This window comes from Myiozetetes cayanensis, unplaced genomic scaffold, assembly GCF_022539395.1.
Source record: "Myiozetetes cayanensis isolate MyiCay16 unplaced genomic scaffold, myiCay2020 scf3, whole genome shotgun sequence".
Lineage (NCBI taxonomy): Eukaryota > Metazoa > Chordata > Aves > Passeriformes > Tyrannidae > Myiozetetes > Myiozetetes cayanensis.
Genome location: NW_026087521.1, coordinates 45,797,188 through 45,858,135, shown reverse-complemented (window position 1 = coordinate 45,858,135; position 60,948 = coordinate 45,797,188). Strand labels below are relative to the sequence as shown.

General features: G+C 41.5%; 1 protein-coding gene across 1 annotated transcript; it reads right to left on the bottom strand.

Annotated features, from left to right (window-relative positions):
• Positions 1-1,774: 1,774 nt before the first annotated feature.
• Positions 1,775-41,413, bottom strand: ELK3 (ETS transcription factor ELK3). Its single transcript, XM_050323440.1, has 5 exons — positions 40,994-41,413; positions 22,895-23,103; positions 12,436-13,230; positions 7,327-7,449; positions 1,775-4,669 (listed from the first exon to the last, which is right to left on the bottom strand). The coding sequence occupies exons 2-5, from the start codon at positions 23,099-23,101 to the stop codon at positions 4,571-4,573; spliced, it is 1,224 nt and encodes a 407-aa protein (XP_050179397.1). The 5' UTR covers positions 23,102-23,103; positions 40,994-41,413; the 3' UTR covers positions 1,775-4,570.
• Positions 41,414-60,948: the final 19,535 nt, after the last annotated feature.

Here is a 60,948-nt window from a genome sequence, read left to right as displayed (position 1 = left end):
CCTTTGTGTGTGATTTTCGCTGGGCAATACTGTGCTGCTCTTGTTAACGGAAAGAAAAAGATTGATGTCAGTGGAAAACAGTTTTCCATAATTTTTGCATGTTTTCTAAAAGCCCTTAACTCATTTAAGTTCTATAATTTTTGAACCAGTTTAAACTGTGAATGCACACAGATGCACATGCTATTGTGGTAAATAATTTCTTAATTTATTGTCCTGGCTTCATCCTCCAAACTCATTCAAGAAGCAGAACTGCCTGAGCACATTGCTTTTATGGTCCTCCTAATGAAATGTGAGTTGTACTTGGCTCAGATGCCCTGCCTTGAAACACATTTTTCCCCAGAGAGCTATAAAGTTTCTCCATTTGATGCGGTGGGATCTCTTTGCTGATGGAATTAGCATTGCTGCAGATTGCAAACCAGGGAAAATGCTCTTCCCTGTCTCCTCTCTGACGTGCTGTCGCAGAACACCCTCCCTCCAGGCCCTGCCCACCTACCCCTCCTCTTTCACACCTTAAGCTTGTATTTCAAAGACTATTTTTTCCTTTCTTCCCTGTCCTTTTACTTAATTTGCAGGAGGAGGGAGCTGGCCTGGAGCCATGGTAGGAATAATTAAGGTTACATTTATTCATTCATGCCTCTTGCTGAGTGAATATGAGCTGATGGGAATCTTTTACCAAAAAAAAAAATCAACATATCCTAACACCCCTTATTCTAGGATGTTTTTTTACAAATACCACCACTCACCCAAGGCAGGCCATGATACTAATTGTTGCAGAGTCCTTGCTTGAGGTTCATTCTCCTTTTTTCATTTAAATAAATTTATACTGCTCCTCACTAGTGCTGTCAATCTCTTTGCCCTCAAGAAGTAGGTTTGCACTCCATCTGTGTAGGCAGAGCACTCACACAGTAATTGGTGAGAGCAGTTACAGTTTGGGGCTAAAAGGGATTTCAAAAGTTGTAGTTTTCTGATGGCTCCGTAGGGATCTGAGGGACCTGTGTGTGTTTGTCCTACGGGATATGCAGACAGTCCCAAGATCAGAAGCGAACAGTGATGCCCTTACATAAAAGACTACCTGTACTTACTGTGCCTTTTCTAAATTTGTTTGGATGTCATGATGGCTTCTGAAGATTCTTCCTGTAGGCACAAGATCACACAGCCTCTTAATGCAGAGTCTCGTCCCCTTAAATGATATAGTCTGTTCTTGTTGACAGTTATTTACTTCTTTGGTAGGTATTTCCAAATAGGCAAGTACCTGTCTGATGAGACTAGTTTCATTCAGACAAAACAAATTGTTCTTTGTTGACATAATGGACGTGTGTCAAATCTTTCTCTATAGTTTGTTATTGCCCATCACTGTTTTCCCCACCTTGAAAGCTTTCTTTAGAACTGAAGCCACTTATCGGTGCCAGGGCAGAAGATGTGCACAGTCTCTTGACAAAGCTGCCCTGAAGCTGTGGCTTTACTGGTGATACTTGGCTTTTCTGCAAAAACAATGTCCAGGTAAGCCCAAACCAGCCTAATCATGCACCCAGCCTATAGAATAATACTGGAAACATTTTGTGTACTGCTGAAGCATGAATGAAGTGTAAATCTTAAAATAAATCCCTCAATTGGGATCCAATCGCGATTAGTACCAAGAATACTGAAGAAAGATTAACTCCCGGCTTGTTCCCCAGGATTGTTGGCTTGGAGCTCTCCATGCCACTAGAAATACTGACACTTTCACAGTATTTATTTTAAAAACATTTATTTGATTTTTCTCTACAGTGAAAAAGATATATGTTAATAAAATTCAGTAGATTACCAAGAGAGTTTTTTCTTCAAAGCATAAGGCATAACCATCTAGTGTTTTCTGTAAGTGTTAGACTTGAGAGGCTGGACTTTATTTGTATAAATTCTTCCCAGCTGGAAAAATTTTTGTTCCATATTATTGACCAGTTTAGAAGGCAGATTTCACTTTGACAACCTGTTTTTTTTAATTGAAAAATTAGCAAAAGATGTGTTCTTTTGCTATTTCTATTCTCTCAAAGAAAGAGAACAAGACAGCACTGTTTCCCAGTTGCTGTGTGTCTTCCACTAAATTTTACTGGATTCTCTCAGATCCTTTAAAATAATTTGTTGAAATAGGATTTTTTTCCCCCAGAACTGCTGTTTCCTGTTATATTTAAAAGAAATCCAAAATCACTCAAGAAGCAGGAGGGTAGGAGGGAAGGTGTGGGTGTGTTGAGACTTTTGAAAAGAAAAGAATCTGCCTTCTTAATAGTAAAACCTTGGAAGAAATAAAATCATGACAATCTGGACGCCTTTTAAGAATCTCTTCTCTGTCACATACTTCCTACTCTCATGTTTATCTGGTTTTTTTGCAGTGTGATATTCGATATTTAAGTGTTCAGGAGTATCTGCCTTCACTTTTTGAACTCACAGTGAGAAACTCTTCTCCATCTCTATGCTGTGTTCTCCCATTGGCTGTACCGCTGGTACAAGGCAGGACTCTAATTGCTTGCTCATGCCTTATACCTGTAAGTAGGTATGTATTCTTCTTTAAAAATGAGGCAGGAGTTGGCTCTAGAGTGTGAAATATTTGCTTCCCTGTAGCTTAGTTATTGAAAAATACTCCATGTACCTGAGAGGAACGCATTGGAAGACAAATGTTTGATCTGTGAGCCCTTGTGATTTATCTCCACTAGCCTAGTCAATCCCATCAGTTACATTCTGCCCTTTCTTCCAACCTATTCTGATTTCCCTTTGTTTGAAATTTGCTCTCACTCATAAATTTTGTGACGGTTCATCTTCTGGTTTTGACGACTTGGAGCTCTTAAAACCCTGAATGGAGCAAATGACTTCCCAAGCACTTCATCCGTTCTCCCCATGTCTTGCATCTAATTGCTCTGTTTATCATCTGGTACTTCATAGAGATACAGCAACTTTTTATCCTGTTAATTACTGCAAGTGGAACTGAGGAGTCATTTTTGATTGTGCAATCCAGGCGGCTGAGGAAAATTTTTGCTGTCTTTTGTCAGACCACCTCTGCCCCAAAAATGGCTTTTCAACATCAGAACTGCATTAATAAAATGTTTATTTAGCACCTTTCAGGTTGAAGGATCCAAAAGCACTTTACAGTTAACTACACACATCATCACTGAAATGCATCCAAGCAGAAAATCAGCAGACAACTCACTGCATACATTTCAAAAGGAACGGTCTTTTGGCCAGAAAGCAAAGTAGAAGCTCTAATGACCTGTCGCAAACAGGATCCTGATTTTGGTTTGGTTTTTGAAAAACCTACACGGTAAAGCTGCATTCAACCCAATTTAGCCACCTCAGAAAAATTAAGATTTGCATCAGCCCTGCCAAGATTAGAATCTGTGGTGCCAGGGAGTCTGGCCTAATCCTAACCTGACATTTAGATGACTAAGCCATCACCTCAAGGCAGAGAACATACCCAGAAAGTTCAAGTTGCAAATATATAGTAACACAGTGCTGTTTTTTCGTCCAGAATTCAGCTGTTTATACATAAACATCCCACATGTACAGTCTCTGCCTCTTTGCAAGCACCAGGCATTAATTTACAGGGCTGTAACTTTTCCAGCTTTGGGGGAAGGGGAAATGTGACCTTCTGAGCTTAAGTAGCTACAATAATCTTTCCAGGGAAGCAGTAGAAGGCACTTGGCATGGCTGAACAAAGCACCTGGAAATTCTCTATCAGGAATGATCCTCATTCCCTAGGAGGACAGAGGTTACCTGCAGTCTTTCCAGCTGTACTGTTGACAGTTCATAAGAAGTATAGGCCAAATAATTTTGAGCAATGTCTCCTTTTCTACAGAGGTATTCTCCAATGCTGGAAATATTTCGAACATACACAGCCCAGTTCTTCCCTCTTGCAAACTTGCCAGAAGAACTTGGGCGTGAATGTGTGAATGTGGCTTTGTTACTCCTAACTACATCTCCTGACTGTAACATGGATTACATTTTTCGTTTCTTCAGCAAACAAAAATTATAAGGCTATTTTTATACAATTTGAAAGCACTTAATACAAAGTTACATTAATACACTGCATCATATGGCCTATCCATGGAGAAAATACTGAAATACTATCATAGGGCTGTTCAATACTAGTTTTTTTCTTTCAACTTTTTATCTTAATACTAGAAAATATATAAATCATTTACATGACTTTATGCAAAAGAAGGCACAGCCGGTTATAGTTTACACAAGCACAATGCATAATATGCAGAAAAAGGGATTAAAAAGAAGCTTCACATCCCTATTAGATACACTGTTGCAAAACATTAAGAAAAGTACTTCATCAACAACAGAAGTGTTCAACACTTGAGAGCTATGATATAAAAAAATTATAATTCATTTAATGCATAACAGATTTATATATACTTTTATATATAAACACTGTTGAAAAATGCTAACATAATAAAAGTAGATTATCCATGTAATGAAAAGTGCAAACCAAAGTAATAAAGGGTTTCACAATGTCCTTCTCATAACACAGGAAAAACTAGCCCATAGGAATGAAGTGTTAAATCCACCAGTACATCCTTGGTGTGATGAGGCATCATCAGGATTTCTGAGCGTTTGGAGAAAGCAGTACTGGTGAAGAGGCTCTGTCCAGACTGGGGAGTGGCACTGGTATGTGACCATTTAGCAGAGTTGGAAACTGTAAGAGGCCAAAAGGTAAAAATTACTGTTTATCTCAAAGCATTCAGCCCAGAAGCACATGGATTTAGCGTTAGCAACTGGCTCCAGGCGCTTTCAAGACTTGTGATGTCTATAGAGTAAGATACATATCCCAAATGCCTGCATCAGCCATTAGGAATGCAAAATAGAGGACTAAACAAGAATAATTTGTAAATGTACGGGGATATAGAAATCTATTATTGGCTATATTTTATATAAAAGTTCATATAATACATTTATCATTGCCCTGGGAAAGTGAACACTGTAGAGAAATCTTTGCCATCCATTCTGTTTCCAAAAATGTTTTTCAGCCTACAGTCTATTAATTACGATACATCCTTTTTGTCTGCCCTTCTTTAACGCTACACAGGAAAGACCTTTGCAAAAGTGAAAGTCAAGATGTAGTTTTAGGGCAGAAAAAGTACAATTGGGAATACAAAGCATGGGGAAAATTACTCCCAAGTAATTACAATTTCTCTCTATATTCACTAAGAAACTATAGCTACGCCAAATCATTCAGCATGTGAAGCAGAATATATTATTTATATTAACATGCTGCTTCTGAAATACCGTGCAAAAAAATACTTATTTAATACAGAAGCTGTATATTCCTAGTTTATCACAGCATCCTGACTGTAACTTGCCTGCAGTGATATGTATTGACCAGTTCTTAACATCTGACCTGAGAAAAAGTAAAGCAAGTAGGTGGAATAAACTTGCTGCAGCATGAGGCGAGAATTATCCCAGCGGTAAATACTGATCTGGCCTCAAGGCCCAGCTCCGTGAGTTTGAGAGAGGCAGAGCTGAACAACAGAGCTCTCAGCTTCAAGCATCTGATGTATTTTTACCTCTTACAAGATCAGTCCTTCCACAGCCAACTCTGGTGTTATCACTCACTACACGTGCACATAATCTGCTCATAACGAGTTTACTCTTCCACTAAGATGTCAGTTCCTGACACCTGTCTTCCACCATTCTGTTGAAAATCAGGCAGAGCAAGCGCAGGCTCAGCACCATGTGTGGCAGGGGAGGGGCTGGCATCACGCTCCTGATGTGGCCAGACTGCCTGATGCCTCTCTTTTAACCAAACGGATCTTCAGGAAATGTTTCCCCGAGTTCTGCCAAGATTCATTAAAACACAGACCTTGATTACAAGCTCCTCCCTGCCTAGCTGCATGGAGTGTGGGCTGGCTTTGCAAGCAGCCTGAGAAGAGCTTTGCCTTGACATCCACACTGCTGACCCATCAGTTCTCAGTGGGGTTGGCCGGGCTTCAGGCTGTGGTTTTCATTTCCGATTTGCTGTTAAAATAAAGCTTTGTGCTCTACAACTTGTCATCATGGCCTTTGCCTGAATCAAACATCGTTTGTAAGGCTCTTAGGGTCTCTCAGAAGGTAAAGCCAAGGCCACTCCTCACTTTCACTTCCCACAGGAGATGGCCAGTGTGTATCCATAGCTGTCCAAGCTCATTCCAGGCTTTGGCACAGGCACTTCTCTCTCAGATGAACTGTCCGGCTGTTTTTAATCACGTGTGCAAAACTAAGGTCCAGTACAAATCAGTGAGTTTATCTGAGATAAACACAAATAAGGAGCCCTGAGCTACGTGTGCAGCTGTCCTACTGGAGGCAGGAAGGCTTACTCCCCTGGTGCAGACTGTACCTGAGCAGAGCACTTGAGCCGAAGCCCAGCCTTGGATTCAGGCAGTTTCCCTGAAGGTTCAGAGACTAATACAGGGTCCCTGTCTGGCAGTACCCTCCTTCTCTGTTAGTGCTGGCCCTCCACAGCAGTTGAGGTGTTCATTCCAGGGGTGACCCTGCATCCTTCAGCTGCACTGATGACCACTGGGTTCCTGTGCTTCTTGACAATCAGCAGAACAGCATAATTTCTTCTGTGACTTAATGAATCGGCTGTTTTGCAGCAGTGACAGCTGGAACTGCTAATATCATTCCCACCATCTTCTTCCTAAGCCTCCTTCCTCAGCACTGCTACAGCTGAGTGCTGTGGCCATCATAGCTTGCTCAATAACTTTTGAGATGTTTACTCTGCCGATACCCATGAGAGAGTGGACACAATGCTGCCTTTCTGCTGTTACGGAGAGGTCGTGCTCAGCAGTGTGTCCTTGGTTGAGGACACATGGATAATTTGCAGGGGAACTGGAAATGGAGCCTTCAGGCTCAGAGTGCCCTTATTGTAAATACAAATATATCTTTCTCAGTGAGAAGCAGCTAATTAAGAAGATAAACCTACACCCACCTTACTGTGTGAGACCCACACTGCTCTTGGTTTTCCCAGACACATGTTCCACCCCTCTCCTGGTGGGTCCCTGACTGGTTTTCACTCTCTTCTGGAAGCTCTGAGAGCTTCCAGACCTTCTATTACTGGGGTCCAGCATTTATTTCTGTTTCCCTCACAGATATGTGTGTGCTTGCTGCAGTGGACACTGTCCTGCAGGTTCTGACTGCGCTGCCAAGGATTTAATGAAGGTACAGGTAAGTAGGCCTCTCTAAAAAAGTGCCTGTTACTCCTGTATTTTCCTAATCTGTTTGAAAAGCTTCAGAATGATGTGAGGAGATATTCCCCCGATGTCTCTTCCACATGTGCACCTTTAGCAATGAAACCTGTGCATTGGAAAGACCTACCTGGAACAGAGTGTTTGGTCCCTGCAGCCTGGCAGGACTCAGAGGAGCAACAGGACTGAGGCTGCTCCAGAAATGTATGCTAGACAGCAGCGGGCTGGGGGTCAGCAACAATCCACTGGGGGTCTGCAAGACAAAAAAAGCCCCCATGACACAGGGCTCAGGAGTTACAGCTCCATACAGCAGTCACCACCCCTACAGTCTTACACGTCACCTACTGGCTCTATTTCCCAGTGAATTCAGACATACACCATGGTCAGCAGCAGCTGCCCATCCAGCCCTGCATCCTGTCTCCTCAGTACTGGATACCTGCACATGTAATATTCCTTCATATGCAAATTGATTTAATTTCTGTTTGCTTAAGGAGAAGCAGTTATTGTTTATGTGAACCACGCTCATACAGCTGTGCAGAATAATACAATGTGTGCCCCAATACCTGCCAACTCTGCCTAGTCTCTCAGAATCAGTCTTTACCTTTTGAAGGGCAGCAATTGCTTGACCTGACTGCAGCTTTTGAGATATTAATGCAATCGTGTGGAGCCAAAGGGGTCACTGCCAGCCTTTGAAGTTTACTCCCCTGATGGCACCTCCTCATAATGGAAGAGGCTTCAAGAAACTGCAGTGCCCAAGCTGACACGGGGAGAGGCAGGTGTGGGCTGGGTGCCCAGAGGGATGGCAGAGAGCACAGCTGATTGTTTGAAAACAACCAAAACCGCAAGAACTAAGAATCCAAAGCTTTTCCCAACTCAGAGGTGTCTCATTCCAGTGCCATGGTGACCAAGAATTGCTGGGAATGCTCTCAGTTATTTCTAAGCACAACTGGAGGGGAGGCAGAGTTAAAGCACATGCAAATCTTGATTCAAATGAAGAATCACTCAAATTATTCTGTATAAAGAGTAACTTCTATCATTCCAAAATAGAACATGGAAGTGATGTGACAGTTTTGAAAAAAGTATTTGGCATAATGAGTTAATCTCACCAGTAATCTTGATGCCAATTATCAAAATCAGTCCTGATTTACCAAAGCACTTAATGGATTTGAGTACACCCTTAGCAAATAAGCATGTGCTTTGCTGTGTAGGACAAGTGTCTGCCTCAGTGCTCTGCTGAACCGGGACACCTATTTGTCCAGACTTTAAAATATGTAAAGAAAAGACAGGAGACAGATGATAGGGAGTATTTCCCATAGTTACCAGCACACCATGCATTCTGTACCTGCCAGCTTCCCACCAGGACAGAAATACAAACTCCCGCATATGGCAATTGCAACTGGGGGTTTCACTTAACAACCGCTCACACCACAGACCATCACACCCCATTACCAGGACTGTGCAGAGAGCAGGCTCACACAGGCAGCACCACAGGTCACGTGGATTTTCAAATACGACAGCCATTATTTGCATAGCAGCACCCGAGGGATCAGCTGTGGTGTTTGAGGCTCTGTGCAAACGCACAGGAATACAGACCTGCTGTGACGTGTCTGCACTGGAGTTCACAACAGGGTCAAACAATTAGTTTAACACCAGCAGAAGAGATGGGATAGACAAGGAACAGCAAACATTAAAGCCCTCCCAGTGATTCAGGTGTCTGAAAGGCAGTTTAATACAAAGGGATGAGTTCCTCTAAGGAATCTCAGAAGAAGTGGGATTTGTGGAGAAATGTGTGCAGGGAAAGGACACTGCCACCTTCCTTGTGCTGAAGAAGGTGGATCAGAAACACCAAATCCCATGGAAGAAACCACAGTTATGTCCCAAGGAGTACTAAACCTGTGGTATCACTGGGAAAGCAAAAGGTGTTGATGCAGTAAATCAGCAGGTGTACCAGAGAAGTCAGGGTTGGGATATATTTGCATGACAACAAAAGGGGCAAAGAGTGGGTGGGGGCCTGGCAAGGAGAAGACTTCTGTCTTGATCTCACCAAGTGACAGCTCTTGTCAAGATAGCTGAAAAAACAACCTTGACAAGCAGGCACTTGTGAACAGCTCCCTTGCAGTCAGTCTCTTCCCAGGACCGTGGTGCTTTCATGGGGCAGGATGTCAGCAGCACCAGCAATAGCCCCTTTCCTGTGCTGGTGCTCCATTGGCAGGCAGCTATTGATGGAGATTTAGGGACTGACAACACACTGAATTAGGTCAGGATAAATACTCAGATCTACTTACAGAAGAGCCTACTAACCTTAAAACCAGAGATGTAAGCAGCCAGACCCAACAACATTCAGCTAAGGACACAGTACTAAGAGCTCCAGTGAGCAGCCTCAGTTCTTTCCCTTTTGCTCCAAGAAACTGCAGATAACCAGAACTGAAAATGCTGTCCTTGAGAGGGTCTTTTGAAAATAATGAGGAAAAACTGGAGGTGTTTATTCCTACCTCGATACAGCCAGAGAAGGTCTTCAGAGAGAGAGATATTTAAAACTGAGTTGCCCTCAGTTCATCTCTGGAAGCATGCTAACATTCCTAACAGCAGTGCTAAGCAAAAGCTCATGTCCTCTGATGAGGAGAGCACTAATGTCTGCAAGCTCTGCCAGAGCCAAGAGCCAGCCAAAGCAAGCCTCCAAATCCACTTAATATTTAATGCAAAAAGAGCCCAGAGCCTCCCAGGCTTGTTCTCAGTATCACCATCAGCCAATCATCAAAACCACCAGAGGAAACATAAGTGTAAACAACACCACAGGACAGGCTATCCCTAAACTACATGTGGAAATTGATGTGTCACTTCATTTTCTGCCCTCATGCAGCTGTACATCTGGTAGTAGATGTGGAACCCGTTGGGAAGTCCCTACTTAAAAACGTCATAATAACCTAAGTATAGGACCAGTTTAAATGGAAATAATTCATTGCACAGAGAGGATTATGTTAAGTGACAATGCTCATGGCTCCTGACTTCTGACAAACAACGTGTGTAAGTACAATCTTGTCACTTCTAGCTGTTAGATAACAGACAAGTGCTGTCACACATACATTACTTCCCAGGTCATTAGGCACATGCTGGAGCCTGGATGGTGTCTGTGGATACAAAACGGAGCTGGCTGCAGGCACACTACTCTGTCCCTAAGGAAATGGCATGTTGTAAATGTAACAAATGCTAAAGCAGAGGCCTGAAGAAAAAGTGTGAGTCAAAATTATATATCCACATTGGCCGAGGGAGAGACAACAAAAGTAACAAGTATAAGTAATCTGCAAAAGAAGCAAGTGCTGAACAAAACCCAAGTATCTCTCTTTGAAGCTAACCAAATGGAAAGCTAACATTTCTCTACCAAAGTAAGGTACTGTATGCTCTGACACCCTCAAACCTATTTTTCTGTTCTGAAATTGATTATGCTTGCAGGGCTCCACCCTAGAATATTCCTCAGGACCAGCAGGTGCAGTGAAAAGCCATCTGAAATACCCTCTCAGGCCACAGGACCTTCTCTGAACCTACATCACTGCTGGAGCAGACATCCTGTTCTGCACTTGTCCCATGGCAACAAGTGTCTCCTACTAGGATCTGATAAACCAGAGAATGTTTGAGATATGACGCATGCTCTAGGATAACGGGATGAACGGCAGATCCAGTCTAAATTATGGCTTTAGTTATCTTGCATCATGGTATTACAGTCATCATGGCCTTAGCTAGCCATCCTGCTAAAGGAGCACCACGATTGCCTTCTACATCTTTCAGGGCAGTAAGTACACAAGTTTATAGATGAATGGGAAAATTGAATGTTTAAAGATACAATTACAAAGTGAGAAAATAAATCTCTGTTCATACTGTGTTTTGGGGCAGCAGTAGATTAAAGTGGGTTTGGTAATAATTCATGCTGTCATTGTGTCTGGTTGCCACCTGATACGATTTGTCAGATTTTCTCCCTACAAGCAAAATGCTGTGGTTATACCACAGTTAGAGGTTATATGAGTCTGTCAATGCACCTCAGTTTTGGTTTGCCACGCTTCTGTTCTTCCTGCCAAACGTAACTTCACTTAAAGGCTTTATGATGTCAAAAATTACAGGTGACAGCCTTTCTTGGTGACACAACTTTGTATCTTGGAGGTTTACAGGTGAGTCTGAACTGCACAAACTTGCTCTGCAGCCAGCTGAAAAGCTGAATAAGAGCCAGTGCTGTGCTGGCCGAGAGTGCTTGCCGACACTCTCGCTTCTGCCAGGCCTTTGTGTCACATGGGCACGCGATGCTGCCTGCACCAAACACCTCCAACACCTCCGACAGGTGCTGGGTAATGAGGTAATGGCATTCTAGATACGTCTCCTAGACAGCCTGAAGTGAGTGATGGCTTGTAACACACCTTTGTCTTTACTTGCTGTTCGGTTCGTTACACTCAATGCTAGTATTTGCATCATCTGTTATTTCAGGGCTGGGGATCTTAAGGGATGTTCCTCAATGGGATAATGTTACTCTTGGAATTTTTTGTCTTATATTGCAGTGGTGCTGTAAGACAAAACTCACCAATGAATGCACTGAGTCGTATCTATGTGATTTTCCTCTTCTGCTCTGAACTCCTAGGTTTCTTTTATAGACTGAAAATGAGAACTCACTCTTGACATTACCACAAATAAGTGATTAAAAAGAACCAAATAATCTTCTGTTTATTTAGTAGGTCTGTGCCGAAAAGAAGCTCTGGTAAGTACTCTGTGGATCTGTACAACTTTGGAAATCAAAACTGCCTTCAGAGCCTGTCTTAGAAACCACTTCATTTGCTCTGTATTCAAAAATTAACGAAAATGTCACACTGTTTGAATGGATACAACATACATTAGAGGAACCTAACCAAGCATCCCATAATGCACGTGCTCAAGTTGTGATCTACAAAACCCCTGTGGTTTTTTTGGTGGCTTTTTCCTGTTTGTTTTGTAGACCTGGAGGCTGGTTTGAACTGAGAAACAATTCACTAACGGTTCCCCATCTCCTTATCCTTTCAGGCAGTCTGTCAACTGTGATGGCTTTTCCCACACTCATGTAGGAACAAACCCCAGGAGGAACCTACTTTCTACCCCTTGCTCAGACCACTGCTGTGTTCCACTCTTTCCCATATGTTTTTTTTTCCCATCAGATGAGGACAGACCAACAGAGCTAACACTGTTGGACACTTGGCGTGAATGCCTGGAGACAGGCAGGTCTTACCTGTGCAGTGAAGAAAGCTGGAGTCAGGGATCCCGAAGGAAGCGCAGGGCTGTTGAGGGCGATGGAACCGATGTCGGTGCTGGAGAGAACCATAGGTGGGGCGGAAATTTCCAAGCCTTTGGGTTTTTTAGCCTTTGGGGGAAGAGATGGAGATTTTGCCTTGGAGCCTGAGGAGAGGTTCAGAGGCTCAAGGGAATCTGAGTCGTGGCAACTGGACTCAAGGAAGAAGCTCCTGTGTTCTGTAGGGAGGGGTGAGGTGGGAGACAGAGAAGGCGACCTGGAGGAAGATGACGATGGAGATGAAATGCTGGCACTGTTGGGTAGCATTAAGGAAGATATTTTAGCTGATACTGAAGAGCTGAGGAAAGCAGAGGCAGCTGCTGTTTCAGAAGTAGAAGGCAATGACACCACAGGCCTCGTAACTTGTTTGTCTGTTTTGTTTGTCACAAATCTGATAACAGTCCGAACTTCTTCGACTGGTGTGTTTCCTTCTGACTTCTCCTCCAGTTTTTCTGTTTTGATTGGCTTGTAAGGGTCTGGCTGATTCTGCAGAGAGTTGATAGTGAAGGAGGAGTACAGGCCAGAGTGGATATATTCATTACGGCTTGTGCTTTTCAGTGCTGACAAGCTGTGCTTGTGCTGATCCCTGCTCTCGGAAGGCATCTTACAGTCGCTGTCCTGCAGCAAAAGGCTCTCTCTGCTGATTTCCACAGCATGTGGATCCATTTTTAAAATCTCAGGAAAGGAGACAAACTTGTATACAAATTTTTGTCCGATCACTTTCTTGATGATGTTCTGCAAATACAAAAGAAGATGCTAGAAATACCAGGATTTCAGAGGCACTCAGTATAGCAAACACAAGGGTAGGGAGGCACTGCTCCCTCATCAAGTTAAGCAGGTCATTTCCTGGGGCTCCTAATGCTGATCACCTTTGGCTCGTTCCAATACCTCTGCTCTGTCAGGGAGTTCACCTCCTGCTCCTCATGTGTCCAACAAAATCTCCATCACTAGGTGATAAAGACCTGCCGGTGGTCTGTTTTAGTTCTCCTTCCTCTGAAGCAGCTTGGGAATATTTTCTTTCCAGTAAAAGCAGTTCTGCTGCCTTGCAGACTTGAGCTATGCCACCATTTGCATTCCATAACAAAGGCAAACTCCTTCATTTATGCCCCTCAAAACTGACACCAACTACCATAAATCTGAAGTACTCTTAGAATATCCATAAGGGACAAAACCACCTCAAGCCTCCTGGCTCGAGTCATTTACCATCTCTCCCTTACGTCACGTGGCAGGATTGAACTAAACTGACTGTGACTGACCTTCTTTCAATGGTCTTTGAAAAATGCAATCACTTGCATGGGCTGGAAAAGTATTTGCATGCTGCTGTATCCCCTGTGCTATCTCCAGGCTTGCATTAGGCTCACGATGCTCACTGGTGCAGGCAGAAGGTTTTCATCAGTCTAAACTGACTATTGAAATTAATTATTGAAAAAATCCCAGAATCTCTCAAAGGTTTGTACAACTATTTTTTTTTTCTGTAAGTGTCTCCTTTATGTAAAGAACTGATTCCCTTTGAGACCATATTTCCAGTCCTAGCTCTCCTCCTGCAAGCCCAGGTCTGCTGCCTGCTCTGACACAACGCTCGCGTGAGCTCCTCCGCAGAGGCACTTCATGGCTCCGGGCTGGGCCTAGGAAAGGGACTGGAACACTTCATTTACCACCCTAAGCCAAGTGCTGCAGAACAAAAGAAGCAATATGTCCTGAGATTTCCATGCTAATTTCTCTCTTTTGAAGCCCCTGGTGGAGAGTTTGTCTTTGAGTCACCTCTGAAAAACCCTTTCAAAAAAATAAAAAAGAGGAAAAAAAAGGAATACAAACATCATCCCTTTTTATATATGGACAGTACATAATGCTGGGTGCTTGTAGTGCCTGCACTACACCTCGTTTTGTCACATAAGCAAGGCTGATTTTGTGAAAGAAGAATCTGCACTTGGGTAGCAGAACCTCTTCTGTCTTTCAGCTGAGCTACTGCACTCTATAATTCATCTGTCTGAGTGTCCTGGCATTTCATTCAGGGCACCTTCTTGAATACAAAACTAATCCTACAAAGAGCCCTGGGATGTGGCTTTGCATCACAGGTCAGGAGCTGTGACACAAATGGAAAAAGTTGTTTCCCAAGTTAATAATAGGGATCTGTAGCAAAGAGAAGAATTAAATTCAGCAAACTCAGACGAAAGGCACAGAGCTGCCCTCTTCCATGCTGAATTGTACACACATCTACCCACCTGACAGATGCTGCAATGCCTTTTTTTTCCCCTTCAGAGGTTCAGGACAAATAGTTAGCCCACAGGATCTGAGTCTGCACGAGCTTCACTTCCCATGGCTTTGGGCTTGGCCTAGATTTTTTTTCGTATTAATTAGGTGAAACATGGATGGGTGCACATTTTCTACACTCTCAATATTGCATTCTTTTTCAAAAAGGCAAAACCTCAAAACTACTGACATATGAAAGGAAACACTCCAACTGGATTTATGGTTTCTTTTTTTAATATATATATTTTAATTCAAAATAATACCTCCCCTCTGCTCCTGGCAGCTTCTACTGTTACATCAAGCACTGGCAACTGAGATCCTCCTTGGAAAATGTTACTCGCAGCAGAAAAAGAATAAATGTGTTTAAGGGTGGCACTTTTACACTGATGCAGGCTTGAAATGGGGGAACATTGCTATAAAAAGCAAGTGAACAGGCTGGTGAGTTTATACTTCCTTTGTTATTATTAAGTGTAGTCATATTTTAAGAAGGTCGCAGTGCCTCTCCTCTGACTCCACCAGCCTGCAGCAAAGGCCCACTTAACGATTGCTGGAGATGAAAAGGATTCAAGTGCAGATCCCTCAAGCACTTTGCAGGCTTCTCTTAAATGTGTAGCCTGAGGAAATCTCCATCAGTGTGCAAGAGAAAATAAGGACACAAATTAATGAAGTGCCTCTGAAATGCCACTGACTTTCCTATATTTTTTTGACAAATAATTGAAGTGAAGGTAAAAAGCAGCTTATTTCTACCATCACCTCAGTGATCTGTCAGAATCATTCTGAGCTGTGATGGTTCAAACCCCAGAAGACAGTGACAGGCACCATGACAAGCAGGGGTTTTCCTCCCTCAGTTTGAAAGGGCAAAGAATGCTTCCTAATATTAAGGACTGCATTTGCAGGAAGACTAGACCGCTTGCTTGGTAGCAGGACAGTCCGTATATGTGCACATTTAGCCCCTTTTATTGTTGTTGTTTGAATTTTCTAGGTAAATTCCCTCATGAGCAGGCTTGTAATGAGTGCTAGTGGCTGCTGGCCAGGGCTGCTGGGAGCCAGGGAAGGCTGGGGCTGTGCAGCTGGGGAGGAGAAATGGGTAACCAGGCCAGGAGCAGGGGCTCCAGTCCAACAGCTTGAAAAAAATCTTACCAAGAGACAGCGCTCTTGGACACTCAGAGAGAGGGCAGGGAGCAGGGAATACCCCTCTTCTGTTGGCTTCTTGATTGCTCCTCACTTGAACACTTTACACTTCCTCTCCTCTGTTCCCAGTCTGCAAAACAGTGACTACAGAAAACAGCAACCACGCCACCCCATTGAAAAGTGCTTTGAAAGCTGGGTAGAGCCCTGCCTGATGTCTGCTCCAGCACATCAGCTGTGTTAGGGAGCTCAGGCTTATTCACACCCCAGCACTTCAGGCACTTGCTTCGTGAACCTCTCCAAAGACAGCCTCACCCAAGGGCTCTGAATCACCACCCCAACGAATAGGTCTCTCCCTGTCCTTCTCCACAGAGCAGCTGGCTGAGCTGGGTGTCAGAGGCTCGGTGGCCTGGTTCACCCTGCAGCTTAAACCAGACTATACTGTGGGGGTGTTTGTGTCAACTATGCATATGCACTACTACTTTTGGAAGCCCTCCTATAATCTATCATTTGTTTGTGTTTTATTTTCATCAGCTCTGACTCCTACTCCCTGTTTGAGCCACTTAGAGCAAAGGCATAACTATACTACCAGCATGACCAAAGGATGTTAGTGGCTTGGCTCAAACCTCTTAGCTAGCAAGTTTGCTGGCTGCAGGAGCCACTCAGGAAACCGAGCTGGGAAATGGGATCCACTTTCTAGTTGAAGTTCAGACTAAACTGGACTCGGGAGCAGGAAGACCAGATTGGGACTTTTTCCCTCCTCACAAGAGGTGACATATAATCAGAGTGATTTTGAGATCTCAGAATTTATGGCAGAGAAGGATGAACTTGTCTGTAAGTACTAAACATCCCTGCTTGGGAAAGAAGAAAGACCACAGCTGTAGCTACTGCTCATAACTCCTACTTGGATGTGTTGCAAGTTCCCTAGCTCCAAGAGTACCAAGGGATGCAACATGTGTAGGAACACTTAGGCTACAAATTCCTCACTGGACTCTGTCCAGGCTGCTTCCAGCTATTGGGATCCCTACCCAGAGAGAGGGCTGCTCACACTCCGGTGTCTGAAGTGTGTAAGCTGGCAGGAGGTACCTGTAGCTGCATGGCTTGGTCTGAAAGATGGGGGTGTGTCCACATCAGCATGTGCAGGCAGGCAGATTCTGCTAACATCATAGACTATGCAGTTATTATACCATATGTATAGAAGTTGGATTTGTGAAATTTTTGTTGGAGGCACAGGTGCTACTACACTGGGCACCTATACTGACCTTTGGAAGATCAAGGCTCTCATTTAGCTGTGTTTCGGTCTTTCCTCCCCCACCTCCATCTAGAAGACAAAGGCCATTTCCCTGGCTGGCACCTTTGGCCAGGTTCTCTGCTTTCTCTACTGCAGTTCACTGGACATCCCTTTCCTCTCACATCAAACATGAACAATTTTATGACTCTTTTCAAGGCAGGTGTTCTCCTCTACCCATCACCTCTTACTGAGTATCATACTCTTTACTCCCATCTCTCCATAGGGACAGCACTATATAACCACCTTTATGCCATTTCAGTCAAGCACTTTCTTGACCTCCACACATCACTCTCAAAAGAAGCTCCTTCCAGTTTTCTACAAAGGTATTTTCTAATGCTCCTTCAAGTATTTCCTCGTAACACCTCTGACCTGTGCCACTACAAAAGGAATAGCCAGCACTCTAGCACCATCACACTGCTATTGTTTCTTTGCAGGATCCTATTTCCCCTGAGTTATCTTAAATTAAAAACTTCCCAAAAGCAAAATAATGGTTTCCATTATCACTTCATATCCTATAGTTCTGTAAGCAGACAAGAAAAGGACCCTCTTCCCAAAACAAGTCTTCCATGCTGCCACCCACACTTGGGCATTAAAAATAGGAACTATTTTTAATAGTCTTTAACAAGACTACTGGGTTTGACCTGTTACAGGAGGGGGGTGAATGTGCTGGACACCCCTGAATCCTGAGGGGACCCGAGCAGCTCTGTTCCCTGCACCACCATGAAGCAGCCGTATTATTTATATACAATACATCCCACTGCCAATCCATCTAAACAAGTGGGCAGCCATTAACTGAAACGAAAAATGAAACAGACTGAATAGCACTCACTGAGTAAAGCCTGGGGCCACAGACTGCTCAGAGAGGATGCAAAATTATTGAATAGCTGCTCATCACAACAGTATGCAGCTGTGTAATTAAAGATGCAGCATAACTCATGCAAACATTAAGGTTACCCAGGGAACTGTGATTCTTGTATTTCCTAACTTCTGAGGGCTTGGCTTCCATAACTGCTACATCCTATTAAAGTCAGTATCTGCATGTAATTTCCTGGATTTGCTCTCCTTCCCTCAATAAAAAACCCTCATGGGAAAAACTCACTAGCTTCCCTCTGGTGTTCTCATCTTGAAATATTCATGGGGACTTTTAGGAGCCCTGAAACCCTTAGAGACTTCCAAAAGATATCTGCCATTACAGCTATCGGAGAAACAAAGTAACTGGGCAACTTGGACAAAAAGGAATTTACTAACCCTACTTATAAAGTTATTTTACTTCTACATATCAAACTAAAGTGCTCTGCATGGGAATGGCACTGTAAGATTTCCTTCCCTGAAAGCATTAAAAGGGATTTCTAAGCAGCAGAAGGGTGTGGCGTGATGGACACAAGCTGTAGGTAGATAGAGTGCAGGAGGCCTTTGGCCTGCACTATCTGTCATCTGTTCTGCTGTTCTGTTGAGGCAACAGGGGGAATGCATTAAATAGAAATAAGGGGGGGGGGGACAGAATTTGGGTAACAAATGAAAGAGGAAATGGAATCTTCAGATTATCTACAAACCTTTAGCAATCATAATCATGGTAGCAAATACAATCAAGACATGCCATACTCTACATTTCCTGGAGTGCTTTTTATGTGAATTAAGCATAAATCTAGCCATCAGCCTCAACAGCATGTCATGTTTGCTTTCAAAGGCAGGCTAAGGAACTTGTCCCAATTGTGTTATTTTTCTCCAGTACTGGAATTAATTTACTTTTAAGTTCAGATGAATCAGATGATGAATTTTAACAAGGCAGTGTTCCCCCCAAGCAAAATGCAGAGCTTATAAACCCCCATTTATCCAGGGATCAGTGTTTATTTCTCCATGGTGAATAATTCCAAAGACAGACCATGAAGCATTATCTCAGTGTCAGCTGTATGCAGTAGGAGCACAGGGCAGTCAAGAAAGAAAGGCCCAACCCATGTGCCTTGGATGGACAGCTTGTGTCCATCATTTCTAAAAAATCACTGCCCTTTCTCTCAAACTCACATCCTGCCAGATCACTTGGGTTATAGGTAGAGAAGTCCCTGTCGATAATTCCACAAGGCAAACCAAGCCTTGTCCGGAGTTCTGCATCTTGTCTTTCCTGTTGCCACTCCCCTGTCTGCAACATAGAGGAGTGTTTATCCCATTTGCTCAGTGTGCAACCCATTTGCCCCAGCACATCCAGCTGCCAACATATCCATCACTGCCAACAGCCATGGAGGGAACAAGGATCTCAGAAGGCTCCTTAAAGCTACCTCAGGGTCTAGACTGCTCTTGGTTTATCCTACAAATTGGTGAATGGTCCTGGGGAGAAGAGCACAAAAATCTGAGGCAGGCTCTTTCATCTCACCAGCCCTTCCACTTTTGTTGCAGAGGGGAAAAAAGAATGTCAAGGAGCCTTTCCTTGCCTTCACGACTTCTCACCTTCTGTGCTACGCAGTGCAGACTGAACTGAAGGCAGAGGAAGTGTTAAGAACTGAACCCACTGCTAAGCACTCACTGCCAGTCTACTAGGATTCATTACTATCTTATGCCACTATCTCTCACACTTCAAAACCACAGAAGTTGCCCTGTCCCTCTGCACTCTCCCAATAATCCACCTTTTTCCACTGTCTGGAAACCTACAGGTCACAGCACACTATATCCACAATAGAGTGAGAAGCTCCCATTGTTTTGTACTAAAGGAGCAACTCCTTCAATTTAAATAGCAATAGCCATAGGTTTGGTTTGGGGTACAAACCCTGATCACAACACATCTAGGAGCTATGACCTCCACTGGGCTGCAGAACTCCTGGAAAAATGGCCAAAATCCTTGTGCCACAGTTAGGTAAAACTGTCAGACAGAAGAGAGTGCACAATCCAAGAAAGCAGCTGTAGGAACAGCAAGCAACTGCCTCAGCCAGAGCCCTGATGAAGAAACTGTACAGCCACTCAGGCAGATGCTGCATGAGCAGAGATAAGACAGATGACAAAGGTGCATATGTGCTGGTAGGGGGGAACTGAAAACAGAACAGGGATTAAAAAAAAGGTTAAGGCTTAAAACAAGCGAGGGAATGTCAAGTAAGGAGCCATTATATTCCATTAATTTGAAAAGATCAGAAAGATCTCAAAGGACAAGTGCTAGAAATATTTCATCCTTTGTTTTAAAGTGATGTCTGTTCAGTCAGTAACTGCGTATTTGGGCTCTGCCTGGCTATGCTGTTCATGCACCAGCAGGCACTCTGTCTCCATTGATCCCAGTCAAGTTTATAATCAGAGGGGATGGAGTAATACAATGAAGTGAGCTTCCCCATGCTGAGCAGAAGCCTTTTTAACACTTAGGGAAGAAGAATTCATCACACCAACTGCTCAGAAGACCCACTACACTGTCCTCGCTGAATCCCTTTGTGCCTCCTCAGTCAGGCCACCCTTGAAACATGTTAAGTGGGAAAATCTGACTTCTAGTGGACAAAACACTAACAGCTCTAAATCTGAAGCTAAAAAATTCTTACAGGAGAAGGAGTCCTTGTGAGTAATGAAAAGCCTGATCATCAAATTGTTCATAGTTAATTTGCAGTCAACATGCTTTTTGATGGCTGTGTTTGACTGCATAACACCCAGCCCAACTGTGCCCTTCAAGAATTAGTGCACTACAAATAATGCATGACAGCAGTACTCTGAGTTCAGTCCAGAAACAATATCTAGTTTCCTCTGCCTTGTGCAGGCAGCAAGCATGCCATAACTGTGCTGAACACTGGTGTTACTCACTGTGTAATCTCATATCACCACCTTCTCTGAAAATCAAGATGAGAACAGACCACTAAGCAAGGCTATCAAGTTTTCCTTTTTAGTATATAAAATCTGTAAAAGTCTTTCTTTTCAATAGTTAATCTACAAGAATACAGGAAATAGTAAAACCTAGTAATTTAGAATTTAGATATATTTTTTAAAATATCCATTTAAGGGGAACTAATCCTGAAAAAAATTAATATTGGTGAGTAAAAGCAATATAATGTTCATCCAGAAAAAGGATGGAGAAACAGTTTGGAAACTCCTTGAATTTACTGGAGTCTAAAACGAGAAAGGTGAATATGCAAGATTTGTGTTCTACAAGATTTGTGTGCTTGTGTTCTACAATTTTTTCCTTCTAGGATCTTGACACATCTGAGAGATTTCCTTTCAATATCTTTCTGTTACAGCAATCTAATATATATCCTGGCTACTCCCTGTTCTCATTTTTTCAGTCTCTGATGTACTGTTGTCACCTTGCCTCATGCTGAAGAATAAGACCAAGGACTAAATGTCAAAGTGAAGGACAGCTTCATGAGAGTGACAGTGATCTTATGAACTCCCCCTATACTGCACAAATGTTATTTTCAGAGGTGCTAGCTACCAGCAACCTCTACTGACCTCTTCTAAATTGTGGGCATGCTCATAATGTCTGATATTCGAAAGCAAACAGAACAATCTAAATAATTCCAGATTACTATGTTCACATGTTATTTTTTCAGATTTCAGTTTTAAATAAAGAGGTTGAAAATGGAGCTGCCAATAGCTAACAGCTCTGCACTAAGTGCATGCCTATCTATCTACCTGTAACCAGCTCCCAAGACTGCACAAAACCCCACAGCTTGCCAGTTAGTTAGGGTCTTATTAGTTCTATCAAACCCCAACAGATGTATCTGTGGAGGAGGACCAAAATCCATTAGATCTAGCAAGGGAGAAAAATTGGATGAAGAAACCCATATCCAAGCACATTGCATTATTTTAACTTGAGATACCCAGAAGTGAGAGTAAATTTAACAGTCTACAGCAAGTAGAGCCTTCAGCTGAGATGAGCTCAGCATGAGACTACTACCTGGAGAAACAAACCCAAACATATCATTGCTCTGACACCCACCATCTCACCAGCCACCTTTCCCTGCTTGCTACTCTAATTCTGCACCTTCATCCAGTAAGACATCACATTAATGCTCTCTCATATATATTGCTGCTAATTAAATGACAGAAACATGTAATTTAGACTAGTTAAGCCAGATTTAGTCCTAAAGTGACACAGTAGAAAATTTGCAAACTCTTAGAAACACCGAGCATTACCAGAGGAATAGTTCCAGTGAGATCCTGCTGAGGAAATACTGCACTGTCACAACTGTAGAAGTGTTTCGGCATTGTATTTCCAGCTAACACAACTGCAGTAAAGATATACCAAAAAGCTCAGGCAAGACTAGCTAAAGCACCGTCAGCAGGTTCTATGGTCCCACGAAAACTCAACCCCACCCTCTATGCTGCGAGGTTGGTTGGTTTTTTCCTTGTTTCTGACTCAGGCAATACTTGCTGGTAAAGCTGCCACTCTGCCTGCTGCCTCGCAGAATCCCTGCTTTCTACCATTCCAGAAGATCCTCTGCAGGCTCTAATAATCAAACAGTTCTCCGTTATCAACAGTTATTTTATTGTTGTCAAAAGCTACAGAAAATATTGGGCAGCCAAATGCATAAACACATAAAAGCATCAGTAAGTGTAAACCCATGTCAAAACTCCCCTCCTCAGGGAACGGGATGTACAGTGTTTTCCTGTGCATCTTTTAGCCTCTTATCTCCACTGTGATCACATTCAATAGCGTTGTCTGTTGTAAAGACTAGTTAGAGGAACTTCTGAATAGCTTCCACCAAGAGGAGAAATATTAACCGGTAGTGTTTCAATTTTCTTAGTTTGCATGAGAATAACAAAATTTACCTTGTCATAATAGTATCTGAGCGCTCGGCTCAGCTTGTCATAATTCATATTAGTTTTGTTTTTTCTGAGTCCCCACAGCTTAGCCACTTCTTCTGCCTTGAGTAGCTTGAATTCGCCATCATTAGACGTCCAGCAAATCAGGTGCTCATGTTTCTGGTCTAGCAGCAACTGCAAAAGGAACTGCCACAGTGTGATTGCACTCTCCATACCTACAAAGGACAAAGGAGAGCAACAGTGTGAAAAACATTTGGGAGCAAGTGTTCCACCCAACACTCATTTCACTAACAAGCTCTGTGTAAGAGTCATCCCATGTAACTGAGAAAAGGGAAGCTACTATATCATTTACAACCAAACATCCACAAGACCTACAGGTCTTCCACTCCTCTTTCAGTATTTTTTCCCAGTGCTATTTTCTGAAGGAACACATGAAATAGAGGAAGTATCTAGAAAAGCATTGCCCACATAGTTCACATGGTACGAGGTCATCTCTGGTTGTTGTCTTCCATTCAGTGTATGCAAACACACTTCAAAGGAACATATGGGAGGGGGAAAAAGGTTTGATTTAACTATCCACTGAAATGAGATTAAAAACCTGCTGTTTACTGTCATGGGGAGTATACTGACCTCGTTCAGGTACGTCACTGTGAAAAAGGGGTGGATGAGGGAAGACCAGCGCAGTTGCCTTTGATTACAGGACCAGAAACCACATTCATTCCCCCCTCCCACCACACACACTTGTCTTCCCAGTATCATATAGCCTTTGCCTATTTTGTTTTTTCCAGGGCCTGAAATTACTCTTGCTGCTTCTGTTTGCCAATTTAAATAGCTCAAAATATATTCTTTATTTTTCAGGAGTGCTGAAAGTTCAGTACCCTTAAGCACAGTAAAATAAGTGATACTTATCCTGAACCTTTCTCTAACAGGAATCTTTCATTATCATATGTACCACTGAGAACTATATTGGAGGAATATTTTTAACAGTGCCTGAGTTTCACGTCTAAAGTTGTTTGAATATTTTTTTTTCTCTGCTAACTGCCTGTGCTACTGAGCCTCTGCTTCCTAGAATAAACCTTTTGATCAGGCACTGCAATAGAAGGATAAACTGAAGACTGACTATATTCAAACTCAGCACAGGCATATACACAAAATTTGGGATCATTATCACTGATAACAATTTATCATTTTAATGAAGACACAGCTAAAATTGACCTTTTAAACTACAGAACTACAAAAATAAATTTTCACCCACTTTCAACATTCCTAGCCTTTGCATATTAACACTGGATCAAATAATTTTTTCTTGGTCTCTTCTGATTCTTAATTTGGACATGTTATGTTGCACAGATTTATTGCTGGGTTAATTGACTATGGTGCTAATGGGGCTAATTATTACCTAACCTACCTATCTGCATGTAACAATGGGTGATTTGTTTTTTCTATCTAGACAAGCTCACGATTTTTCATGCCCTTGCTCATTTTGTTTACCAATATATTGTTGTTTGTGCCCTAACAGATGACATGGACAGGATGCCAGGCTTGCTGCCTGACGCTTCCCTGGATGCGAGGACCACAAGAGGGCACAAGACTTCCAACTATCTACCACAGGGAACAAAGCAGCGGGCGGCTGCGGGAACAGCTGCCTCTCCAGGTCTGCCGCAGCACAAAGGAAATCACGGTGCATAAGGTTCACTAGTATAAAGAAAAATAAATTGCATAAGCTTCACTAGTGCAAAACACGTTAATGATACTAGAGAACACTGTCAATAGTTTTACAGAAAAACAGGATTTGGAGCTGCGTTTTGGTCCAAATGATTACTAACTACACTGGCCAAACAAGGGTTTGCAGAATTAGTGATGGTTTTACTGTCCCTGCAAAATCCTCAGTTCCCTAATTAACTGAGAATGCCGTCTGCATGACAAGGACAAAAACACCTATTCCTGATGCCCAGCTGTATGACAGAGTAACTATACAGCACCTCCAAGGGTCATTAGAGGACTCCCAGGACTGTTAGGGATCCTTGAAACAGAACTGCCTATATGGGTGGTTTGGCACTTTCAAAGGTTTGCATTTGCTTCATTGCAATTGTATACAAATATAATACAAATTATACAAATTTTATACAAATCCTTTTCCACATAGTGTAAGGCAAGAAAAAAATTTAGCTCAAATTAAATATATCTGAAAATTACTCACTTTACAGTCTTTAAAAGTTCCTTTAAACTACACCCTCTGAGCAGGTATTAACCTCTTCCACAGATGATTTATCTATACCTTCATAGAAAATAAAGTGTACCTATACACAGATACACATGATATATACATACTTTCTAAATAATATTTATAAATTTTGCAATTTACTTTGCTAAAAAGGTGTAGTTATATACAACCATATTCCTTCAAAATTATCCTAGTGTCTGTACATCACGTATTATGCAGAGACACCCTGCACAATCTCAGCTTGTATCATACAACACTTCCAAACAAGAAATCACAAATGGAACTTTTTTTGCTCTGGAAAATCATTAGTAACTTATAAGCATCTTTCTTCAAAATTTTATTAAATTGTGTACAGGTGTCCCATGCTACAAAGACCTGTCAGTACAACTTCAGCTGAGGAAAATAAACATGGAAGAGAATTACAGAAGCACCAGTACAAACTTCAGCACTAATATCATTAGCCAAAACAGTATAATGCCTCAGAGACTCAACTCTCTCATCCACATCTTAAACTACACCCTCCTTCAAATGATCAGCAATTGTGGCTCCTGAGAAAGTTTAGGTGGAACTGAACTCAAAGGGAAGAGCATTTTGCTGCAGCCTCTTCCATCCCAGGTCACCTCTTGCCTAAGAACACTTGCAGGGTAACTACAGTTAACTTTGTGCTACACTTTCTATTATAAGCCTGTTTTCTGATGCTTATCATTTGTAAAATGTAAACAGTTTGGGATTCCATTTTATCTACTGAGTATGGGCCTCAAGGTGACTCAGCCATAGGCACAACGTAAAATGCATGAACAGCACAAGCCTGGGTGAGAGTGTCCTACTGGAGTACTCACTCCACAAACCACATGTCCTGCTGAGTAAGGAGATGTGACCCACCACGTTATTACATAAAAGGTTACTGACACCTTTTTCGAAGTGGTTAATTTCTTCAGCCAGCTGAGATGCACACGTAATCTCTGAGGGTCACTTCAGGTGCTGGATCTAGGGCAGATGGCTGTGGAGGGATTAGATTTAGGCAGCTCCTCACCACCCTGCTTGCCTTACCATCAACTCTCCCAAGTGAATGGCTCTGAACGGGCTTTATAAAGGACCTGTGTACCTCAGAATTCAGCGATGTGCTTAGTTGGTATATGCATAAATCTTCTACTGGGTATGACCTAAGTATGTCCCTACAGAAATGAGATTAAAACAGCTCAGTGCTGCATTGTGCTTCATCCCTCCATCTGCCACCGAGTTCCTGCATAAGGCTTCCCATATTGCTGGTATAGCAACTGTATGTATGATTCCTGCTAATTACATTTTCAGCTGATCGTTAATTGTATGGTCCTTCTCTTCTAAGCACCAAATTTGAGATGTTCAGGTTGCACTGAATATTCACAGCCTTATACTAAGCATATATGGTGAAGTAAAATCTCAAATTCCTTAAATTCTGTAAACTGGTGTTAATCCTTGCATCTCATTTCCATGATGTAAAATGTTATTTGCAGGGAAATAGTTGTAGCAGGATGTTCTGCCTGGAATGGGGTAAAACAAATAGAACAATGCCCTGCTTGCGAATCTATTAGTTGTGAATGGAGAGGGGGGTTTCGTGCTGCTTTTGGTGAATAATGCTGAAACCAGCCTGCATTATCAATCCTAAAGTTAAACATCTTGATAGTGAGGTGAAAATGTGTCAGATAAAATACCCGATAAAGTAACAAACAAGTGATACCACTGATAACTTACATAACGCTGATGAGATGACACAGCTGGCCTGGAGACATCTGATCACTTTATACTATAAAAGCCCAGTCACACCTTTTAAAAGAAGGGTTTTCCTTCCTGGGGTGTATGTTTCTTGAGTGGGGATGCCCTCAAGGTTACTCCTCAGGGCAGAGCAAAAGAGAACTGCCCACAGCTGTTGATATGGGTGAGTAACTTAATAATTGTTTCTTGCCAGCTTTAATATAATCACTTCAATATTGCTTCGAAATAGTGCCCTATACTAGTAGGTATAGGTGTAGTAAATAATTCTGATTAAGATCTTTTTGTCTAATTGGTATCATAATATATCATTTATTTTTCTGTAAATATATGTAGTATAAAGGTCTAATTACACCTATATAGTCCTTTAGAAATAAACTGTTGACAAAGTCTGAGGCTGAGACTGGATCCAGCCATACCTAGACTCTTCTCTGAGGAGTTTAGAAAGCAAGGGGGTTCTTTCTGCACCCTGTGACTCAGCAGGAGGGCTTCTCTCATAAACTTTGCCTGAAGCTCCTATTCTGCCCACAACAAATTCCCATTCTTCCTATGACAACAGGAAAAAATCTAAGATTCTGTGGTGAATGGATTTTTTTACTGACACAAAATATTTCATTTCCAATCAGGTCAATAAAAGGATTAACCTGTCTTTCTCTACAGGCACCCCTTTGGGTTCCACAACATATTTACTATCCTCTTGGGAGGACAGCACGGCCACACAGTGTACTAAGGCTTAACTTGTGCCTCATTTGAGTGGTGGAGCAAAAGAATCACATGACAGATGCATCAGAAGACTTGAAATTTAACCAAAAATCTGGTACCTGTATTAAAAGTCATTATACATTATGATTGGGAGGAGCTGGAAATCTTCAGAAAACACTGAGTTTCATTTAAGTGTTTTTTAATTCTTTTGAATTTTTACTGACTCAAAGGGAGTTCAGTGTCTTGCCATAGTTTGACAGAAAGGGGTGTTAGGATGTGGTCACTTCCTACAGTGACCACATTTCATTCAACTCTTTATTAATACTAAATAGAAATAATAAATATTCTTGTTACTTCCATGCTCAGTACAAGACTTGAAGGCAGGGCAATAAATAATACATGGAAGCACACACTGAATTACATGGATTAGAAGAAGAATAGTTTTATAAAAACTCTTATTTATAAGATAGTGTCACCCATCAACGGTACAGAATGAGAAAGGTAACCTATGTTAGAAACATATATTCTGTGTCATGGAAAGCCTAATCAAAATTCATATAGACAAAAGAGTCAATTTTTTAATCCACTAACTTTGACACATCTGATTTTGCAATCTTACTATTTTTTAAATACTTATACAATGCCTTTGATAGCCAAAGATGTTTTCTAAGCCATGAAACAAAATTTGCTAGTTTGACCTGACCTAGATAGCCTAGTAATTTTACTTTGTGATCAGTTCCACTGATCCACCGTTGAAGCAAATAATCACAGGCATAGTTAAAAGGAATTATATTTGGAAATGCTGTGTTAGGCAGCAAAACAGTATTTCAGGACCGAATTTTCTGGAAATCCATTTCTCAGGCAGCTGTGACAGACTGACACCATCTGCATTAACAATTTACATTCCTTCCTGTGTGCTTCCCCCCATACAAAGCCTACCAACTGCATGATCAGTGTGACACTACATGCTCTCCACACCCCATGTTTTAAGTCCAGGACTGATGCCAGAAGGAGGCAGTGCAGAATATCTGTGCTGACAATACTGCCCCTATTCACTTCAACCCAACTGAGGGACTAAAGAAATGCCTAAACTTGGAGCAGCAGCCAAGTCAACACCACAAGCTCTTCCTGAAGAGGATAACAGAAAAGGACAGAGACATCCACAGCAAGTGTTCCATCTGAGAGAGGATGCTCCTGTAAAGGGGCTACCCAAATTCCGCACTTGAGCAAGGGGCCTACATGCCAAACACTCTCTCCCTTCAGTTCATGGAAACTGCCCTCTACCAACATGAACAAACATTATGAAAACTATTTCTAGTGTAACTTGAAATAGTTAAGACACAAGAATACATATGCTGATGAGCTGCATTAATTTTTTTTTTTTTTAGCAAGACTACATATGAAATTCCAATTAAAAAAATGTCAGTCAGTAAAGTGGCATTAAGGTCCAAAATTACAGTCATTAACCTGCTGTGCAAAATAAAGCAAATAAGCAAGCCACCTTAAATCTAGGCAGTGGAAAACCAGGAGGCTCAGAGAAAAATCTAGCTAAATAAAAAGCTCAGTATTAGAAAGATTCATGGCATGAACTGTGAGATAAGCAGGATAGTCTTTGAGATATTAAGTTTTGTAGGACTCTTGTTCAGGAAAAGCTAGATGAAAAGGGCAAAAAGCTGGAAAGCAGCTCTGTAAAATTCAAGACTCCTGCAGAGGTCCCTAGCTTCCATACAACTGTGTAACAGCTGTAATACAGTTCTGTTCTTCCACAAAGGCCAGGTTTCCTACTTGGATTCTTTCTCCCACTCTATGCTAGCTCCCTCATAGCCTTTCTAAAATAAAGAGGTATACTGATGATCCCAGATAATCAACATGAACAAGTTCTGAGGGCTAAAACCAGGAATTTCCCCAAGCGTTGGGATCAAAACCAGCCCCTGTTGCTTTAAAGGGTCTGCAAAGGAACAACATCTGGGAGTCTGAGCTATAAACCACGACTTGGGATTCGGGGCAGAGGAGGGACAGCTGAGTGGGACAAACTGTCTGAGGAACCCAGAGGCTGAAAAAAAACAGCTGGAGATCAATTAAATCAGGAAGACATAAAAGGTGTTAGCCAGCATTATGCCCTATAGGTAGTCATAGAGAGATGGTGATCAAACATGCACATGAAAAGTATTAAGAGGCTGAGTCAGGGCAGGGAAATTAATTTCCCTTAGCATACGAAGAAACTGCTGATTCCTTCTGTAGCCAAAGCAGCTGCAAAAGACTCAGCTCCTTTTTGTATGCCCCATCACAGCAGGCACACACCTCCACTTACATTTCCTTTACAGGCACGTGTGCTTTTGCAAGCACGCAGGATTTCTCAGTAACAGACACCTCTTTTTACCACTTCGACTATTCTGGAAAACGTGGTTATACTTTCTGTATGTCATGGACTGGTTTTGTATCCTAATTCTGTCCAGCACGTTTCTCTGAGCAGCGTGACGTGGGGCATTGTTAAGTTTCTCATTCACGTTAGCATTCGGCTTCCTTTATTTCTGCAGGTTGCAGCCAGGAAACTGGAAAATGGGCCACAGGAAACCTGGCCTCCTACATCTGTCCCAGTTTGCAATAGCAGCTTTGGTTTTATTTTTCTAAGTGTCTCAGGTTCATTTTAACCCTTGAGAGGACTACTGCAATAACATGTGCAAGAATGTGACTGTTCTGACATTATTTTTTTAACCATCATTTCTCAGTACTAGAAATAGAGATTTTGCTTAACTGAATACACTTAAAATTATATTAATACTTAGAAAATAAACAGTTATGTGAGTTTTTTTAAAAACTCGTGTTGGAAATTCCCAAAACAACTCCATTCGATAATAAGAAATATCAAAGGTTTATATGGAATAAAGCAGTCTCCATATACATTCTAAACATAGTTCTGCAGTCTGTACAAAAACTTGAACAGCTTATAAATCCTCTAGGACAATTTTTAGTTCCATAAAAAACTGAAGCACGCCAGTTTTGCATTTAATTACAGAAGCAAAAGAGTAGCAATCAAGAAAAGAAACTTTCCTAAAATAATCAAAAAATCTGTCAGCTATAATAATTTTCACTGAACATTCATCCATATAACAATGACTATATCATGAGAGGTTAAAGACAATTGCCAAATCTGCCCAAATGTTTGCTCAGAAACATTCGAATGAACAAGGCAAACGGCTGAGTCAGTCCTAACACTTTATTTCTCAACAGAGATGCTTCAAGGGTGATAAATAGGATGTGGTTGGTGAAGAGTTAGTGACTCTGCCAGAAAGGAGGAAAAACAAATATCAATTTGTTTACTCAGAAAGTTTTCAAATACTCATCAAAGGAGATCTTACTGCTAATTTAATTGAGGTTGAAAAAATAAGCTCACAACTAAATGTGTAAATATACCTGGTTTCATTTGATGCAGAACTTTCTCTAGTAAAGGTAGTAAATTAAACTAGTGGTGTACTCCATACCCAGGACACTTTAGGGAACCAACTATGTGTATGATGCAGAATGCTGGTAATTTTTCCACATCCAGCAACCAGGACATTTCCTGTCAGAGCATCCTCCAAGTCCTTCCATTGTGTTGAAACTGCAAAAACTTTCTAAATCAGGACTTCCTCCTATTATATTTTAGAGGCGTCTTTCTGGGAAATGCAGATTCAAGTGAAAAAAAAAAAAAAAAAAGTAATTCCTGCAGCACCACCCAGTGGAAACATTAGAAAAAGCTACAGGGGTGCCCCAACACACACGTTCCAATTTACTGCAAAATTACAGTAATATTGCCACACAAACCCAGACTGGTTTAAGGATATGCCAAAAAAGCAGAGAGGATTTTGCTTGCCAATGTACTTAACAGAGCCATATGAGGTATGCCTACTCTGCCACTCCTGCATATTAGTCTTCTCTTAACTTTAAATTCTAATTTAAAAGATTATTTACAGTAAAAATCTACAAGGTCTCCTTCTCAAGCAAGAATACCCACTGTTATGGCCCAGCACATTTAAAAAAATAAACAGACTCCTGTGGTTAAGAGCAACATAAAAGAGACAGCAGCAAGATCTAGCAAAATACTAAGGAATAACATTAAGTTCCACTACAGAAAAGAAAGCCTTCACACACACGTCCAGTAGTGCTTTCAGTAGGTACATTTGGTAACAAAATGTTTGCAGTTTTTGATTTTTTTAACTAAGTCAAAGACAGGTGGAGGTAGATGCCCAAAGGAAGAAAGTTCTGCAACCTTTAAATTAATACAACAAAGGACCGGTTGCCTGCCAAGCAGAGGTGTGATAACACTGCCTTTAAAACACGAGTATTTTCACATTCTCTGTAAGGATGCCCTTCAAGAAACAGTTTTAGTCCCACTGCAGTGAAAGCCCTTAGCAGGAGGGAATGTGGCTACTTGCTTCCCTGTGAAAGGCTTAAAAACAACCTCCTCAATTATTTCTAAAGTGAGCTGTAAACAAAACCATACAAATCTGTAATGGCTCCAACTGTTCACCTTGGGACAGACATAAAATGAATGCAGACTCTTCACACTGCTTTCTGCCTGCTCATGTGGCGCACATCTGTGGCATGATGGCAACACGCTATGCTGCAATCCAAGGGACTCCTGCTTTCAAAACCAACCCTATATGATTTTTTTCCCCATGTGACTTTCTCTTATATTTTTGTTTGCATCAGTAGGACATAGGTCATGATTACCTGACTGTCCTGTATAAAATTTCTGATGGTCCCAGGCATAAAGAAGGCAAAGGTTACAACCTCCAGGAACAGTGGCCAGCCATTCTGAAAGTTTACATATCAAGACATATCAAGCGATGATTACTCCTTATCTGTACTCCCTTCTTTAATTGAAATATTTAAATTTTCAATTTTGTGACAGCAGACTGAATCCTTTGTAACTTATGCTAGAGGCCCTAATATTTTAAATGGTGTATTAATACTATCTGCTGTCTCAAATGTTGCTTTAATACATTTCATATCCAGATGCTTAAAGTAATCTTCCCCTTGCCACTGATTTTCCCTAGACTAAAACTTAAACAAACACATGGGTCTTTTTTTATACTGGGAGTAGAAAGGAACCTGGCCAAAAGGACAGGAAAGAGTCCTCCGAGTTCTGTTCACACAAACCAAGGGTGCTGGAAATTTTCATGAGACCTGAAGCACAGTAAGATCATCATGGCTTAGACTGGCAGTCAGAGCTTGCCTTACAATGCACGCTGAATTTTCAGAATTTGCTGGATTAGCAAAATGAGACATTCAACTACTAAATAACATACAGGCTTACCTGTAAATTGCCATGTTGCAAGGAGACAGTCATAGCGTTACACCAAAAATGCTGTAACAGTTCAGCAGATGGTAACCTACATTTATAGAGTCATTTTGCCTGGACAGTTTGTTCCCAAAACATTAATGCTATTGCAGTAGTTCTTGGACCACAAGCAACAGTGTAAGTTCTTTAGTCCTAAAAAATGAACAACTAATCACAGCACTAGTCAAGGTCTGTATTTTTCACTTTAAATGCTGTTATTATCTCATAGTAAAAACCTAAATTAAGAATCACTATTACATGTAAAAATCTCAAAGGTCTGCTATTCTTCTTTCTCAGCACTAATCAAAGTTCAATATGTGCATTTATCATACACTAAGTTGAAGAAAAATCCAATTAAAAGAGTCTTACCTTCAGACATTATTCACTTGCCTACTACACTAACAAGAACCTGTAGGTCACACCTACACATTTCCCCTAATATCGCTCATTAAACATGGGAATACCCAACAAAATGTACCATAGAATACATGAGACTTCAGCCAACAGAAGATCTGGCTGTTACTCTCCTGTACTGTCTGTGTCCTGTGTGCTTAAACTACGCTGCTGCAAACTATGGATGAGAGACAAATCAGACACTATTTCAATGATTACAGAAAGCTCTGCTGTATACAAAATGCTCCCTCTCCTCAGCTAAGATGAGACTGCACAGTCAGTATGATTGTGCCCTACTCCGAGGGAATCAATCCAGCCCTGATACTGCTCTGTTTGGAAGTTTTCATCGCAGTTTCAGCACTGAAGCAGCAGTACTGAAGGAGTGCTGCACTCATATCACAGAATCACAGAATCAACCAGGTTGGAAAAGACCTCTGAGATCATCAAGTCCAACCCATGATCCAACACCACCCTGCCAACTATACCATGGCACTCAGGGCCACATCCAGTCTCTTCTTAAATACCTGCAGGGATGGTGACTCCACCACCTCCCTGGGCAGCCCATTCCAATGTCTGATCACCCTGTAAAGAATTTCTTCCTAATGTCTAACCTAAACCTCCCCTGGCAGAGCTTAAGACTGTGCCCTCTCTTGTCCTACTGCTGATTGCCTGGGAGAAGAGACCAACTCCCACCTGGCTACAACCTCCTTTCAGGTGGTTGTAGAGAGTGATGAGGTCTCCCCTGAGCCTCCTCTTCTCCAGGCTAAACAGCCCCAGCTCTCTCAGCCTCTCCTAATAGGGCCTCTGCTCCAGTCCCTTCACCAGCCTCATTGCTCTTCTTTGGACACTCTCCAGTGTCCTTCCTAAACATTCTTTCTATACTAGCCCTACTCTACGCTCACAGTTTGCTAAACTAACCACACATGCCAGTTGCTCTGAGTCTGCTCTGAGTCACTGGACTTCACAAGGTCTGTATCTAGAATCTGAACACACATTCTCATCTCAGCTATGTTGGTGTAGCATGGAAGAAATTCTCTGAAGGTAGTCAACTTTCTCCAGATTTCACTAACTGAGCTGCAACAGGAATTTGTTCTGACTTTCTAAATGCTTTTTAAAGATTGTTTCTTCTCATGAATTACTGTTAATTGCTGGGAAGAGATAATGGTGGTACTTCAGACTATAAACTTTTTGTGCTGTATTGTGACTTGATACAGCAAAGGCCTCTCAAACATTACCACAATATAAACATTTAAAAACAAAAGGAGTCATTAGCATCCTTTTAAAAAAGCTTAAACTGAAATACATTTGATCAATTTTCATTAAAAAACCCCGAACAACAACAACAAAAAAAAGAAGAAACATACAGAGATTCAGTAAAGAGGTGCTGTCACCACATTAGAGGAAAATGGATGCAGAATAGAAATCTGTTTTCCAGATGAACTATCAGCTGTGTTGCAAAATGAGGCTGGGAAACTTACAGGAGGACATTTGATTAAAAACATTTAGATTCTTTAGATGAAGTATATAATCCCAGTCTACTCTGTTTTGTACCACTGCAGAAGTGTGTCTCACACAACATCTTTGCTGGCTCACTAACATTTTCAGAAAAAGACCCATCTTGTAAAATTGCATTAATGGGACTTAATGCTTAGGTTAGTGCCTAGAAAGCTTTTACTTATTTTGAATGATTGTTAAGAATCATAAAAATTACAAATTATTCAGTACATAATTTAATGACAGCTAAAAATAAAAGACAATGTGTAAGATACAAGTTTTCTTCTCACAGTAGTTCAAATGATCTTCAAGTTGGGATTCACAAGGTAAGAAAATTGTATACCTTAAAGCTCAAGAAACTAAGACAGGGTTTTTACATGAGAGCCAAAATACATTAACATGTAGTAAATTAGTATTTGCAAAGATCATCCAAGTTATATTCTGAATCTTCATAGAATGAGTAGTAAATTGGCAAGCAGAGACACAGACGTGTGAAATGACTCTCTGAAATGGATCTGGGAGAAGCCATAGAATTGGCAGTATCGTTCAGGCAGTACATCCCAACACTGCAAAATTTAAAGTAAAGCTGTGAAAGACTAGGAGGACCCTTGCAAGAGCAAGCAAGAGCTACTCCAATGCCTCAGTTACATTCAGCATGCACTAACAGAAGTGCTGACACACTTATAATAAATACATGCCTAAGTGCTTTAAAAGATCAAAACGAAGTAAGTTTGCAGCTTCCTATAGAAATTCTTCTCCTGAGGATCCTGAGCTGTATCTAACTGCTCAGATGTAGACAGATCACGTTATAGTCTTCAGAAACCTTTCTTTACATTGATTTTGATTGGTATTTATCTTAAAAGTTCATAGGTGTCATCATACAGGTGAGCAGTTTTCAACACGTGGCCCATGCACACAGGGGTCAGTGGACCTTCCCCCTGAAGGCAAGGCAGAAGCATCCCCGCACTACGACAGTAGGTACAACTGCTCAGAAATAATTACGGATCCACAGATACAAAAAAGACAAACCCCAGTGGTCTCGGTAAACACAACAACGCTATCTAAGCAGCTATCTTCTTTTTAGTTAACTTCTTTTTAGTTAAAACTAACAATCACGGTGTTGGAAACTGTAACTCCGTAAGAGTCAAAAATGTATCATTTCATTACTTGCCTAGGGCACGGCAAAATCTGGCCTCTGATGTTCTTAACTGCAATATAAAATATTAAATATTCAGTTGTTCAGCACAGTATGAGACGCTGCCCATGAATTACATTGATTAAGCAGATCAACAGCCCCAGTGTACTTTTTTAGTACTGCAAAAAACTGCCACAGTATTCAGAAATATTAGAAATGCAAAAAGACTATACAGTTATTAACTGGCAGGTAGTGCCTCTGTGATATTTTCATATCAATGCTTATGGCAGGTGTTTTCTTTAGTTCTTGCTTTTACAAAAGCAGCATGTCTCCTTCAAAGACCTTTTGAATTAAAATCCACTCTTAACAGCAAACCCTTAGGAACCTGAATTCTGATATAATTACTGATATATAGAACCCCAATGAGTTAAAGAAAGTTTTAAGGACAAAGATGAATTTCCTCTTGTGAAGTGCACAGATGAGAGGTACTTTGTGCTTCATCTGCTTTGTTTCCATCCATGCAGCCTTGTTTTTTGTGGTGTGATGAGCTGGACTTCCTGTGCCTACACCTTGACATTCTCCTCAAAATCATGACTAAATCATTAATCATTCATTATTCAACAAAATACTTCAACATGAGAACAGACATATTCTGTCTTTCAAGAGCTCTCAACAGCCTCCAGATACTCGTTGATTCATTTAACAGGCCACAGACAAAGTAAACATCTGCCTAATGATTCAAGACTATGAGATTCCCTATTGTGGGAAACACTGAGGAGAAACCCACGGTGAATCAATCCCGGGATACACAGCACAACACGACTTTCATGGGCCCGTCAGTGACAGCCTGTGGCACGAACCATTGGGTGTGGTTACCAAAGATAGACAGCAGCTCAAAACCAACAGTACTCTTTGAAACTGGCCCAGGCTAACTGTCCTATAATCAGTGTCACAGCTCCAAAATGGATTCCAGCAGCAGCATGCTGCGCATTGGAGCCACCTCCACCAGAAGAAAACCAGGGACTGATAAATCACCTCAACTGCACAAGTGAGTCCAACCTGCCATACCTTTATGGGAAGTAGCAGCTAATTTATCAGCTCTTTGCTCTCTTAGATTATCTAGCACTATGACAGAGAACCACTCACAGAGATAATGGTAACCACATGAGCTTACAAATTTTATACGGTGTCACCAAGACACAGTAGCTAAAATACTTTTCTTTAAACACACGCATCACAAATAACCATGGTTTGGTGCTTGCACTCTTATCCCGTGCTCCTTTATCCTCAGCAGCCAAATGTTTGTTTATTTTGGCACCTATTTCTTTCTTCTGAAGTAACATGTTGTCATGTGATTGCATTTTCAAGGGTAAAATTTGTATTTTCTATACAGCTGATGGACCTCCATGTCCATTTTATGCATACCTACCTTCCTACATTTAAATGCATGAGCCTCAGAGCAAGCAACAAGCTGCAAGCACCTTGATGAACCTGCAAATTGACTTTCATTCTGTGCTAAGTTCTTCAGAATCAGTTTTTGATCAGTATTTGTGATCACTTGATTATTAATACCTGCCCCTAAGGATACCCCTGCCATAGGAATGCCTCCATCCCAAGAAGTGCATTACAATGAGTAGGTAAAATTTACATAATTAGACTTTCTGCACAGCAGAGGGAATACCTCAGTCTTTGAGGTGAAACACTTGATTTCTTTTCATGATTGAATTTTAATGAAGTAACATTAAGTAACAGGAGCAAAGAACCACTGTGAATCAGTAAGCAGTGAGAACTGCTAGTGAATAAAACAAAATATGTTTTTGTTTCTATGTATTAAAGCATCCACGTGCATAAGTTATAAACAGTTACAAGGAAAGCTGCCGCTGAGCTTCTTCCCTGAGACTGCGTTGCTTATTTCAGATGTTTCATCCAGGCAGAGTCAGCGATATCAAAGAGGATATAAACCTCTAGATTTTTTCTTTTTAGGAACAACTCACAGAGGTGATTTGAAAATTCAAGATATAAGCAATGATGATAGCATTTGACCGCTTAACAGACAATATATATTCTTCTCATACCCTTTTATACTTTGTAAATTAAAATAATAAAATCATACTTACAGTAAAAACACCTTTAATACTTTTTTACTATTTGAGTGGAAACTATCATGCATTATATGATATTTGGATTTTTTTCTATTTCGAACAGAACTGTTGTTTTTTAACATATCTACAGATTACTTCTCATTCAGTCTTTCAAATTTACAGAACACACAACCAGTACACTACCACCACATCTGTTTTTCTATAGGACATCAAGATGTTTTATACTTAAATTGAGTGAACACAATATATGAAATTTGTGTGGATACACTATATATATATATATATATGTATGCATGCTTCATCTACACTGATTCAGTAAACGGCACACTGAAATTCCAGCAATATTTAATGCAGTAAGTGGGCAATTAAATATCCATATTAAATATCCATATTTCAAAGAGAGATAGTAAGAGGAAACACTCTTCAGTAAGAATTCTAGTGCTGTACACCACACTAATTGTTCCATAACATATACAACAGACTTTTGAGCATTACGACCAACAATGCACCTCTTTCTTTAAAATTTAGAATTTTACAAAAGAAATTAATCTACTAAACTGAAAAAAATCTCTCACTTCATGATAACTGCATTTGATTGAAATAGATTAGGCATTTTCTGGTTTGTATACTATTCTAAAACTTCTTCCCTAACTGGCTAGAAAATCAAGTGGCATCTGTGTCTGGAGATTGTGTCACTAATCCACTAATAAAAGTCCTCTGTAAAGTGATGTTAATGAAGAACTTTTCTGTGCCTCTTGGACATAGGAAGTACAGGAAACACTGAAGATACTCAAAAGTAAACACGTGGTATACTGCAAGTACTACTTTTTTGCATAATATTTGCTAGTTTAATGCTATCACATGATAATTCAATTAAGTAGCTAAGTGTTATTTCCTGTTACATGCCATTTTATTCACATTTATTGATATTTCCTTTAGCTAAAACCCACTTGCAAGCAAGAATCCATTTTCTTTGTTTGCTCCAGGCTTTTCTTTTTTTTTTTTTCTCAAAAAGTTTGGTGGGGCATGACAAAAATCTTTCTAATTCTGAACATGGACTTCTTTCATGATGGCTATGAAAATAAATCATCATGAAATAATTACACAAACCACTAAATTAAAAGTGGTGGGTACAAAATCACTTGAAAATTAGACATGTAAAGCACCAACACAGGAAGGCTGAGTGAATATTCACCTCAGTATCCTGGCTCAAAAGTCCTTTAATCTTGCAATTACATACAATTGTCACAGATGCATAGAACATGTTTCTCATAAGACAGCCTTCTGCATACCCCATTTATGTGCTTCACCCCATGGAAATATTTATGCATAAATTACATTAATCCAAAATAATTGAAAAGTCTGTATGAGCAAAATTCGAGATGAACCACGACTTTCTACTTGAAATGAAAGGTAATCATTGATTTCTGAAGCTGGAGTCCTCATGACCGAAAAGATGCTGCATTGTATAAAATTGTCTTAGCACTACAACCCTAAGTAAATAAAGATGTAACTTGTCTCCCTTTCAACTGCAACGTTAGAAAGGCTGACAGGGCTTCACAAAACCCTCCTGTGTTAGGGAACGGAAACTCCTAATGAGATTAGTTGGTGTGTGTGCAGACATTACTTAGCCATGACTAAATGGGCTCTCTTCCTGCAGCCAGTGGAAAATTCGGGGAACTTTTTCCCCCTGCAGCATCAGAGTCCCTCTAACCTTCAGCAAAGCCAGATCCAACAACAACTCTCCACTTTCTCTCCCTTTCTCTCTGTCTCTTTTTTTTTTCCCCTTCCCTTACAAACATTTTTTTGTGTTGATTTTTTTTTTTCTTTTCAGTTGGTCGTGGAAACTATCCACGTCGGCCAAGGGGGTCTAGGGGCAGGAGGTGGCTAAGGAAAGCAGGGGGGGAAGGGCCGGGGAGAAGGCAGAAGACTACAAAGGAAACTGTAAAAAGGAGCAAATACATAAACCTGAGAGGGAGAAAACCACAGAGTTTCTTTGTGAGCTGCAGTGACTCATTTTCAAGATGTTGTCTGCTGCCAGTTTCAAACCGGAAGCGCATGGCAATTAGTCTTGCTGTTTCCAGACAAGCCAGAAACTCTCCCGACACTTTTTTTTTTTTTTTTCCTTTTTAAAGCCCCTTCTGCAGTTTCTGCAGGGGCCTTCCCTTCCCTCCCCCCACGCCCTCCCCGGCCCCGCTCGGCCTCGCAGCGCCGCCGGGGACCCCGCGGCGCCCCCGCCGCCGTGACAGGCACCCGGGCGGCCCCCGCCGCCCCAGCGCCGTCACCGGGGAGCTGCCGGGACGGGGCAGCCCCGCGGCACGGCCGGCCGGGCACGGCCGGGGAGGGGGGCACGATATGACCCTGCACCGCCGAGGGGCTGCGGGGCGGCGCGGAGTCCCGGGGCTCCCCCGACCCGCGGTGCCCCCCGCCCGGCCCTGCCCCTCCTCACACCCCGGCCCCTTCTCCTGCGGCCCCCTCGCCCCTACACGCTCCGTCCTCTCACCTGCACCCGCAGCTCCCGGGGGGCGGCAGGACCCCCGGGGCAACCTTACCCTGGGGCGGGGGCCTCCGGGGCAGTGGAGCCTCCTGAGTCCCGCCCGCCCTACCGCCGCCCCTGCCCCGTTACCGCCCTCTGCCCGTTACCGCCGCCCCCTGCCCCGTTACCACCGCCCTCTGCCCCGTTACCGCCGCCCCCTGCCCCGTTACCGCCGCCCCCTGCCCCGTTACCGCCGCACTGGCCGGGCCCGACCCCAGGGCAGGACCCCTGGGCTCCCCGGCTCCGAGCGGGGCTCCGAGCCCCCTCCCCGCGCTGCCCCCGGCGCTGCTCACCCCCAGCCCGCGGTGTCCCCGCGGTGTCCCCGCCGCGCTCCCAACAGCGAGCGGGGCGCCGGTCCCGCAGAAGCCGCCGGCCCCCCCTTCCCCTCCCCGCAGCCCCCCGAAACTTTGCGGGAGCCGGGGCGGGCGCAGCAGCACTTGCACCTACCCAGCGGCTGAGAGACTTTTCCGCTCTCTCCTGGTACTTTAGAGGGAGCTGGGTAAAATCCCCCGGTTCTCCATGCTGACAGTCTTCTGCAGACGCTCTGTTGCTCTAGTAATGAGATCCTGATTTTTTTCCCTTTTTTTTTTCCCTCTCTCTTTTTTTTTGTCCCTTGGGCCGGTGCGCGTGTGTGTGTGAGCGCCTGCCCGTGTGAGGGAGCGAGCAGGAAGCCGGGGCAGTCAGACAGCGGCCCGGCTCACTTCCTCTCCCGCACTATTCCCCGGGCGGTTTGCAGTCTGTGTAAACAGCCTTTTCCTCCCCGCGCCCCTCGCTCTGGCCGCCGATGTGCAGCATGGCTGTAACACAAGACACACGCATAGTAACACGGGCAGCGGTAACTCCGCCGGCTCGCAGGGAGCTCCGCGGCTCCCCCGACCGCCACCTCTTCCTGTGCTACACCCCTGGGAGGAGCTTCCCGCCGGCCGCCCCAGCTGCTCGGGACAAAACGGACCCGCATTTGCCCGGTAGACACCGAAGGGATGCTTCGGAACCCCTTACGAACCATCCCGCAGGATGGTGAGCGCCTTCGGCGAAGTGCTGGCCCCCGGAGAGACCCTTTGTCCCACCGTGCTGGAGCTGAGGTCACGGTGGAGGGGAGCATCTGGTTAGGGTCACTGAGGTCTGAGGGGTTGGTGGGGTGCCGTAGATCACTGGATGCACTGGCCGTCTTCCCCAGCTGGACCTCATATAGATAGTAAAGTACATGAGCAGTGCAACATGGCCAACACCTTAGATTGAGGGAAATAACATATTAAAAATCAGGGGGCACTCAAATCATAGAATCATAGAATGATTGGCGTTGGAAGGAACTTTTAAAGGTCATCCTGTCCAACCCCCTTGCAATGAGCAGGGACATCTTCAACTAGATAAGGTTGCTCAGAACCCTGTCCAACCTGAACTTCAGTGTTTTCAGGGATGAGCATCTATCACCACTCTGGGCAGCCTGTGCCAGTGCCTTACCACTGTCACTGTAAAAAACGTCTTCCTTATATCTAATCTTAAACTGTCCTTTTTTAGTTTACAACCATTACCCCTTGTCCTATCACATATAGTAAAATCCAAGCTGGATCTTCCAGCTCCATGTCATAGCTCAAGAGACAGATCAGTGGTAGTTTGCTGATGGGGATTTAGGTTTTGGTTTGGATTTATTAAAAGGGACACATTTCCAGTATTTGTGGTTACATCAGTTCTGTCTTTTCTTGTTTCTCTTATGTCTACATTGTCTCTATTTCTCTAACTCTATTTCTCTGTCACTATTTCTCTAACTTTATTTGGAAATTCTCAGAATGAGTGACATTATCTTCTCTCTGCCTAGTACATCAATGATGTTAAATGCATAATACTTCAAAATCAATACTGCTTTTTCTTTTAATAGTCATGAGATTTATCATCCCAGCACAATAACCACAGTTCAGAATGTTCTTGACATGCAATTACACAGAAGCTGTGATTATTTTTTTATCACTGTTGGGTTGTTGCTTGCGATGTCATTGGGAACAAAAGTATGTTTTGATGAAGCTAAAGAGGTTGTCACAGTTGTCCACTAAGCACCAGTCAATAGCATCTGAACAGCGGAATATGAGCAAATTCAGTCTCTTGTGGAAGTCCTTCAAGTTTCTTCCTTCTTGTCTTCCAACATGCCTTGGGGGAGCAAGAATAACATGTTACCAGCACACCAAATAATGTCATTTTGTTATTTTTCTTAAATCATTGCCTTTTAGAAGTCTTTCTGAATTTCAGAATGCAGATCTGAGGTTTGCTAAATCCTCGTTTTGTGTTTCCCAAATAAAAAAGCATTAAAATGTTGAATGTGAGATAGGACATTTTCTAGACTAAAATGCACAGTGGATGAAGTCCTTGCTGTAAGCCTTAGTTTAAGTCAGTGGGATGCAGGAATCAATCTTTGTTTGGGAACTACAACTGAAGACCCAGTTTTATAAAAGCAAAACAGTTAGAGAAGCTTTTACAGTACCAAAATGCAATATTGGACTAACAGTTGGGCATTCATCTTCTATACTTATATTTCACCTGACCTAGAGGCAAAGCAGAGATATTATGGAGTTACCTTGACTAGTTATTGTTGTGGAGATCTGGGGGAACAAACTCTCAAAACCAGTACAACTTATTTTCTTTTACAGAAAAGTAAATAGCGTTATAACTTTAAAAATATTAACAAAATTTTTCTTTAATTTCCTATGCAGCAGCCCTTTTTTTGTTATAGTAGGGTAGAAACCTAAATAGAACTGCCATGCTGAATTTGGATAACCACTGGATGAGGTCTCTTCATGTTACTCTATGAAGGCTGGAGTAAAAAGTGTAGAACTTGTTTAATGGAATGAAGCCACCAGGATGTGTTGAAAACACAAGCAATTCAGAAAGCTCTGCAGGAACTGGAAGAAAATGGGAACTTTCAGCCAGGGCTACTGATCCTAGCACTATGGATGTCATCAGGAAACTGTTTTTGGAAACTGTCTTGATAAAAACACTGTGCTTTATAGAATGATTGCTGAAACTCTCTCATCTACAATATCTGCCTGGCTGAATTAATCTACACTTATAGTTATCCCCAAAGATTATCTGATGCAAAAATGCAAAATGGTGAATGAGGAAAATTGCGTGTTTTTATTGTGTAGGAACTTTTTTCTTCTGCAAAAACAATTCCACTCAGAAAAACCTCTTTGTTGACATAGTCATAAAAATGGTAGTTATGTTTTTAGTAGAGTCACTAGTCAACTTCTGTGTCTAAATTCACATCGATTCGTCAGCACATATAATCATTACAACTGTTAACTGTAAAACCTTAATTCTGTCTTCAAGCTGTGAAGAGCTGAGGGTTTAGCTTTGGAAATTTTTGTTCCTTGCTCAGAGTTGGTCCAGGCAACAGCTGTTGCACTCATAAAGGACTAAGACAGGTCCCCTTCAAACAGTAAGGCAGGTTACTGTTGCTGGAAGTTTTCATCTGGTGGGTTCAGGCAATCCTTGAACAAACACTCACCCAGGATGTCTCTGTGTCCTGTTTACCTACAGACAGTGCAGTTTGAGAAGAGCTTGTATTTATAAACCTCTTCTGCTGAAAAAAATTGCCCCAAAGCATTCCTAAGAATAGTGACTATAATTCTGCCTCATTTTTATTAGATTACATCAATTAAGAAACCAGGCTTTGTCTGTCTTTTCAGATTGTTTCTACTGCATTTTTAAACTGTTCATAAATCTCATGTGCTGCTGTAATTTAACAATCTAAAAGGAGGAAATAGAGAAATAAAGGTAGATTTGCTCTCCTCCAGATCTCTGTTTAAAGCTCTTCAGGCTGAGACTCATATCAGTGTTGGTCTAGGTTTTAGTGTAATTTCACTCTGAGCCTTGAGACCCTCTGTAATTAAATTATTAAATTAAATTATATAATTGTACTGTCACTTTGCGGTATACAATTTTCTTTAAATGCACATAGATGCTTATAATCATGTGTAATTATCAAGAACAAAGTTGAAAGCAGTTGGAAATAATTGTTGTTTCATTTAACATTTTAATTGCAAATATATTTAATGAATATATACATTGTTTCTTCCTCTCCAAACATTTTTTATTTCTTTCTAGATTACAGTCCCTGCAGTGAAGAGGTTTCAGGTTGGTGTCTGCCCTTATGACAACTAACACAGTAGGTTCTGTGGGACAATCACTTGTAACCATTCTTCTCTCTTACTTTCTAGAAATTCTACCTTGAATAATCACCTGACAGGTTACAGTAGGATTTCTAGGGAATTTTGGAAACTGGGTAAATAGAAAATAATTGCCTGAGTTGGAATGACAGCCTAATTCACGTAGAATTCTTGGTTGCCCTTCACAACATATTATTTAAATGTCTTGCAAATGTTGCATCAATACCGATGAATGTTCCTCTAGCAGGTTTGGCTTTTCTCTTTCACACTTTCCTGTTGCTGGACAAGCACGGGCTTTAGAGCCAACAACTTAATTATTGCAAGAAGTCCCGGGGGATCCATACCACTCAAAAATGGTCAGGTACTCAGTATCTCATCACACAGGCAGCTTCACTGGCAAGAAAAATGCAGTGTACAATACTGTACAGCACTACCTCCAGGGTGTAACACTGACTCTAAACCTCAAGGGGCCAGACTGCACAGTGTCTCCCACAAGCATTATTTCTTCCTGAGCTTTTTGCTGAGCTATCTAGAGTAAAATTGTGAGGTTTAGAAGAGGTAATGGCAGACATCAACAGAACTGTGTTTGCTCTTGAGAAACCTCTTGTTCAAAGTTGGTTCAGATTAGTGGGAAAAACAATTGCATGCCATCATCAAAAGGTTCAAAACCTCATGCCACATTTTCTGGAACAGAGAAATTCTGCAAATTTTAACCTAAAATGTTTCCTGTCACAGACAGAAGGGCTAAGCGTTTCTTCACACCATGAAACATGTATAGTGTACAGATGGTAGGAGGGTGGCAAGGAAGAGGGAGGCTCTTCTGTCTTTCCTGGGACCTTTTTTTCCCCTCAGGGAACATGTTCTAGTCCCTCGTGACAGTCTGTGAATGAGGATTGCTGCTGGGTTGCAGTTAGAAATCTACCCTCAGTCTTAAGAGAATGATGTTTTAGAGCCCCCAAGGTTTTCCTTTTCTCCCCTATCCACCCCCGGAAGGCTGTGGTGCTTTATCAGGAAGGAGTGTTTGGGGGAAATGACTGCTTTTACACTCCTCTTCCTCTGGCACATTTTCCTTTCCTGAACATTTTGCTTTCCCTGTGTGTTGAGGAAGAAAGCACATGACCCAACATGTTTCAAGTAAAAGCATCATTGCCTGTACATTTTCATTAGGTTTGCTTTCTTAGTGAAAGATTTATAAGGAATTACACCCCGTGTGCAGTGTGATTGCCTATGATTTTTTGTCATTTAAGGAATGTTGTGTCACTGTGGGTTGAAGGAGTCTAGAGCACCTAAATGAGCAACCCATGAAAACAGGGAAAGAGGATTCCAAGAACCACTGAATAATCATGAGGTCTAATCTAACTGCCAAGATTAACTATTTCAGAGGTCACCAGGCTTCTCTTAAATCTTTCAATCTGTTCTACTGCAATTTCTTTTCCAGGCTAATTACTTAAAGGTCTGAGCTAGAACTTAAGTTGCATTTTATTGGTCTTTCTTTTTTTTTTTTTTTTTTTTTTTTCCCCCCTGTCTCCCATCTGTCTATTTTATCCTAATCTAATCTCTTAATATAATGGATCCAAGGTAATTCTACTGCCAAATATCACCATAGCATCTGAACACAATTAAACTGTTTTTACTGTTCTCAAATGCTTTTGGTCAAATGGAGCACAACTCACTGCCGCTTCTCTTCAGCCCACACTAATTCTAAGATTTTTAAATGATGAATGAAATTGCATGGATTTTATCTTCAACATGTGACCTTATAGTTTTCATGTTTCCTGGTATGACATACACTTTGGGACACAGTTCTACTTAGCAATTTTCAGATAGGTGCAAATGACAATATTTTTTTCTCTTCTAATTACTGGGTATTTGATTATGATGTTCCAATTACTGTATTTTTGTGTTTGTATTTCAAAGTTAATTATGCATGTTCTTGGTGATGTACTTTTTCTAATAAAATAATAGATGTTTTCTTAAAGCCCTTCCTGTTCTCATACTTCATAGCCATAATTATAAACCTCATTTAAAAGACACTTTGGAAAAGCAAATCTTCAAAATATCATTGGTTTTTTGAAGGCAAAACTAACCTCTTAACCCATCATTGGTGCAAACCATAGAGTACACAGATTATGTGTTTCTTTTGGGAAACGACTACTATTAGCATAATTGTACCTGCCTTCTGCTTGCTAGAAAATCCTTTCTCTAACTCACATTACAAAAAAAAAGTTAAAAAATGAATGTGTCTTAATACCTTTATCTCACATGTGCATGTGCACTCATTTTTCTTGAATTGTAATGAAAAGAGATATCAGAAAACGACTCAAGGCAAGTGAGTTAAGACCTCGTTATGAATGATCTGGAGGTTCTTGCTTCTTCCTGATGACTACACAGGGATTCTGGGAAGCCTCTCCAGCTAACTCAGCCCCTCTAATTAGGTGCTTAGAGTTGGAAGACATCTTTGATTCATATTCTGCCTTCTGTACAGCTGAAATGTGGAATCACTTTTCAGCTGTCTATAAGCAGATTTAATTCAGATTTTATTTGCTATACATTTGAATTACAAGTGTGGAAGGTTTTCAGTGTAGACATACTCATGTCTAAGTCATTTAAAAGTGACAGCATTTTGGTCCTTCTACAAACTCAAGTAATGTAGGCTTGCAATGCAACTTGATCTTGTCCCTCCAAAAATTCCCCGTTTGTACATCTTTCATTTACTGGCTTGTTGTATGTTAAATCATGACTGTTGTCCTGCCTGTACCCCAAATTACATGTTGAAAAGCTGACACCCATTAGCTCATCTGATACCCTTTCATCACATACTAGTAGTAGTTGCAGTTATAAGAGAATTGATGATGTGCAGCCAAAACTACAGCTGTGTGAATATTGCCTTGGCTGTTGTTTCATGTTCCTGTGTGGTTTTATGAAGAGATGCCACATTTACATAGAAAGCTTTTTTGGTACAAACTGTAGGCTCCTTTACAGCCAGACTTCTCAAATGGCCACAAACACAAGTTTAAGTCTGTACTTACTAAACAAATTCTTAAGAGCTAACCCTGAGCTCTTATATTGTGCTTAACACAAAATATATTCAAGCAATTACGTGTTGAGGAATGCATTTAATGCAGGTGCCTCTGTGTGCAGCTGCGGTGGGACCTGCAGGTTGAGCTCTGGGTGGCAAGAGCTGCCGACCCTCTGAATAACAAAGGGTCCAGGGATCTGTGGCCCCGGCCAGGGGAACAGACACTCAGAGACACAGCAGCAGCCAGTGACCCCCAGATTTTTCCTGCGTTTAGACTGTAAGGGAATAAAACCCCAGGGGTCCCTTTTTTCGGGGTCCTCCCTCGGAGACAACAGCTCGAGCTGTTATTTTCTTATTTAGTTGTTGCACCACGATTAAATTATTTTAAGTATCGGGACGTCTGAGAAACCTGGACATCTATGGGAAACTTGGTCGAGCTGGGAAGGAAACCTGGTCTGACTGTGTGACAGTGGGGTCTGTAGCTGCCAAGGGGCTTTGGTCCCAGTTCAGGTGGTGCAAGTGTGACTGCCAGAGTGACTCCTGGATGGTCAGACAGGGAAGTTTCCTTTACAGACAAATCTATGGGAATAGCTAACACAGGTGTATCCCACCTTTGGCACAATCCAGTGGAGCATGGCTGCTCCAGGTGATAGGACAGGTCTTCAACTATAAACCCTCATGCTCATTTCAGCTGCCTGCACACCAGATTTAAGCACGTTCTTAAGCTTTGCTGAAGCAAGATCTTACGTCCTTGTGTAAAAGGTGTTGGGGTTATGCCAAGTTTCTTTTGACTTCCGTGGGTTCCAGTCAAGGGTCTGTTGTGGAAGTGGTTGTCAGGGGGACTTTGGTTAAATACCAAGTTTCTTCAAAGTCCTACATAGATTGTAGTATAAACTTGTTAATCTAACACTTGCTCATTCTGTTATAAGGGGGATGCTGTACCAAATGGATTATTGCATACATTGCTCTTATATAGCTTGCATGTTAAAAATTGCTTTAAGGTATTATTGCAAGAGTAACTGTAAAAATACATACACATAGAAATACATAGTAAACCATGCTGTAATGTAACTTGATTTAAACATTTAAAGAGAAAAAGGAAATGTTATAAAGTGTTGGTAAATTTTTGGATGCTGTTTATGTTTGAACTTTTCTCCGTTTTCCTGTAGAAACTTCCGTATCCTCTTCCTGTGTCCCTACAAAGTTTTGTACAATGCAGAACAAGAAATGCTACAGGGATTGTGCTCCACCTTTCTCCTTCCTGCTGGGATATCCTTTCTGTAGAGAAATGTAAAGTATGTAATATTCAAGTAAAAATGTTATATTATTCTTTATCTCAGTAATTTTCTGTAATCTAAAACATATCAAGTTGAATGTAGGCTGGTTGCAGAAGTGTACCACTATTTTTACACTTTTATGACATATGACTTTGTCAGCCAAAGGTAGCTAAAACCTATTACAAAGTTTCTTGTTTTCCAGAGTCTTATCAAGGGTTCATGTCTAAGCCAAACAAGACAAGGGTGGGTTGGGTTTTTCTCTTCATTGTTTTGACTGAATTAACAGGAAGGGGGGAGTGCTTTACCTGTCTGACACTGGAGCAATATTCATTAGCTCCCACTTTTCACTTGTCTGTCTGTCCAGACTCTGTCTGCATCCTTGTGGGAATTATACAGGGAATTTCTTAACTCCTAGTAATAAATAAGGAAATTAGTAAAGGCCTTTGATCTAAATTCCAGTTTTAATTCATTCTAAAAGTCAATACTTACAATAAAATAAAGAACAAGACTTTAAAATCTTTCTTAATGTTAATGGACTGTGTTCCTGAGCAGTCAGTGTAGGCTTTTACCATTGTACTGTTCCCCTGTATGCTGGAAGCCTGTTTTTTAACCCTCCACACATATAAATGTAGGTGTATATATGTATGTTTCTCTTTTGGATCATTTAGCAGTTCTTCCATAGCAATAACAAAAAGGCATGATGGTGGTTAGGATGGAAGAGAATTTTCTGTGGTTTAATGGACAGCGAAGATCAAAGAACAAACTGATCATTCATTGTAACTGAAGTTTGTGTATGTAAAATAATAAATGATCCACAGGGCTGCCAAGGTAAAAATATTGTAAAAAGCAGGAACTATAAAAAATGTGCAAAGCTTTCAGACAATTTGTTGGAATACACAGCAAACAGTAAGTAGATGTTTTAAAATTCACCTTTAAAATAATACAGAACAAAACTCCTACTTCTGCATGGATGAGATCTGCTGAGTTAAGATTCCTACAGTTATCAGGTTTTTATTTTCTCTCCACCTTTTCTGGTAATGTGTATATTTCGTTGTCTTAGTTATCTTTCTGTGTTAAATGGAAAAATCAAACAGAATAAATGTGACCTGTAGGAAATAATTAGCATGAAGGACGAAATACAGCTGTTGCCAGCAAAATTCATTATTCAAAATTTGTGCCCTCACTGATTACCAAACTGAAGTATATGTCAATTTAACATTTATTTTATTTATCATAATTATTTGTATTATAATGTTCTTGCCTGGATCTTATTTCTATAAAAATTATGCCTTTAATAATAAGTAATTAGCACAAGGCTAACGTAGCCAGGAATGGTCCCTAAAAATCTCCCATGTTTAAAATTGATTCAATGACACTGTAGATTAGCAAGTGGGTTTTTTCCTAAGCAATTCACAAGATTGCAGTTAGCAGTGGGAACTATAGTTTTGCATATAGTCAACATTTATGATTGTGTTAGAGCATCCTGCTTTTGTGGTTAATGGATTTGATTCCAATCTTCAGGCTCCCTCATGTCTAAATTAACAGAACACTACTGAAATCATTGGTGTTACTGTGAATTCTCGCTGGGCTAATTATGAAAAATTTCAGAGCCTCGTTGGTGTTTCAGAAATAAATATTTGCTTTCTAATCCCAAAGAGACAGAAATAGCTTAAGCCCATTTTTTAGAAACATGACTCTTTTGTGATCACACACTGTGTGTGTGCAAGTGAGAGAACCTATGTCTGTAGATTTGCACACTTTGATGTGTTTCCATAATATCTGCTAGTTCTCCCTGATAGCAAGTAACCTGGGTTTCCCATTTCAGCCAAAATGGCAAATGGCCTCAAAGGTCCAACTGACATTAGAATCATAAAATCACAAAATTATTTGGTTTGGAAGGGACCTTAAAGATCATGTAGTTCCAAACTCCCTGCCATGGAGAGGGACACATCCCACTAGACCAGGATGCCTAAAGCCCCATCCAACCTGGTCCTGAACACTTCTAGCAATGTGGCATTGACAATCTCTCTGGGCAACCTGTTCCAGTGCCTCATCACTCTCACAGTAAAGAATTTCTTCCTAACATCTAATCTAAACTTACTCTCTTTCAGTTTGAAGCCATTCCCCCTTGTCCTATCACTACAGTTCCTGACAAAGAGTCCCTCTCTGGCTTCCCTGTGGGCCTCCTTCAGATACTGGAAGGTTGCTATTGCAACCTTCTCTTTTCCAGACTGAATAGCCCCAACTTTCTCAACCTGTCTTCACAGGGGCAATGCTCCAGTCCCCTTATCAACTTCATGGACCTCCTCTGGACCTACTCCAACAATTCCATGTCCTCACGTTAGGGTCACCAGAGCTGGACACAGTACTCCAGGCAGGGTCTCACAAGAGTAGAGTAGAGGGGGAGAATCACCTGCTTTGACTTGCTGTCCACATTGCTTTGGATGCAGCCCAGGATTTGGTTGGCCTTCTGGGCCGCGAGCACACACTGATGGCTCATGGCGAGTTTTTCATCAACCATCACCCCCAAGTCCTTCTCCACAGAGCTGTTCTCAATCACTTCTCTGCCCAGCCTGCAGGCGTGGGATTTCCCTGACACACCTACAGGGTGGGCAGACAAGAACATTACTTTAAACTCCATAAAAATTCTGTGAAAATTAGCTTTTAGGAAGAAGACCCTCTTAATGCTACAATCAGGAGGAAGTGTAACTGAACTCAACAAGTCACAGACACCAGTGAGTCCACATGATGATAAGATGTGTCATGTATCATGTGATTAGAGTCAATTGGATTTTGTGCTTATTAGACACCAAAAAACCCAGTCAAAATAGGTAAAGCCATATGAAGCCACACTTCACTATCTCTTCGTTTCTGGAACAATTTGGTTTTTTGCACAACTCCACAGAGATATAAATTCCTTTCTTGTCCAACCCACACAAGAGGCTACTTGTAAAGACTGGACTGTCTTCGGGGCCAGTGTTATGCCAGTTAAACAGATTACTTTACAGTCTTTAATCTGCTTCTCCTTCATTGTGTCTTTCTCCTTTGGTCCTTCTGGTTGTTTTGATAATCATGGTTTGCCTATCAGAGCCTCATGAAACCACTTATCAGAAGGTTCAGATAACTCTGTTCTGCTCTCTGGATTAACCTCAAAAGCAATGTAAACTGTTCAGTACCTTCCCTTAGAGGTTGCAGGAGTCTTCTTTCCTTGAGGGCATCAGTGTATAATGACACATGAGATCTTAACAAGAAAAACTTTTATTAAAAACAAGGTGGAAACTCATAGAAATGTGTATTTTACCCTAATTTATTAGTTACACTTCAGATCAGCTATATTAGATAAGACAGTTTCAGCTGAGTTTTATAGAGGAAAAAAAAAATATAAACAAGTAGCTCAGTGAACAGCTTGTTTCAGTCTCCAGAGGGTTCTCCTGTTGCACAGCCAGGCAGACATGGTGAACCAGTGTTTTTCTGAACTAATTTCCCCACTTACCTGTATGCATAAGGCTGTAAACTCATTGCTTCCTTCAGGACAAGTGGAAACCTTTATGTATGCAAACTAGCATTAGTAAAAGCGTACTTATGAAATGCATAAGCGGTTGGTTTCATATGATCTGTGCTAGTAGATTTTTATCACCAAGTTATTGCTTGTCAGTGTCACAAGGGGAACCTGGGCTCTGTGGAAGTGGACAGGGGCTTTTCTAGTGAAAGACTTTTTACTGAAGGTGAAGAACAGCCCCTTGAATGTTTAACAGTTATTTCAGAGCCTGCATCTTCAGGCTTGTTTGTTTGTTTAAGCCTGATTATAACTGATTCCAAACAATTATATCTTCACCTCAGAAAAACTCTTTCATAATTGGATTAAATTAAAAAAATAATGTGTGTGTTTCTATGATGATTTTATTGAGGTAAAGATACATAAAACAGACGAGTGCTCTATATAATTCTGAAAACACTGAAGTCAGAATCATGACTTGTGTGTCCTGTGGGAGGTAACCAAGCTGGACATTTACCATGATGCTGATCGGGTTTCCTTCCTCTTCCCTGTGCTTCCCCAATTCTCATGGGTCTGCAAGACCCCCATACACTCAACTGCTACATCATCAAATCAAGGGTCTCAGTCATATTTAGTGCAGGGCTGCATCTGCCTCTTCAAGTTCCACAGTCTCCATTTCTCTCCCATAGCAAAAACCTTCCTTTGGGGTCTGATACTTTCCCTAGTTGAGCAGAGCAGCTGTTAAGGGAGTTTATGTTTGTGAAGAAACAAAAATGAGTCACAGGCAGAAGATTAATTTAATAATCTAGAAACAGATGCCCTCAAGGATGTGTAGTATAGTAGAGGAAACAGCAACTTCTATGATGCCTGTCTTTCTCCCAGCAAGAATCACCTCTGTCTTTTCTCACTGCAGCTTTGCCAGTGTCTTTTAAGGTAGGTCTGCCAGTTTAGAGATGTCTGGGCACAAGGTACATCTAGAATTATATAGCATTTTGGTCCTTTTCAATGAGTTTTCTGCTCACAAAATTGTTTAATTTTCATGGAACTGTAAGGAAATAGAGATAGTGTCTTTTTTCCAAGGTGCTTGTTGTTTCATCAACTTTCTTCAGAGTTCTGCAGAACTGTTGAGTGGGGTGAAAGAGGGAACTGAGATGTTCTGGGTCTCATGGCAAGAGTTCTGGGAAGTGGTGACCAATTATTGATAATGGTCCTTTGCTTCAGGAATGGAGAACTTACTTAGCTGTTTTAAGATCTTTACTCAACAGTGAGAATATTCTATATGTCTTCCAGGAATATGATCTTGCAGTGATTTGCATTGTCAGTCTTCTTGGATCTGGAGAAAAAATGGAGGTCATATGTCTGGAAAATATATATTTGAGAAGGTAGATTCTTGGTTGTTTAAGCTAGGGCTTCTGGCATTATCTGTTTTTTTCAATGAAATTGCTTAGAAAGGGGTAGGCAAACTTTGCGGGTAAGATATCAATCACAGTGTCATTCTGTAACAGGTATTTGCTATTTAAGTGACTTCAAGCAAGTCTTACACCGATTCACCTGTCTTGAAATGACAAGGAGTCATCTGTCTGTGAGATGAGGATAGGAGTTTTCCAGGGTTTAGAAGAGAAAAATACCAAAGATGAAAAGGAAACAAAAGACACTTCATTAAGTACCTCCAGCTTCCTTGAATGCAGCATGAAAAATGTCTGCTCTGAAGAGCTGTAAAGCAAATGGCACGTTAGAGGAGAGGCCAGGGGAGGGGAGGATTTAAACTGTGTTCAGCTATATCTAACACCATACATACAAATATCCTAAAGCAGAAGTTATATCCTCAAATGTAGCAGTTTCTGGGCTTATACACCCGATGTGTTCACTAAGTGACGTTGATGTACGGGATTGCTCTCTACTGATTGTGCAACTGTATGAGATTACAAAGCATGACTTGTCCAACCTTAGCAACCTTAGGGGTTGCTAAAAATTATTGGTCTGTAAGATATGAACTGAAAAAAGTTTAGAAGTGTCTGGTTTTGGCTGTCATGATTGCTTAAGAAGTTTCATAAAGACCTCGCATTGATGTCCTAATTAAAACACTTTTCTTTTTTTTAAATTTTTCTCAATGGCACTAATGGAATTTCTGCAAACAAAATGAAAACTGTTGTCATATTTTCTTTCCAATATTTTGACAGTTGACATCTTACGTATTGTAAGTCAAATGCATCAAAGAATTAGACTCAGTACCTGTGTGTGTAACATCTTACATGTCTTAAAATGGTGAAGAAGAAAATCAGGTAACAACCAAACCCCTGTTTTCTGTCAGATACATACTTGGGATTTTTGCAAGAGCCTGCATTTTGAACATCAAAATTCACTGAGAATGAGGATTCATTTGCTAGAGGGAATAATGACTGTAGCTGTTTCTTCTAAGTGTAGAACAGATAAGGATGAAGACTGACCCCATAGTTTTTCTGGGTGGGTTTTCAGGTGTGGTTTTTATTATGTTCTTCCTCAAATTAATGAGGAAAAAACCCAGAGTTTATGCTGTTTAAGTTAAATTGATTAACTTATATAATTCATTGGGATGAATTTTATGTTTAACCGTTCACTTTTACATTTTTCTAGATTTTTCACAACACACACACTGCAAGGGAGTGTATGTAGTGTTACTGTCTGGAAACTTCAAAGTGGCCTTACTGTCTGATTTATAGAAAATAAACAAACATCCTTTTAAGCAGCTTGATGACCAGCTGCAGAAATTATTTACTATTATTTACTCTTTACTATGGCTTTAGAGTCAGAATTTAGCAAGGAAATTCTTGATGAAGATAACAGGTCATCTTTTAAAGTGTTATCTCTCCAATTTTTTTTTCAGCTATGATGCAGAGACTACCTTTTCCTAGCTAGGATCATTTTATTTGCTCTCTTCAAGTCCTGTTAGCACTTTTTTGGCTTCTGCAAATCCTCGCTTACTTTGTTCTTTCTATTGATTTTCTATCAGACCCATGATGCTATATTTTCACCTTATTTTTCACTTTTCCAAGTATGTTGTCTTCATATTTTGAGGATATATCAGAAAATCTGGCTTAAAAAAAAAAGATTTACAGGTCTGGACTTTTATTTTATGTTCACATTCAGATTTTTTCACATCTGTTTCTTTTTTTGCAAGTATTCTGAGAGAACCACTATGCTTGAAATTTTTTTCCTTTTTAAAAGCCCTCAGATTCTGTTCCTATTTATTTTAAATGTTTTCATGCTCAGTTCTCTGCAAAACAAAATTAGTTTTCAGCTCATTCTTGTTTCAAAATAAAAAAGATGAAGGTTTTAGGAGGCAGACAGGAAGTGATGCCCTTTTGACCCAAAGAACTAAGAGGAAGGTTGGGAGGAAGATGATAAAGAAAAAGCAAAGGAGGATACAATTTGTACACACCGGTCAAAGACCTCAAAAGTTCTAAATTATCCCTGTAGGAGGTATTTGGGGAGCAATCCCAGTCAGAATGTGGAAGTGCGTTGTAGTGCACCGTGCTGTATTGACTTTTTCTCCTTGTCCCCTGGAATTATAACTTGGTTATAGCTTTTCCAGCACATTTAGTGGAGGACTGGGTTTCTGTGATCCTTTCAACAGGTTATGTGTGAAATTAGTTTTTCTGAAGACAAAATGCTCCTACACACTTTTGTTGATCTTTGAAGTGCACATTACTGTGGAAGTGGAAACCTCAGCTATGCAAATACTTGGGCTCATGATTTCTTTTTCGTACCCTCCTCATCTTTACTCTTTCTCATTTCATACTTTTTTCCTTTTTTTTTTTTTTTTTTTTTTTCCTATAGTCTTCTCTGGCTTGCAGCTTTTTATCTTTTCTTTAATCTTTTTTCCTTAAATATTTATATTTATCCTTTTTATACCTCCTAGCCCACCTCTTCCAGTGCCTGTGGGAAATAAAAATGGGGAAAAGCTTATCTTTTTCCATTTTGCAGATAAAAATCCGGAGGTTGCATGCGGAGAGATTCAGAGAGATAGAGGAAGGAGTGCTGCTGTTATGGGAGTCTTTGCTTCCTCTTTTCGGCAAGAGTTTATCCTTGGAGAATCCTTCAGGATCCTGGGGACTCATGACAGGAAGGGGCTCTGAAACTCTTCCCAGAAATAGAAAACAGGTAACTTGATCTTCTTTTTATCCCACAGGAACCTGGGGATGAATGGGTGAGCCCAGCAAGTGTGTCAGCAAAGCAAGAAATTAAAAACAGTCCCATGGAGAAGGAGGCTAAAAGAGGAGAATGGGCAGGGATGCCAGGACTGCACTTTTTGCATCTTCTTGGCATGTGGAAGGACAGGCAAAGGCAAGGAATGGCACTAAGCCCCTGTTGCATCAGCCCAAAAGTACTGCTGGATGGTGAGATAAGTTACTCCTACAACCAAGCAGGTGAGTCTCATTGTCAGCGTGTCCCAGTGCTCCTCTCGGCCTGGGGCAACTGAATGCAGAGTCCTCCTGAGACTTTAGATCAGGCAGAAAGGCCTAGCTAGTAAAGAAATGCGTATGGGCACTTCTCGCGAACTTAGCAAGATTTTCAAAGTCTATGTCGTGACATTTTGTGCCTTGCCATAGATAGGTGTCAAACACCTTGTACAAGCAGATCATTAGCTGCTGCAGTGCACAAAACTTGTCTTTAATTAAAACTTCTTGCACGCATTTTGGACATTTGAGTTTATGACCCTTACATTTATTAAACCAAACTTTCATACTCTGTTGGATTGAAGTGCTATTGGAGCTCACATTTTCAGGCACTTATACCAGGCAAATATGAGCTTAATAAATGCCTGGAGACTGTGATGAAACTGTGGTAGACAAGAATTTGGTCCAGTCTCTTCAGAATAAGGAAATCTATAGCCAGGCATAATAACCCTCCTTTGTATTTGCATGGATAGATGCACGAGTTTCTCATAAATTGAATTACTTCATTGTTGTTGACCATATTTGACAACTTCTACATATATTTGTCCTCTTAACGCCTTCTCAATGCATCTACCAGTGGATAAAACGTAAAGTTCCTGACAAGCTGAATTGCATGTTTCCACTTAAATCTGCATTCCTTGTTGGTTCTTTTGTTGTTTTTCTTTAGAAATGTCCCAGTATTTTGCCTACCACATTTTCAGTATACCTGCACTTAATGCTCTTTCATTTCCTTTGTCTAGCACAAGATGCTGTTATTCCACAAAGTCCCAGGGAGACTAGAAAAAAAAAAAAAAAGAGAGAAAAAATGTTAATTTAGGAAGTAAATCTGCTCAGTGTTTTATCCCAGCATCCTGTCCTCCTACTGCTTTTTATATGACCTTTTGCACTGCATGGAATTCATTACTATTGCAAAAAACACAGTTATGTTTCTTGCAAAATTTCAAGAAAACCATGCCCTGTTTTAAAGTAGATGGGATTCACAAATGACAAACCATGCTCTCTTCCAAATCCTTTTCATTCAGTAGCAGCTCTGGAAATTTGCTGATTAGACCCACTAAAACAAAACACCCCAGCAATAACGCTGTGTAAAAAGAAAATTAAAGCATCATTATCACTATTTTATTTACCATTTGAAGACAGCACAGGAGCCCTAACCAGGTCACAACTACATTATGACAGGTGCTTTAGGAAAGGTGAAATTTGTGAATGTATTTATAGTCAGATCTGTGGCCCTTACGTAACTCATTTTGTGATTACCTCTACAAACGCTACTGTAGGCACCCAGAAATGTTGGTTGCAGGACACAAACACCTGTGGTTTTCCCCGAGGTGAAGCCCAGTATAGTTTCACCTCCATAGAAGAGTAAATGGAGAGGAATAAGACCCAAGATACTCTGTGTTCTTTAAACTAAAGATGCTTTATTCATGTGTCTGTTTACTAAAAGGCCTTTCAAAGAGGCATAACTACGCAGGCATCTCTGTAATTCACCTGGGTCATTGCTAATATTAGAAAGGACTTAATCAGTTGCAGATCCTGGCCTGCCTGTCCATAATAAATCATTCTACAGAAGAACTAGACTAACCTGTATCTGTCTCAGCTTTTTTAATTGCAGACACCACAAATACTGATAGAACCTAAAATGTTTGCTCAGTCTAGACTGAACTGAGAAATGGAGAAACACTGAGTTTGCCCTTTGGGGAGCACCTTTGGCTCTTTTTAAGGAGACAAAGTCTGAGCACCGCACCAGAAATGTCAGACTATGTGCAAAAGTCTCAAATGCTAACAAATGGTTCCCTAAAAATAATTTAGAATAATAGAAAATAATCAGGTTTGTGTGTGTATTGTTAGAGTTTGGGAGTGCATTTAGCATCTCTGGAAAGTGTAGGTTAGACTGTCCATCCACAAATAGGAGCAGCAGGTGAGACACTGCCACCTTCCTTGTTCCATCCTAGAGGGAACATGTCCTTTGCTTGGTGAAATGAACCAAGGAGCTGCAAAGGCTGTCATCCGAGACACGCCAAGTCATTCCATCTCCAGTGTCCCTTCCAGCACCCCTAGCTCCCACAAGGCAGGCATGCAGGAAGAGCCACCCCAGCTGGCTGCCCAACAGAGGTGAACCTGCGACCTAAACTGGCAGGCTATGATCACATCACTGCCACGAGGCCCCTTCCTGCAGGCAGGCAGGGACGTGAGCCCACTCACCCAGAGGAGAGGGTGAGAAGGCTCAGATGGGTTGTGGTGGACTGGGGCTGCTGTGGCTACTGCCTTCTAACTGTTGGGAAGCTGGATGATACATTAAAAACATCACCCAAGGCCAAGTGCCGGAGTATTTGCCATGCAAAGACCCCATGGCACCCAAGAGCACTTGGTTTTGGGTGGCAGGAAGGGGCACACTGGGCTATGAGTCAGCCTCGCTCTCCTCAGCAAGCCCGTGGCTACTCCTGGAGGGACATAGTCTCCACCTCAAACTGCAGTGCAGGTGGTGGGTGGCCTGGGCTCTGTCTGCCTGCAGCTGGTGTGATTGTCTCAGCACCCCAGGTCTTCTTGGTGCCAATGGCACCTTCCACTGGACACAAAAAGTCACTTTCTAGCTCTGACAGGGCCGGAGAAAAGCCCACCGTGACTAAGAGGCTCAGGAGCCAGAACACATATGAAAACAACTCCAATTGCTATTGTTATTTTGGCTTTTTTTTGTAAGAACTCTCTATCCCAAAGAAGGCACAAGGTTTCTCAAAAGTAGGAGTGGCTGCAGCATGAGGCACCATGGCTTTTACCTTCCCCGGGGCTGAAACGCTGCTGGCAGAGAGGCAGGTGGTGAGAAAGTGTCCTGCCTTGTTGGAGCTGAGGGATGTTCAGAAGAGGTTGCTCATGGTTTTGTGTGGCATCCACCTTGGGCAAAGGTTGTGGGCATGGAGTCACAGCTCCAGCTAGCTGTCCATTTTCCTGTGATTTCCAGCCAGGTACCCCTGAAGGCTTTTCTAATAGTCCTCAAAGCAGCTGCTTAAGGGCAGTGCCAGCAACTGTAGGAAAGTGCCTTGATGGGGGTGTTCCACCCAAAACAGGAGGCCTGAAACTCGCAACCCTGATGCTCCTGTCTGTGCCAGCCACCAGCACTAGCCACTGTGAGAGTCCCGCGTGCCGCAGAGGGGCTGGAAGCCAAAGGCAGGAATTCCCGACTTGGCTAACCTGAATCAAAAAATCTGAGATTTAGAATGAAAAAAAGAAGTACATAAAAAAGCAGTTAACTTTTCTCAATTGAGTCAATAATGGATGCATTTTCCAGGCTTGTCTCATCTGTCTGAGAACAGGAAGCAATGCCCCTGAAAAACTTTGAGACACCATTTTCACATGTTGCCCTTGGCCCATGAGGGTCACAGAAACAGCCTTCCACCTGGGATAACCCAGAGCCACTCAGCCAGTGAAAACACAAGCAGCCTACTCCCCTATGTCCCTCCCCAGTGCTCAGGATCAATAGGCATCAATCCAGAGAAGGCTTTGAAGGGTTACTGGGTTGTGAGAGGGAAGGGTGGGGAGCGGAAGGCACGGGGAACCGCAGTTCTCTTACAATCATCAGATCAAGTCACAGGGTGGAGGAGGATTTTCCAGATCCTCTGACCTTAAGGTTGGGGAGTGAAAGGAAGAGGAAGCACATTTGCACAGATCCTCTGTCAGAGCTTCCTCAGGGAGGGGCTCGGCCCTTCTGGCCCTTTGCTACATGCAGGGCCATGCACACACATACGCACAGCTAAATAAACATGGGAATGAAGTTCAAAGTAGACCCACAAGAGAAAACCTAAGCCATGGGAATCTGCAATTAACACTTGTGTTCACCAGCTCCTCATATCTTAAAATCACTTATAAAAGGAAATGTTTGCTGGGTAGCAGGAAAACCTTCAGTCTCATAGCACTTTCTAATATCTTTCAATCACCTGATGAGCCATTAAACCTGATTATACCTTTGGGCAGCAACTTTAGCAGACTCAAGAAAGCAGGGAAACTGAGGCATAAAGCATAAAT

Bases quoted from the DNA above. Each gene is read 5' to 3' on its own strand.
- ELK3 (XM_050323440.1), bottom strand. From the start codon at position 23,101: ATGGAGAGTGCAATCACACTGTGGCAGTTCCTTTTGCAGTTGCTGCTA. The intron at 13,231-22,894 runs GTAAATTTTGTT...TTGTATTTGCAG, and splicing joins TCAGATACTATTATGACAAG to AACATCATCAAGAAAGTGAT. The intron at 7,450-12,435 runs GTAAGACCTGCC...TTTGTCTTGCAG, and splicing joins CAGCTTTCTTCACTGCACAG to ACCCCCAGTGGATTGTTGCT.